Source organism: Sus scrofa, chromosome 17 (assembly GCF_054392235.1).
Source record: "Sus scrofa isolate SSC_HxYL_T2T_F1_AM1 chromosome 17, Sscrofa_HxYL_maternal_Yorkshire_Landrace_v2.0, whole genome shotgun sequence".
Classification (NCBI taxonomy): domain Eukaryota; kingdom Metazoa; phylum Chordata; class Mammalia; order Artiodactyla; family Suidae; genus Sus; species Sus scrofa.
In genome coordinates, this window is record NC_139399.1 from 41,571,015 (window position 1) to 41,636,301 (window position 65,287).

General features: G+C 47.5%; 1 protein-coding gene and 1 long non-coding RNA gene across 2 annotated transcripts; one reads left to right on the forward strand and one right to left on the reverse strand.

Annotated features, from left to right (window-relative positions):
- Positions 1 to 1,284: 1,284 nt before the first annotated feature.
- LOC102164024 (uncharacterized) lies at positions 1,285 to 14,079 on the reverse strand. Its single transcript, XR_014832127.1, has 3 exons — positions 13,802 to 14,079; positions 6,985 to 7,306; positions 1,285 to 2,380 (listed from the first exon to the last, which is right to left on the reverse strand). It is a non-coding gene; the product is annotated as an uncharacterized LOC102164024 (long non-coding RNA).
- A 9-nt stretch (positions 14,080 to 14,088) lies between these two features.
- Positions 14,089 to 39,260, forward strand: FKBP1A (FKBP prolyl isomerase 1A). Its single transcript, NM_001038000.2, is given in 5 exon segments — positions 14,089 to 14,278; positions 14,362 to 14,409; positions 32,565 to 32,677; positions 36,849 to 37,013; positions 38,174 to 39,260. Coding segments are annotated over 4 exon segments (327 nt in total). The 5' UTR covers positions 14,089 to 14,241; the 3' UTR covers positions 36,978 to 37,013; positions 38,174 to 39,260.
- The last annotated feature ends 26,027 nt before the right edge of the window (positions 39,261 to 65,287 follow it).

A 65,287-nucleotide genomic window follows, 5' to 3' on the forward strand; every position in this document is an offset into this window, starting at 1 on the left:
ATGAGGCATGCACCCATGAATGAATGAACAGTTTTGAATCAGTCTTTGTAACGTAAGATTCTAAATGAATTTAACCAGATGGTGAAGTAAATCATGGCATGTTCACGCAGTGAATACAATGCAGCCATTTATAACAAATTAGTGCTTATGCATGAAAATGGATGTTCTCCGAGATACTGATAAAGTCATTTCCAAGAATAGGGCTTACCATGTGCCAGGCACTCTTCTAAGCACTTCACAAGTTTTAACCCATGATCCTCATACCAACCCCATTAGGGAGAGAAGAGAAACATAGAGTGTAGGTTACTTTCCAAGATCACGTAGCCAGTAGGTGGAGGAGGCAAGATTTGAATGTGAGGACCTGGTCTGAGAATCTGTGCTGGACCATTTTCTCCTCCTTCCCTGGAAACATTTAGTTTGCTTCTATAGAAAAAGCACAACTTTACCTCTACCCATCTTAGGTTTTCAACTGGGACTCTAGCAAAAATATAGATTAACAAGAGAAAAACAGTTTATCAATGTGTCCAATGCATATCACACAGGAGAAACTGAACAAAAAGTAGTTCGAAACAGCAGCTTAACATTTCAGCTTATGTAGATAGAACCTTCCCCAAATATCAATAAATTTGCAGAGAAATGACAGTACAGAGGAAAGCAGTTTTCACCTTCCAAAGATGGCAGATTGTGGGAAGGTAAGTATATGAGAGGGAACAAGTGGAATAAGGTTTGTTTGCAGATTCCTCTGTTGTTATCTCTAGGCTGAAAAGTCCATCTCCAGTAAAAGGAGAATTTGTATCTGCAAAAATTTTCTGGGTTTGCTGCTTCTTAATCATCCTCGGTTTTAAATAATTTTTATGTCAAAGAGGCATAATTTTAGGATGACATATTCTGGTTTCCTTCGCATCCATACATATTAAAATCAATATATGTGTTTGCTTGTATCTATATAGACCCCACACACACTCTGGACAGACAAACCAAATGATAATTGTGGCTTTGGCAAGAGGAGGCAACTGGGTGACTGAGGAACAGAGTGAGAGGACTTATGCTACATTTTTTTTTTAACTTTAGAATTTTGAACTATACACTTTTAATGCCTATTAAAGATCATGCTGGCTGGGGGAAGGAAATAGATTGGTAACATATACACTGTGGGTGGGAGTGTAAATTGTTAGAATCACCTTGGGAAAAAATTCTCCTGGGTGTAAGAGAAGTGAGCACCTATACCTACAAAAAGCATTTCAACAGCTCCAAAATGGAAATGATGACAAATAGAAAGCCAGATTCTTCTCCAGCAAAGAAAGGTTTATTCAGGATCAGCAGAGAATTGCAATTCAGGGTCTGTAACCATGGTGAGCCATGTACAAGTCCACCTACAGGAAGGAAATAAGAATGCTTTTATAGAGGAGAAAAGGAAGTGAGGAGGGCTATAGTAAACAAAGGATCCGTGGTTTTCATTGGCTGAGTCCTTGCCGGGAGAGAAGAGATGTCTCTCTTCCTGTTGTGCTCTATCATCACTGGTGTGAGAGCTCCCCCTACTGGTACCCATCTCTATTTAATTGAGGTTTCTGTACATTATTTTTTTTTTACAGAAAGAGACTAAGCTCCCATTAGTAAATAAATGTGGTATGTTTGCACAGTGGAATACTCTGAGCATTGTAAATAAACCAGTGACCACTACACACAAACATACTGCTGAATTTCACAAACATAAAGTTAACAAAATAATCCAGACACAAAAGAGCAAATACCACGTTTCCATTTATATAAAATTAATTGGTTGTGTCGGAAATCGGCACAGAGAGTACCCTTGGGAAAAAGAAAAGGAGCCACTGGAGGGGCCCAAGAGAACTTCTTAGGGGCCAATCATATGCTCTTTCTTGACTGGGTGATGATTTCTCAAGTGTGTTTGTAAAAATTCATCAAGATGCACACTTTGATTTTGCCATTATCTACATATACGTTATACATGAATAAGAGGCTTAAGAATGAAAGAGAAGCCTGGAGGCATTTGCAGTTGTCAGGGTAGAAGATGACAGAGCGATGCCTGGGATGCTGGTGGTGGGGTGGAAATGGGTGATTTGGGGGGTGAGGAGGAGGGGCAGGATTTTCTCGATTGGTGAGGCAGGGGCATGAGAAGCCAGAAGGGTGCCCAGCTTCTGTCCTGCCACATGCGGTGGTGCCATCCAGAGAGATGCAGAGGAAGGTGGGAGACACAGGCCTGTGGGAGTAGGAGGGGCTCAGCTTTCGCTGTGCCTGTGGGACTTGCAGGAGGACACCATTCAGAGAAGTGGTGGCTTCAGAGGAAAGACCAGGGATCTTTCATTTCTCAAAGTCCAGTCTGGTGCTCCATCCAGGAGGAATCCTACTCCCTGGGAACCTGTGAAGTCAAGAAAAACACAGCCTTGTCCCTCTGAGCACTGTCCTGGAGCCCTGATGGCTTTATGGAACCTGGCTGGTCTAGCCGGTTGGGGGTAGAATGGGGGAGAGCCTGCCTTTCTCAGTGGTCCTAGAGCTGGGCGCCCGGAAGAACAATGAATGAGAGAAGGGGGAGTAGATGTCAGGGCCAGAGCCCTTGACTTGAGGAGAAGTTAGGTCAAGGGCTGAGTTATAGTAACCCAGCTGGCCAATGCCAGGTGGGCAGTGTGGGCCACTGGGACCCATTGGTATCACTGTCAAAGGGGTGGACACAGGAAACTGATGTTTCACAAAGAAGCTCAATATAGTCTCACTACAGAAATTCAAATGTGCCCCCTCCCTAAAGAAGTCAGAGGATCCCACCACGACCTATCTATTTCCCCATGGTCACAAAATGAAAGGCTCTGAACCACATGCACAGGTGCCTGCACTGCGTCCTCCTCTGGCAGCCCACGTCCACCATCGCCTTTACCGCCATGCCCACGATTACCTGTGCCTCTCCCTCTTCCACCTCCACCACCTCCACCATCATCTTTAACTGTCACCGCCCCCACCATCATCCCTCCACCATCACCAGCACCGGCTCCAGCCCCACGGCCTCCTCCCCTCCGCCTCCTCCCCTCCTTCCTCCACCTCCCCCTCCTCCCCCTCCAACTCCACGACCGTCACCTCTATTTCGTCCAAACTCAAGATAGTTGATAATGCCCACAGTTCACAGGGATTTCTTTTTTTTTTTTTACAGCCACACCTGCAACATATGGAAGTTCCCAGGCCAGGGGTAAAATCAGAGATGCAGCTGCCAGCCTACACCACAGCCACAGCCACAGCCACAGCAACACCAGATCTGAGACGTGTCTGCCACCTACACCACAGCTCACAGCAACACTGGATCCTTAACCCAAGGAGCGAGGCCAGGGATTGAACCTGCGTCCTCACAGAGACCACGTCTGATCCTTTGCCCACTGAGCCACAGCAGGAACTTGCACAAGGAAATTTTTTAAAGGAAATGCATTAATAGCTATTTTTCTTATTACACCTAATCATTTGAAACATAAAACAACACAAATTTACTGTCCTCCATAACCCACCATCACCAGATAATTCATCGTTTAAGGTAGATCCTCCCTGACTTTTTTCTATGATGTTAGCTAGTATTCCCTGAGGGCTTGCTTCCTGCCAAAAGCTCTTCTGCGTGCTGAAGTGGAAATTATAAGTTTAATTTTCACGACACCCTTATGAAGGACATGCCATTGTTTCCTGTTTTACACGTGAAAAAATTGGGGCATGAGGTGTGGACTGAGTGTCGTGCCCCCCGCCCCAGCCAGCCGCTCCCCATACTGGGCCTCCCTGCTGTTTCTCAGTGGAACCCAACACGCTTCCCCCCCCCCGCCACTTGTGCCCTTGCACAGGTTTTTCTCTTTGCCTGGAACACAATCCTCCCAGATCTTTACTTGACCTGTTTACACACATGTGCACACACACACAGACATTCTGTATTCGGGTCTCTGACCAAACGCCACCTCCTGGAAGAGGCCTCCTCTGACCCCCACCCCCTTGGACCAGTTTTGTTTTGCTTCATAACAATTCTCCCAGGAGTTCCCTTTGTGACGCGGCGGAAACAAATCCGCCTAGGAACCATGAGGTTTCGGGTTCAATCCCTGGCCTCACTCAGTGGGTTAAGGATCCAGCATTGCTGTGAGCTGTGGTGTACGTCACAGACTGAGGCTCAGATCTAACATTGCTGTGGCTGTGGCGTAGGTGGGCGGCAGCAGCTACAGCTTGGATTCAACCCCTAGCCTGGGAACATCCATATGCAGTAGGTGCAGCCCCAAAAAGCAAAAAAACAAACAAACAAAAAAACAACAAAACAAAAAACCAGTTTTCCCCAGCTGCCATTTTCAATCACCCATTCAGCACAAGTTTACTGAGGCCCTGCTATGTGCCAGGCACTGTTCTGAGCCCTGGGGCTGCAGCAGGGCAGAGACAGACACAGGCTCCTCCCACACAGAGTGCCTGCAGACTTTACATCAGGTGAGTAGTATGCAGAGCACGAAGGAGCCTTGCAGCGCTGCTGTGGGGAAGTGGGGAGAGAGGGGGAGAGCTGCGATTTTAAATGGTGAGTTCAAGGGGAAGCCTCACTGATAAGGTGCCATTTGAGCAAAGGTCTGAAAGAGGCAAGGCAGTGAGTCACAGAGGTACCTGGGGGAAGAATGTTCCAGGTCTGGGGAACAGCAGTGGGAAGGCTGAGGCAGGGACACCTTCTGAGCACTAGGAGAGCAGGGACTCTGCTTTGCTCACCACCAAATCCGCAGCACCCAGCACGGAGCCCAGCACATGGTAGGTGCTCAATAGATGCTTTCTGAATGGCTAAGCACTTTCTACACCCCAGACACGATTCTAAGTGCATCGTACACATTTTTTTCATTGACTCTTAACAGCTGGCCTATTTCTTGGCTCCATGTATGAGCTCTACGGCTTGGGCAGCTGCTTAATTTTTCTGCATCTCAGTCGTCTCATCTGTAAAAGGGGGCTAATCATAGTGCCCACCTTTGAGGGCTGTTACAGGGACGACATGAGTTAATGTAATAGCAACTGTTCAAGAATTATTAGCAAGTATTGGAGTTCCCATTGTGACTCAGCGGGCTGAGAACCTGACATAGTGTCCATGAAGATGTGGGTTTGATCCACAGCGTCACTCAGTGGGTTCAGGATCTGATATCGTCACGAGTTGCCGAGTAGGTCATAGATGCGGCTCTGATTCGACCCCTAGCCCAAGAACTTCCATATACCACAAGCGTGGTCTTAAAAAGGAAAAATAAAATAATTTTTAAAATTGTTATCAAGTATTATTGTAGTTGCTGTTACTGTTATTAGGCTCTGTAGGGAGCCGGAAGCAGTAGTCACTGTTTTCTTCCTCCAGGAGGTGGTAGATGAGTTAGGAAGTCAGGAAGGTGACCCTGTGGCACAGATGTTTCCAGAGCAGACAGAGAGATCAACGGGGCAGAGAAGGCATTAGAAGGAAAGCAGGCCCGGAGCCAGGGCTCAGAGAGACGGTGGGATTTAAAGAGGGGGGAGATGGGGAGAGAAGCCCCTCCGGGCGAGAGTCATGTCCAACAGAGGTGCTGAGGTGGGGCTGAGAACCTGGGCTCAAGCGTGCTTCTGTTCTTGTTGCCCAGAGGAGGGTGTGTGTACGCGATGGCTGGGTGCCCCCAATTCCCTCTCGGCCAGCTGGTGAGTCTGCCCTGGGGACAAGGAGCATGAGGTGACATCCAGACAGAGATGAAGTGTCACCAGAGTATTAAGTGAGGCTTAATCCACCCTTGAACTTGGTTGGGCCCCCAGCAGGGTGGCAGAGCGGAGCCAGCTTGGCTAGAGCCGCTTTGCCCTGGAACAGATGGAGCAGCAGCTCAGGTGTGATAAGAGCTTTCTCCCACCTCTCTGCTCTGGCAAATTCATTGACACCTCGACTGCCAAGTCCAGTGGCTGTCACACTGGGCCTTGCCCTCCCGGGAGCCTCCACATAAGGGCCCACTGGCCCCTTGGGGCTTCACACACCTGCTCTTTCCCAGCCTCCTTTGTTCAGATACTCGGAGGTGGTATCTTTCTAGCACTACAAGATGTTCCGGGCATTTCCTACCCTTGTTTGAGAATCGGTTATTTATCCAAAGAGCCCTGATTTCTTCCATTGGAGAATGGTGTTAGCCACCAAGATCCAGGTACCAGGTGTGCTCTTTGCTCTTTGGGTACTTTTCTTTCAGGCCATCTCAGCTAACAGAGCAAAGAAATACATGCATGCCTACTAACCAGTAATATACATAACACCTATATATATATACTTTTTTTTTTTTTTTAGGGCCGCACCCATGACTTATGGACGTTCCCAGGCTAGGGGTCTGATCAGAACTGTAGCTGCCTGCCTATGCCACAGCCACAGCAACACGGGATCTGAGCTGCTTCTGCGACCTACATCACAGCTCATGGCAACGCCAGATCCTTAACCCACTGAGTGAGGCCAGGGATCAAACCCACAACCTCATGGTTCCTAGTCAGATTCTTTAACCACTGAGTCACGACAGGAACTCCCTGGAGTCAGTTCTTATGTTCAGTTCAGAAACTCTGGGTCCTAGCTAAAGCCTTTATTTTAGCAGGCACTCACCCTCTTTAGGCTTAACAGAGAGGTGCTGGACTACTTTTGTGAGCCGGGGTTCCACTGGCAGTTTCATTTTCAGAGTCTTTGGTGGTATTCTTTTATTCTGCTTGGTTTTTCTGGGGTTCCTGGGTCTCCCACTGGCCTCTGCTCAGGTGGCCAAGAGGGTGCAAGGAGTCTCCCTGGGCCTGGATGCCATGAGTCTCTGGATGGGGAGGGAAGTGTCAGACCTGCTGTGGTTGCGTGTTGTGGCAGGATCCCTCTGGCATATTCCACCTGCTCACCCTGTGTGCCCCTTGTGGGGAAAGAGGGTGCTTCCCCTGTGTGTTTATTGTCAGTGGGGCTCCCCATCAATCCCCCTGGCCAGCGGTGTTGGGCTCACCTGATGTTGGCAGAGGGGCTCCCGTACCCTTGCTTACCTGGGCTGCCTTCTGTTGTCAGGTTGCGGGGCAGGAAACAGTAGGTCCAGGTTGTCTCCTTTGGTTGGGTGGGGGGATCATGAGATGCCTTGCCGCTGGGTTGTTCTCCAGTCTTGGGCTTCCAAACCAGTTGATCTTTGTCTTATCTGTCAGAGCACCCCTTCGGTTGCCCCTTACTTTATAGTCATGCTCTCCAGGGAGAAGCGGGGGGAAGTGGATCTATGTCAACTTGGCTGACCGGAAGTCTGGGAAGCACATTTTTAGGGCTACTGACTTGCATTGTCAAACTGTTTTCTTGCAAGGCTAGCTAGCTGTTGCTTTGCTAGAGGAGAAAAAAAAATTCCGTTATGGGAGAAGGGTGGGGGTCACTAAGAGGAGGAGGCAGGTGGGTAGAAATCTGTGTCCTGGTGTCACCACAAATCTTGAGGAAGGTGGGGTTAGTTAGGATAAAGGGGAAATCAGCAGCACTGGAGAAGAATCACACCAGGAAGTAAAACCCCACAGCTTAAGTGAGGCGTATAGTGTTTCCTGACGTTCCCCACACACCGGTCAGGTTGGAGACCTGCTGCTGTGTAGTAACTGTCTTGTATGTATTTCAGTATTTTAATAATCATCGAGATTTATATAGCAGATTGTACATCCAAAATGGCCATAACGAGATCACCATCCAACATGTTCTTCTTAATGAGGTGACTTTGACACTCCTCCCATTGAGAAGTGGGGTCTGAGTTCCCTTTCCTTTAATCTGGGGAAGGGGGTTAACTCTGGAGTAAGTCAGGGGATGTGACTTCCAAGATTAGGTCATAAAATGTGACAGAGCTTCTACCCAGTTCTCTTGGGACATTCCCTTTAGGAACCCAGCCACCATCCTGTCAGGAAGCCAAGGAGCCATAGAGAAAGTCTACACATAGCTATTCTGGCTGTTATGGATTGAATATTTGTGACCTCATAAGTTGAAGCCCTAACCCCTGAGCTGATGGTATCTGGAGGCGGGGTGTGGGGGTGGGGTGGGGGGGTGGGGGGAGTCCTTGGGGAGGTAATTAGATTTAGATGAAGTCATGAGAGTGGAGTCCCCATGAAAGGATTAATGCCCTGATTAAAAAAGGAAGAGATGCCAGAGCTTCCTCTCTCCACCACATGACAATACAGCGGGAAGGCCGCTGTCTGCAAGTCAGAAAGAGGGCCCTTACCAAGGACAGAATCTGCTGGCACCTTGGTTATAGACTTCCCAGCCTTCAGAACTACAAGAAACAAGTGTCTGCCTCTAAAGCCACCCAGTCTGTGGCATTTTGCTCTTGAAGCTCAAGCTAAGACACTGACCAATAGATCCAGCTGAGATCCCAACCAAGAGTTCACATCGACTACCAGACGTGAGGGAGTGCCCTTCAGATGAGTTCAGCCCCCAGCCTTCAAGCTACCCTGGATGACACAGACTAGCTTTCCCCATCAAGCCCTGCCCAGATTGAAAATTTAAGAGCAAAAGAATCATTGGGGAGTTCCCGTCGTGGCGCAGTGGTTAACGAATCCGACTAGGAACCATGAGGTTGCGGGTTCGGTCCCTGCCCTTGCTCAGTGGGTTAACAATCCGGCATTGCCGTGAGCTGTGGTGTAGGTTGCAGACGTGGCTCGGATCCCGCGTTGCTGTGGCTCTAGCGTAGGCCGGTGGCTACAGCTCCGATTCAACCCCTAGCCTGGGAACCTCCATATGCCGAGGGAGCGGCCCAAGAAATAGCAACAATAATAACAACAACAACAACAAAAAGACAAAAGACAAAAAAAAAAAAATAATAATCATTGGGTTTTTTTTTTTTTTTTAAGGTGCTACATTTGGGGCAATAGACAACCAGAAACATCTTTAGTCAAAGATGCCCAGAGGAATATCACACTGGCCACCTCTTCATGGATCCTACATGTGAACACCCATAGCAGCATCTCCTGCCCTAATTCCAAGGGGATCTTAAGCCTTTATCTTGCCAGTCATCATCTTGGGAAGCTGGATAGGGAGGCAGAAATAAATAGCTTTGAGAAGGTGTCGATAGATAGCTAGATAGATAGATGTAGATATCGATTTATGGCCACACTCACAATATATGGAAGTTCCAAGGCCAGGGACTGAATCCGAGACACAGCTGCAACCTACACCAGAACTGCAGCAATGCTGGATCCTTTAACCCACTGTGCCGGGCCAAGGATCAAACCTGCACCTCCACGGCAACCTGAGCTGCTGCAGCCAGATTCTTAAACCACAGTGCCACAGCAGGAAGTCCTGAGTTGTCTCAATATTTACCCCCACAGAGAAACTGTTTTACATAAAACAGTTTTGTTGCCGTTTTTAATTGTCTTTTTTATGAAGACTTTCCATACCAGCCACATTTGTTCAGAGTTGAACGACTGCTTTGAGAAGAATTTCAAACTTGGTGAAGGCTTCCCCTTTATAGCCCTTGTTCAAATTCCCCAATTGTTAACCCTCTACACTTGCTTTATCATTCCCCCCCTCCGTCTCTGGAAAGAGATCTTTTAAAAATCAAATGGGATTGATTGATCCCATGAAACCTGGCTCAGGTAAGATGGAGTAAACACACGGCACTTTGTTTCTCCCACTGAATGCAACTATAAAACCTAAACAAAACACAGCAAATAGCTATTGAAGAACTGTGAAAAATAAGTAATAGCAGATAGACTGAGAAGCAGGACCAGAATTTGGAGTACTGCCAAGCCAGCCGTGAACAAATTTTTTTTCGTCTTTTTAGGGCTGTACCCATGTATATGGAAGTTCCCAGGCTAGGGGACAAACTGGAGCTGCAGCTGCCTGTCTACACCACAGCCACAGCAACACAGGATCCAAGCCACATCTGTGACCTACACCACAGCTCATGGCAACACTGGATCCTTAATCCACTGAGTGAGGCCAGGGATCAAACCTGCGTCCTCATGGATACTAGTCCAGTTTGTTACTGCTGAGCCACAAGACAGGAACTCTGAAAATCATTTTTTTCCTCCAGTACTTCCCAGCCTGGACTCAGTGCAGCTTAAAGACTGGAAGTATATATCAGGGCAGACAGAGAAAGGTCTAGAAGAAGCCCTCTAGTTCTGTTTGAGGAGCAGGAAAAGGTCTCCTAATGCTCCTAATTAGGGGCAATCTCCCAGCTTTTCCTTTCTTTTTTTCTGTTCATTTGCACCTCCAAGAAATGCTAGGATTTCTTGGTAGCAAAAGCCTGTACCTGCAGGAGCCCCAAACTCTGAAAGATGGGCACCTTCTCCAGTCAGAGGAGCGATGAGGGTAGGGCAAACTCCCATTGCCTTTTCTTTCTCTCTGTTTATTCACTGCTTGGTCCAGAATACAGGTGCTGTCATGGGAAATGATTGCCAGAACAGGGTAAGCAAGGTCCCAGATTTCTGGTTAGAGGACCAAAAAGGGAAGCCCCAGTGAACCAAACATTTATTGAGGCAATTACCGAGAGGGAAGAGCTCAGGAAGCAACCTAATAGAGTTGTTACGAACTTCTGGGCTCCTCCCGCTGGATGCATGAGTGAGTTAAGCACTAAACAGTTCACACAGACTTCGAGAATTTATTACAGGATAGACCACTGCCCAGGTTCCAGACAGACCACTGACTGGTGCACCACCCAGGACAGATCCAAAGGACATGGGAAAGTCTTTGAAAATAGACATAACATTAAAGCCACAGAAGGTTCATTGAAACTCACAGCCTAAGCCCAATCTGGTCAGCTGTCTGCTAAAACAAAAGTGTCAACATTCTTCGTAGGATCTTAAAAAGACTCTTCAGTATTATAACATGGTATTCAAAATGTCCAGGATCTATTCCAAATTACTTGACATATGAAGAAACATGGAATTCTCAGCTCATATGGAAAAAGACAATCAACAGATGCCAATGCTGAGACAACACAGCTGTTGGAATTATCTGACAAATCTTTAAAGCGGCTACTCTAAAAATGCTCCAGCAAGTACAGGCAAACAATCTAGAAACAAGTGGAAAGATAGAAAGTTTAAACAAATAAATAGAACCTACAAAGAACACAGTGGAAATCTTAGAACCGACGAGTAAAAATAACTGAAGATTATTACCATTCAGGGTGGTATGGCCGTAGACAAAATAACCAAAGATTTTAAAACTCCTTGCATGGACACGTAGCAGAATGGAGATGGCAGATAAACAAGTCAGTGATCTTGAAGATAGAAAAATAAAAATTATCCAAGCTGTACATCAGAGAGAAAAAAGACTGGTAACGGGAACAGAGTTTTAGGGCCCTGAGGGGACAAGTCCAAAAGAGCTAATGATTGTGTCATTAGAATCTGAGAGGAAGGAGTTCCTGAAGTGGCGCAATGAGATTCGTGGTGTCTCTGCAGTGCCAAGTCACAGGTTCGATCTCTGGCCCAGCACAGTGAGTTAAAGGATCCAGCGTTGTTCCAGCTGTGGTGTACGTGGCCAGGGATCTGATCCCTGGCTGGGGAACTCCATATGCCATGCGGTGGCCAAAAAAAAGAAAAAAAAAATCTGAGAAGAACAGAAGAAATAGAGTGATACAGAAAAAAATATTTAAAGAAATAAAACACAAACAGGATAAACCCAAAGAAATCTAAGCCCTATTTTTTCAGAGTTTGGAGCTACAAGGAAGGAATCACTTCCCCTGCCATCAGGGATGCTTACACCCTGAGACTCAAATTACTCCCTGTCTCCTTTATAAACTGTAAAAAATAATAAACACACAGAGTAGAAACAAAGTCAATCTGTTCAGAATGATATTAAATGAAAAGCGACATTTGGAGTGGATAAGCAATGAGATGCTGCCATATAGCACAGGGAACTATATCTAGTCACTTGTGATGGAACATGATGGAAGATAATGGGAGAAAAAGAATGCATATGGGTGTGTGTGTGTGTATGACTGGGTCACTTTGCTGTACAGCAGAAATTGACAGAACATTGTAAATCAACTATAATAGAAAAAATAAATCTTTTTAAAAGTCCTGTGAAAATTCATAATGGAAAAAGTATGAAAAAGAATAAATATATATGTATAACTACATCACTTTGCTGTACAGCAGAAATTAACACAACATTGTAAATCAGCTACACTTCAATAAAATAAATTTTTAAAAAAGTGAAATCTCCTGCCCTTTCTCCCAGTCCCACGTCTTAGGATCACTCACTATTTCTCTTTTGAGTTCTTCTGGTTGCTAAAGGGTGATTTTAAAAGATTTGAACACTGAGCATTTTTATTAATTAATAACTAGGCTTAAAAGGAGTTAATTCTCATGAGAAAATAAATCATATTTTGTGGAAAAATTAATAACTATGCTATATATGAACATAGAATCAAAATCAACTTGGAAAGGAACTCTCCCAGCTGTTTAAAAAAATCTTAGAAATGTTTAGAGTTCTCTTGTGGCGCAGTGGGTTAAAAATTTGGCGTTGTTGGAATTCCCGTCCTGGCTCAGTGGTAAAGAACCCAACTAGCATCCATGAAGACTCGGGTTCGATCCTTGGTCTTGCTCAGTGGGTTAAGGATCCGGTGTTGCCGTGAGCTGTGGTGTAGGTCACAGATGTGGCTTGGATCTGGCATTGCTGTGGCTCTGGAGTAGGCCGGCAGCTGTAGCTCCAATTAGACCCCTAGCCTGGGAACCTCCATATGCTGAAGGTCAGCCCTAAAAAAGACAAAAGACAAAAAAAAAAAAAATTCTTCTCTTCTTCTATGGGCACAGAATGCCTGATTTTCAGTTGGGCACATGGCCACCCAGAATTAAGACTGTATTCCCAGCTTGCCATGCAGCTAAATATCGCCATGCAATAGGTTGCAGCCAATGCAGTGTAAGGGGAAGATATACATGCAACTTCTAGGTCATTCATTTAAAGAGAGGGGGATGTGCCTTCACGGTCCACCTTCCTCCCTTTCCCCTGGTTGGAATGCAAATATGTTGGACAACAGTCTTGGACCATGCATAGGAGAGGAGGATCCTAAAGATGGAGCACAAGTAGCAAGAGCTTGGGTCTCTGGACCAGACAGCCTGTGAAACTAAGCTGTCCTACCTGCCTCGAGACTGTTACAAGAGAGAGACACACCAACTTCTGTCTCAATTCAGCCACGGTTAATTTGGTTTCTGTTACAGCCCCTATCCTGAATAACATGAAAAATGCCAAATCAGTCACAAGCTCCCTGAGATTCTAGGGAAAAGGGACTAGATGATGGGCAGAGTGTTGAAGAATGTTGGGGTCATAGCAACACCTCAGGAGCACACGAAAGGAGATCCAGAGGATGAGTCCATATCTGCCTCCCTCAGGTCCTGGACTGTAGCACAATGCTCCCTCTGGCCGAAATGCCTCTGCATGTTCCTTCTGCTTCACCTACCCCAACACACATATAGCTGGCTAAACCTGGCTACTTCAAGGAAGCACGTCACCACAGTCCAGGTTCAGTTCGGCATCTCTATTGTATGCCCCACACAGCATAATGCCACGTACTGCTCTCACAGTACCTACAGCTTTGAAAATTTACATTTATCTGTGTGGCTATGATTGTCTCTCCCTCATAAGAGTGTAAGTTCTGCGAGATCAGGAACAGAGGCTATCTCCTTTACTATGTTTCCCCAGCACCCAACACAACGCACAGCACAGAGTAGGTGCTCAATAAGAATATATGTGTGAAAGCGATGAATGAATGAATGAATGAATCCGGACAAGAGAGAACAGGCTTCCCGAGGGGCAGTATAAATGCTGATGTTTCCTCCAAAGCAGAAAACCCACTGATCTGGACCCCACTGATCGAATGCTAACATGAACGAACATCTCGCTGACCTCTCACAACCATCCTTTTCACAAATGAGTAAGTGTGGACTTAGAAGTGTGAACTTGCGCAGTTCCCGGTCAGTAACTGGAGGATCCTCAATTCTTACTCCCATTTCTCAGATGCGGAAACTGGGTTAGAGACGCCGGCCCAGCTCGGGGCACAGAGAAAGGAAGGGTGGGGAAAGTCGCCGGGCCCCTCCACCCGGCCGCATCCGGAGGCCTCGGGGCTTCCGGGCTTCCGGTCCCCTTGCCCGGCGGCCTGGGCTCCGGGGACGTGCGCGCCGTGTGGGGCGCGCACGCAGGGCGGGGCGTGCGGGGGCGCGCGCGTGCGCAGGCGTCGCGCGGAGGGACTAGGCAGAGCCGCGGAATCGCCGCCAGGTCGGTTTTCTCTCCACGCTGCCCGTCGCGCCGCCAGCCCGCCCGCCGCCGCCGCCGCCGCCGCAGCAGCCATGGGAGTGCAGGTGGAGACCATCTCCCCCGGAGACGGTGAGTAGGCACGCCCAGCGGCCCTGGGGTGCCCTCGCCGCCGCGCGCATCCGCTCACCGCGCCCGTCTGTCTGTCTCCTTAGGGCGCACCTTCCCGAAGCGCGGCCAGACCTGCGTGGTGCACTACACGGGTGAGTCCACGGGCCCGCGGGGCGGGATGGGGGGCGGCCCGTGGGCGGCCGGCGCGGCCTTGGGGCAAAGGCCCGGGGCGTGGCGGCGGCGGGCCCGCGTGGCCAGAGGCTGAGGCCTGGGCGGCGGCATCGCCCCCGAGGGGGCAGCCTTGGGCCTGCGGAACCCTGGACGGTCTCAGCCGGCGCGTGCGAACGCTGACCGCGAGCCGGACGTGATCCTGCCTTTGGAAAGCAGTTCTGTGCCTCAGGTGCTGCGGTTCTGCCCACAGTACAGATGGGGAAATTGAGGTTTGGGGAGTCGAAGTCGCCTGTCCAAGGTCACACGCTTGGGACTGGACAGAGCTCTGGCCAAGGACCATCAGAGAGGATTTATATCATTTCTGTGTCCCAGTTGACACCCTATTCCCGCTTCCGCCCCACCCTTCGCTGGAGATAAGAAGGGCGAGGTAATTCCCGGTCCGTGGGAATTCAGCCTCTTAGCCGGGGAACTCGCGCTGCGCTGCGGGTAGGGAAACGTCCACTTTCTAAGTCTTTGCTCTGGCGCATCCTGGCCTTGGGGTATCTGGATCTGCCCGGTCTTTTTCCTCCTCTTACTTTTGAGTCACTTAACAAATCCAAGCCTCAGTGGCAGTGATGGCCTAGGCTGACAGAACATGTAATTTAGCCCCCGCAGCCCTTCCAAGAGTAGGGGCTTATCCCTACACTAAAGATAAGGCAACCGGGGCCCAGTTAGGGTAACTAACAGTACTGTAAGCCAAAAGAAATATTAGACCCTCAGCCAGAATTCTAACATGATGGTCATATGCCTTGAGACCGTCTTTTACTCCATGCCCTTACAAGGTCCTCCCTGCGTTGTGTTGGTGGGGGGCGGGGGTGGGGGGAGGCTGAGCAGGCGCAGACTTCTCGGCTAAGGGGGGGTGGTGCTGGTGATTGGTGTAGCCATAGTGTTAATATGAACAACTTTCCCTCCCCTTCCTCTCCCTTCCCACCCTTTCCTCTCTTCCTCCTCCTCCTTCCTCCGTTTCTTCTTCTTCCCTCCCTTTTCCTCCTCCTCCTGGGTAGTAGGCAGTTCTGATCCTGCTGCTTAGGGATAAGCTGTGCCCTTCTCTCCCAGATCAGGAGGGGAGCCCCCTGCCGACTTTCTTTTGGAAGGAGAAAAAAAAAAAAAAGGCAGCTAACCTTCCCCCCTCTGATACCCTTTAGTCTCTGGCTTTTTATTCCACTGGCCCTTCTCCCTAGGTAGAAAAAGGGGCAGGGGGTGGAGGGAGTTAGGGACTGGAACTTTTCAAAAGGGTACCAAAGGGGGACGTATTGAAACCTGTCTTTGTAGGGAAGTGTCTCATGCCTGCAAAGGAAACTGGGAAAAGTGGGTTTGATGTTTTAAACAGCTGTCTTTGTAGACCACGGTCAGCACCTGAGCCTAGGAGGGCTCGTGGAGGAAAACTTGTCAGTGTGGTTGTTTTTGATCTGTGAGATGAGAAGAGTAACCATGGCCTTTTACAGTGCTGGGTGAGTGGGCAGTTCTTTCAGCTCCCACGGCCAACTGGGGCAGAGACTGGGACTCGGAGAGGTGGCTTCTGTCCCTTTCTCTCCTCAGTGGGTGAGTCGCCGCATCAGGATAAGTGGCTACACCTGTCCCACTCCCAAGCCCATGCCCCTTGTCCGTGGCTCACTCATCTTTGGTGCTGATGGCAGGACTGGGCACCAGCATGTAGGTAGCACCACATTTCACCGTGCCTCTTGGTGAGATGTCCCCACACAGCATGCCTGGAGCCTTTCCCTAAGAAAACAGATGGTCGTGGGACCCAGAACACCATCAGGGCTCCCAGTGCCTCTGCTCCAAGTCTGTGTTTTCCTCGAGGGTGGCACCCACCCACGCGTTCCCAGAACAGCAGCAGGACCCTGGCATGCATTAGGACAAAAGCGTTCTTTTTTATTTCATTTTCGATAAGCGCTACAAAGAGGCCCTGGTGAGAAGCCAGCTCTGCCTCATGCTCACAGAATAGGCTGTTCTGGGGCAGGCGGCTTTGTTTCTGCGGGTCTTTGCCACCATCCTCCCAGGAAGAACCTGTTTGAGACCTGTGGGGGCGTGAGAAGAATGGGAAGGCGCTTTGAGATTTCATCTGTAGCAGTAAAGGCTTTTAAGGCACTGGGAACAGAATCCATCTCGAGGGAGCATGGTGGGGAGTATCATAAAAATCTAAGGGTCCTCAAAGGTAGGGGACCCCCTGGACCTCGAGAAGGGAGAACAACTTCTCCTGGTGCCCCTAGTTTTCATCTCTGCTTTTCTGTACCTGGCTGCCTCAGTAGTCTCCTGTGACGGCCTTCGTTTTTCTTCTTCTCCCAAGTGGTGGGTGGCGGAAGTCCCTGCATGCCCACCCAGCCTCCTCCCTTGCCCCTGGCCAGTTTCTCTGTCACTTGTGTAGCTCCCTCAGAGTGCCTGGCTGTGTGGCTCCCGTGGTTACAGCTCCTAGGAGGGAGAATCTGATTGACCCAGGTTCGGGTTGGGTGAACAGTCTAGATCCAGTCGGCTCTGGCCAGGTGTCTGCTACTGCTGATTTGGGGCCAGATTGAGAGAAACAGCAGTGGAAGAAAGAAGGTAAAACCCCCTCTCAGCCAGCAGAGTTAGGCATGGCACAGACTCACTCCGACTACATGGATGTTTTAAATGCTGCTGGTGGCTGCCACTTGTAGCCTGGATGCTATTCTCCAGGCTCCTTCTGGTGCCTTCTGTGGCCTCTAGCAGAGCACAGTGTGAACACAGCCTCAAAAAAAGGCCTGTGCCATTGGCACAACATTGGAAGTCAACTATACTTTTAAAAAAGTTTTAAAAAAGAAAAAAAAGTCATGTGCCGCCCGTTTGTAGTGCCAGAAGGGAAAATGGAAACTTTGCTGTCACCAGCCAAGCACCTCCTAGTAGCATGACAGGCAGGCGTTGAGGTAGGAGGCGGAGGTGGAAAGGTAACCTGCCAAATCCGTGCCTTGAGGATCAGGTGGCTTCTCATGGCTCCCCCTGCCTCCAGGAGCTTCGTCATCTTTGCGGTTGAGCTTGTCTTGATACACAGCTAGGCTTACGTCCCTTTTACTCACATCAGCAGGCCACGTGCCTGCTATTGTCAAAGCAACCTCAAGTGGATTGAGGAATTCTTTTTTTATAGTTGACATCCTGTCCTTGGGACTGGGTTTAAGTTGTCTGCAGCCTGGCTTCTGACTGAGGAAGAAACTGAGGATCCCTCGGTGTATCTCCTCAGGAGGTCCACTTGGAGGGACACTGCAGCTCCCAGGGCGGGAGTGGTCACTTTTCTGCAGTTGTGGTGGTCCGTCTCATCCACCCCCCGCCCCACACACGCATGCCCTGCACACACACGCACACACACACACACAGCTTTCCTTTAGCTTCTGTCATCCCTCTCCTCTCTGCTTTATTCCACCCACTCCCTGCTGGCTGTTTCTTGGCTGATGATCTGGTGTCTGGAGGCTCACCCCCAGCAGAGACTGCTCAGATGGCTTCCCCCGATGTGCGCTGTCTTCAGGCAGACAGGCTGTGACTGTTTGGGCAGGGCCCTGCCAGGACCCTTGTCCCTCTTATAGCAGGTACTTATTGAGCAACAGCAACCAGCAGGCACTAGGGACGTGGCCCATGAATGAAACAAAGACCTGATCTAGTGGGGACAAGACTAACAGCTGCTCAGGTGGTGAGCAGCTCTGTGGAGAGAGATTAAAGCAGAGTGAGGTCCTGGGAAGGGGGCTTGATGTTTTTAGTGAGGGTGGTTGGAAAAGACCTTTGACAAAATGACGTTTTATTTGCCCAAAGGAAGATGGGGAGTGAACGGCGTGGCTGCCTAGGGGAAGGGTACTCCAGGCAGAGGGAGGAGCTGGCTCAGGGACCCTGAGCCTAGAGCCCGCTTGGTGTGTTAGAGGGACAGTGAGGAGACCAGAAGGCTGAAGAGGATTGCGTGAGGGAGAGGTTGGGAAGAGATGAGGTGATGGTGTGGCCTTTTAGGTTATGAAAACATCGGCTTTGTCTCTGAGTGAGATGGGAGCCCTTAGAGGGTCATGAGCCAACTTGGATGTTAACAGGACCCCTCCCTTCTGGCTCCTGTGAGGACATTGGACCGTTGGTGGCAAGTGCAGAAGCAGGGCCCTGCTTGTATCCCAGGCGTAGAGTATGCCAAGGGTAGGTAGGCGGAGGTGGTACCTGGTGGACAGTGATCCCCAAAGAGTATGTAGATCCTTTGCTGGGTTCAGATAATAGTCTGGGCAGACTGATCCACTTTTCTCAGCTTCCAGGTGCCATCTGTAAATGGGGGTGATAATGCCTGCTGTGAGGAGTTGCTGGCCATGAGCACCTTCTGGCGGGGGGTGGGGGGGGGCAGCAGCAACGGAGATTGCGCATACTGTCATTAAAGGTCCCTGCGTCCTAGGCACTGCGAGATGTATTGTCCTTGGCCCAAACCTATAAGCACTGCCTACAGAATATATTGGCTAAGGAAGCTGCAGCTGTTCTTTTTCATTAGTGTTTGCCATTGTTTCTTGGTGGGTATGAGAGGAGCAGGGTTGGTTGGGCTCCACCGGCTCAGCTATGAGAGCAAGTTAAGGTGTCAGTCCTTTTTCCCCTCAAGTTTCCTTAACATAATTGGATTTTAACATTTTGAAAATAGACCTTGCCATGCAAACATTATTTTCTTTCCTCTGGGATTGTGATTACCAAAATACAGAATCACACGGATGCCACCATGAGAGCAGAAGAAGGCTCGTTTGTCTAAAATGAACCAAAGACCTCATAGCATTCTTGCGTCTATGTGCAACTCTTGTTCGTGAAGGTATCAGACATAGAGAAAAACAAAGTAGAATAATACATACCCATGCGTCCACTACCTAGATTCCGCAGTGGCTGATGTTTTGTCATATTTGCCATTCCTTTCTCCTTAAAGTTGTAAGTGTAGATGGGTGTCATCTATGTGGGGTCTTTTGCTGAGCCTCGTACATTGCAGACATGATGAAATTTCACCTCTGAGTACTCGCACAGATGCTGTAAGAGTGAGAATATTCTCCCTATCCTACTGCTGGTCACATCCGAGGACTTTTTTTTTTTTTTGGTCTTTTTGCCATTTTTTGGGCCGCTCTCGCGGCACATGGAGTTTCCCAGGCTAGGGGTCGAATCAGAGCTATAGCCACCGGACTACGCCAGAGCCACAGCAACGGGGGATCTGAGCCGTGTCTGCAACCTACACCACAGCTCACGGCAACACCGTATCCTTAACCCACTGAGCAAGGGCAGGGATCGAAGCCGTGACTTCATGGTTCCTAGTCGGATTTGTTAACCACTGCACCATGACAGGAACTCCACGAGGACATTTTACATGATTCAGTAGTATCTAAAGCCAGATTCATACTGAAACTACCCCAGTTGTCTTCAAAGTGTTTTTTTAAATAGCTTTAAAACAAAAAACCCAGAATTCAGTTGAGGTTTAGTGGGATATTACGTCTTCAGTATCGATGTAGAGGAATCTTCACAGCTCACTGCCTTCCTGGAGAGTAGCTCATTATCACACAGTACACCCCGCATCTGTCTCATTGTTTTCTTCTTCTGTTGTTGTCTGACCCCTTCCACCACCTTGATTTCCTGTAAAGCAGATGTTGAAATGTCTAAGTAGCTTGCGGTTAAAACATCTTAGTGTGACGATTTCTTCAGTGACGCCCAGTACTTCACATTGGGCGTGCCTTGGGGAACATCAGCATGGGTCCTGCTAAATTTGATCTTTTTGTAAAGGCGCATTTTACCCTTGGCAGTTAGTGGGCGATCTGTGAGGCGCTTGGACATCCTGCACGCCCTGCTCCTTGTCAGCCTTTCACCTCCTGGTTCTTACCCCAAGTGATGGTTCTTACCTGAAGAAACTATTTCATTGGCATTTACAAAGGGATCATTTAAACATTTTTTTCATATTTCTACAGTTACTAACCACTGTTCTATAGTTACCCAGGGTAAAGCTTAATTCTTTCGTTTTAATTACCAATTCTGCTTTTCTTTTAGAGCTGTACCCGAAGCATACGGAGATTCCCAGGCTAGGGGTCGAATCGGAGCTACAGCTACCAGCCTACACCACAGCCACAGCAATGCCAGATCCAAACCACGTCTGCGACCTACACTGCAGCGCACAGCAACGCCGCATCCTTAACCCACTAAGCAAGGCCAGGGATCAAACCCGCAACCTCATGGTTCCTAGTCGGATCGGTTGCTGCTGCACCATGAAGGGAACTCCTTAATTACCAATTTTTTTAAATCAGTAATTGGTTCTGTTGTCAGCCCCAGTGGTGACAAGTGACTTTTTCCTCCTCTATTAATTTGGTTTTTTTTGTGTACTAGGAACTAATACATCTTACTTGGAGCCTTAAGATATTGATATTCATTATTCCTTTTGATACTCATTTTGTCCCAAATTTGGGCAGTAGGAGCCCCTTCAGGCTGGCTCAGTACCTTTTTGACATGCTCCCACTATGTTTAATCATTTCCTTGGTTTCACTGCTCTGATTCTGGCATCAGTCATCTCTCCAAAGAGTTCTGGTTCCTTACAGTGGGGTCTCATAGACTTTTTTCCATTAACAGCTTTGTTGGATGTAGTTTATACCATAAAAGTTTTAACTTGAACATTTTTGGTGGTTAAAAACCAATTTTTGTGAAGGAAGTACTGATTGAGTTCATTGTATACGTAAACTGAAGGTCATTTGTCTGCCTTGGAATCTCCTCTGAAAATAGTGTTGTCACCTGCTATCTCCATGGAAAAGGCCAGGGGCGTCTTGGGTAACTTAGGCATGCATCGTCCAGTTCTCTCTGTGGTGCTTATGGCAGGATTGTGTTTATTCTTTTCTTTTTCTTTTTTTTTTTTTTTTTTTTTTTTTTTTTTGTCTTTTTGCCATTTCTTGGGCCGCTCCTGTGGCATATGGAGGTTCCCAGGCTAGGCGTCGAATCGGAGCTGTAGCCACCAGCCTACGCCAGAGCCACAGCAATGCAGGATCCGAGCTGTGTCTGCAACCTACACCACAGCTCACAGCAACGCTGGATCCTTAACCCACTGAGCAAGGCCAGGGATCGAACCTCATGGTTCGTAGTCGGATTAGTTAACCACTGAGCCATGACGGGAACTCCCTGTGTTTATTCTTATATCTGTTTTTCCTCTCCTGTTTTTTTTTTTTTTAACCTAATGAGGAACTCAATTTAGTCCTTAACATTTGTTCCCTCAGACCCCTTTAACTTTGGCCAGATAAATTGTAGCCACACAAAAAGGAGGAGGAAGGGGAGCGAAAAGGGGAAATAATCAGCTTCTGGACGCTGCTGTCTCTGCTCTCGTTGCCTTTACTTTTCCCCTCCCAGGAGCTCAAGCCACCCTGGGCTGTATTCAGTTCCTCAGACACACCAGGCTTCCCCCCAGGAAGGTCTCTGCCCCAGTGCTCAGCTGCCCGCTCCCCACCACACGGCAGGCACCCCGTCAGTGGGTCTCCCCTGACCCTTGGCTAACATGCTGTGTCACACACGCACACCTCTGTCTCCAGCAAGGTGCCTGTCCTCTTCCTTCGTCACCTTCCTCGCCGTCAGGCTGTGCGCACTTACATCTGCTCTTTCCCCAGGAGACTGCAGGCGGCCAGGCCATGCAGGCGGTCTTCCCCTGGGTCTCCACGTCAGTGCCTGGCTTCAAGTAGGTACTCATTGACTCTTTCACATCATCAGTTAGGACGTGGCATTAGCCTCTGGCTGGAGTGTGGAAAGCCCACACTCCTATTTGCATTGGTGGTATACTTCCATTGCCCTTAGGGTAGAATGAGAAAGAGAACCCTTGCAGTGTTTTGGACTCAGCCCAATCCCTGTGGATTAATAAAACTGTGGGGAGTTCCCGTCGGGGCGCAGTGGTTAACGAATCCGACTAGGAACCATGAGGTTGTGGGTTTGGTCCGGGCCCTTGCTTAGTGGGTTAACGATCCGGCGTTGCCGTGAGCTGTGGTGTAGGTTGCAGACGCGGCTCGGATCCCGCGTTGCTGTGGCTCTGGCGTAGTCTGGTGGCTACAGCTCCGATTCAACCCCTAGCCTGGGAACCTCCATATGCCGCGGGAGCGGCCCAAGAAATAGCAACAACAACAACAACAACAAAAGACAAAAAAAAAAAAAAACTGTGACCACTCCTTCCTCTCTCACCTACACACACAGGTCAGCGCCCCACAGCTTTCCCTGTCATTCAACAAGTGTGTTGGGAGCCAGGGCGGGGGAGCCTGGCCTTGCCCTGGCGTTGCCTACCTTGTGGGGAGCGCCTTCCATTACCAGGGAAGTGCCTTGAGCAGCCCACACCTGGGACCAGGCATGCCACACAGTCTTGGACGTGTATGGCTCAGTCAAGGACTTGCCAGTGTGTGCAGTGGCCTGGAGCGTGGGAATGGTGCCTTTGATTTTTCTACAAGTACTTTATTTTCTGCAAGTACCATTTATTACGTGCAAGGCATTGTCCTGGGTACCGAGAATATAGGAGCAAAGAGTCCCTGCCCTTGTAGGTCTTGTAGCGGGAATGACAGATGACAAGTAGGATTAATAAGCAAACGCATTAGATACTAGCCAGTAAGTGCTAAGGAGGGAACAGGAGAAGGTTGAAATTTTCGATGGAACCGTGAAGGCCTCAAGTGAAAGAGAGCTGAAAGGGGTGAGGGAATAATCTGAGGGAACAATCCATGTGACTGGGTGAGAGCATTTTAGGCAGGGAACAGCAAGGACAAAGACCCTGGGGCTGGAGTATCCTGAGTGTGTGTGTACAGAACATAAAACTGTGTTCTCTGCGTGGAAACATTTGAGAGGAGGCAGAGATAAGCCAGGTGGTGCAGTGCGGTGGCGGCTCTGACAGCCTTGTAGGCCATTTTAAGGACCTCGGCTTCTACTCTGAAATGAGGAACTATGGGAGAGTTTTGAACAGAAGAGTAATTTTACAAGAAGATCCCTCTGGGTGCCATGTCAAGTTTAACTGTAGCAGGGCAGAAACAGGGAGACGAGGAGGGGTTCCTATCATAAGCTGGAGCCAACCTCCAGAATTCACGCCTTTAACCATTCTCCCCTGCAGCTTTCTGCTTCTGTGTTTTCTGGAAAACAGAAAAAAGAAAAGAAAGCTAAAGATCATGCATGTTTCTATCATTTCCAGGTCGCCTCTGTTGAGTAGTGTGTTTCCTTCCGTGCGTCTCCTCCCCAGCCCCACGAGACGTAGCGTGGCAGTCCTCTTATACTGCAGTGAAGTAGGGAGTGGCAGGCCGTGTGTTCTGGTTTGCATCCTGCAAGCCTGCTTGTTCTTCCCATCGTGGTGAGCCTGCCTGAAAATAGACTTTTGATCATAGAATCTAAAGGAATTTAACCAAAGGTCAGAAGCGTTTTCAGGTAACAGACGGAAAATATTCCTGCACTTTGTGTGTTGGGGAGGCAGAAGCTGGTTCTCTCTTTGGGTCAGCACTTGACTCTTATCATAGCATGTGCACGGGACTCTCAGAACTGCAGTTCAGGAAGGTTGTCCTGAGTTCAACCACAGAGCCCGAGAAATGGAACAAAGACATAAGCTTTGAATTAATGCCTCAGTATGTAGAATTTCTTTCACCCATCGTGATTGGGACAAGTAGATAGTTGATATGTTAATCATACAAGTGGCATGGTTTCTCTAAACACTTTGTTTAAATCCAAACAAATCATTTAGTAAAGGTCTTTCTTTTAGGATGGTTCTTCTAGCGGAGTTTTGCAAGGTTCTTGCAAAAACTAAAGTTGGCTTCTTTTATTTATTTTTTGGTTTTTTTAAGGCCGCACCCACGGCATATGGAGGTTCCCAGGCTAGGGTCTAATCAGAGCTATGGCTGCTGATCTCCACCACAGCCACAGGAACGTGGGATCCAAGCCATGTCTGCAACCTTCACCACAGCTCACAGCGATGCCGGATCCTTAGTCCACTGATCGAGGCCAGGGATTGAACCCGCATCCTCATGGATACTAGTCGGGTTTGTTAACCGCTGGGCAACAACGGGAACTCCCAAAGTTGGCTTCTTTTAAAGTAGAGCAGAGACTGTTGTGAGGTCACCTAAGTGCCACACCTTTCTACGTTTTTAAGGCTGCTTTTTCCAAACAAACCTTAGTCTCATCCCCACACAGTTATTCACTAGCAATATTTTTTAGTGAGTCAAAAAGTCAGCTAGGACCACTCTTTTTCTATTCATTTATTTACATTACCATTTCATTGTATTTTCTATATTCAGTAAATATAATTCACAGAAAAGGATTTGGGAATAAACATAGCTCACTGACCCCTAGAAAGCATAAAACTCACATGGGCAAGGAGGAGTGAGGATGAGCTAGAGACAGGACATGAAGGCGCTTCCACAGCCTGGGGCTGTGCAGGCTGTGGTTTCAGTGAGTTTCTGGCATGGCAGTGAGGCATTAAGTAAAAGCTAGTTGACAGAGCTTCTGTATATAGTAAGGAGGCAGGACAGCTTAGCCTAGGTCAGTATGCCCATTTGTACCCAGGTCAGTACAAGATTCATCGGCTACTGAAAACCACATTGTGAGCCATGAGGCTTAACCACAAGTGGTGAAGCTCTAGCCCTCCAGGTGCTTTCTTGAGTCATCATCCCTTACCTAGTTGATGGTATTTGGGGCAAGGGGCTCCATGTCTGTTGGATTATAAGTGAACTAGTAACCCAGGGGTGCTCCTGAATCTCCACATGCTGGCCCTGGGTCTTAACCACTGCTTCTGTGACAGGGACGCAGTCCAAGGGTCCTTTGCACAGCAGCTGCTGGCCAAGTCTGCCTCTGCCGGTTCCTTTGGAGTGGGAGAGCCTTCCGTAAAGGCAGCAACAGCTTTCTGAGCAGGAGAGAGAGGCCGTCGGGGAGATGAGATGGAGACTTTTCTCCATGCTCGTGCTCTCTCTTTAAGCCCTTCTGCTCCCTCTCCAGGGATTTGAGTCCGGTTCTTCCCAGCAGTTGCTCCCATTTTAACTCTGTGAACAGCTCTGTGCCAAGTTTGGGAGGAGACCCAGGCAAAGGTAACACCGATGGCATTGGAACCTGAGGCTGCTTTAACAGTCCCTCAGGCTGCCATAGCTTTCACTCCTTTTGTGGTTTGTGCTTTTCACTGGGGTCCCCCACATTTTCACATGTTCCCACTGATTAGTAATTTAAAAGTGCCAAAGTGAAAACTGCCATTCTGGGATTACCCCTCAGGTCCTTCCATATAGGGGAGGGGTCCAGATACGGAAGCCTGGAGTTTGTCCTACTAGTCTTCAAACGTCGTGCAAGTGGAGGAAATCCAGAAGTGCTCGTGAGGCCCCTGTTGAGAGGGCCCAGGGTTTGAGCTGAGTGCCACAGGGACATAATCTGAGTCCGGTCTGTGACCTCAAGCTGTCTAGTTCAGAGACAAGAACTAATTCTTGAAATCAAAAAATACATAGCTATCCTAGGCAATTTCTGGGTCATGAGGTATAGTTTTGTGTGTAATCAGAAATGAAATCGGTTAGATCTGCAAATAGAAGGTCATGCTGGTGATCCAGGTTTTTGCTAAGAGTGGCCTTTGGAGCTCAGAGAATGCCAGCTGTTCTGTCTGAACTGTAACCTCAGTTGCCTTCTCTCGGCAGAGTGTACTTTCTCTAGGAAATTACGCTGCTAACTTGGCAGGTAGTTTCACTGTTCAAGGGCTCCAGGTCTTGGCACAGAGCTGTTCACAGAGTTAAAATGGGAGCAACTGCTGAGACTTGACTTGCTGCCTGCTTTACCTGCTCCTTCGCAGAGGAAGCACCTGCCACATGCTGCCAGGTTGGGTGTAGGAGGTGGACATACGTAGGATTTTAGTAAATCTCACTATTCCCCTTCTCCCCATTTTTTTTTTTTAAATAACAGTTTTATAAAGGCATAATTGACATCCAGTAAACTGCTTTTTTGGTGCGGGGGAGCTGCAACCACAGCATGTAGAGATTCCTGGGCCAGGGATTGAACCCGAGCCACAGCACTGACAACGCCAAATTCCTAACTGCTAGGCTGCCAGGGAACTCCCATATACTGTTCATATTTAATGTGTACAATCTCATAAGTTTTAAAATGTTTCTTTGTTATTCTTTGAAACCTCCCCCTTCCCATCCCAAACAACTACTGATATGCTTTTTCTGTCTGCATAGGTTAGTTTGTATTTTCTAAGGTTTTATATAAATGGAATCATATAGCATGTACTGTTTTGTCTGGTTTCTTTGACTCAGTATAATTATTTTGAGATTATGTTGTTCCTTATATCAGTGGTTGATACTTTTGTGTGTGTGTGTGTGTGTGTGTGTCTTTTTTTTTTGTAGGGCCGCACCCGTGGCATATGAAGGTTCCCAGCCTAGGGGTGGAATTGGAGCTGTAGCTGCCCATCTGCGCCACAGCCACAACCACAGCAACACGGGATCCAAGCCACATCTGCAACCTACACCACAGCTCACTGCAACCCACTGAGCTAGACCAGGGATCGAACCTGCGTCCTCATGGATGCTAGTCAGATTCATTTCCGCTGAGCCACAGCAGGAACTCCAGTACGTTTTTCTTGCTGAATAATTGTATGGATATATTCGTTTTTCACCAATTGGCAGATGTTTGAGTTGTTCCAGTTATTGGCTATTACAAGTCTGCTCCGAACATTTGTGTGTGTAAGTTTTTTGGTATAGCCATAAGCTTCATTTCTCTTGGATAAATATCCAGGAGTAGAGTGGCTGGGTCAAATGGGAGGTGTATGCTTAACTTAAACTGCCAAGCTATTTTCCAGTGTGGTTTTTCTGTTATATATTCCTACCAGCAATATGTGCAAATTCCAGTTCCTCCACATCCTCGCCAGAATGTGATATGAGCAATCTTCTCATTTGTACTTATTCTGATCAGTGATAATAATCCTGGTGGTTTTAATGTGCACTTTTGTACTGATGATAATATTGAACATCTTTTCATGTGCTCACTTGCCATCTTTTATCTTTTTCAATGGAGTATCTGTTCACATCTCCTGCCTCCCCCCCCCCCCCGCCCCCGCACCTTTTTTCATGGCCACACCTACAGCATGTGGAAGTTCCCAGGCCAGGGATTGATCCCAAGCCACAGCAGCAACCTGGGCAATGACAACAGTGGATCCTTAGCCCACTCTTCCAAGAGGGAACTCCTCTTCTGCTCTTTTTTAATTGAGTTGTTTGTTTTCTTTTTGAGTTTTGAGAGCTCTTTATATATTCTGGACCTAAGTCCTTTATGAGATGCATGCTTTATAGAGATTTTCTTCCAGTCTGTGGCTTGACTTTTCATTCTCTTAAAAGTATCTTCTAGGAAGTTCCCATCATGGCTCAGCTGTTAACGAATCCGACTAGGAACCATGAGGTTGCAGGTTCGATCCCTGGCCTCACGCAGTAGGTCAAGGATATGGCGTTGCCATGAGCTGTGGTGTAGGTCGCAGATGTGGTTCAGATCCTGCGTTGCTGTGGCTGTGGTGTAGGCTGGCAGCTATAGGTCCATTAGACCCCTAGCCTGGGAACCTCCATATGCTGCAGGAGCGGCCCAAGAAATGGCAAAAAGACAAAAAATAAATAAATAAATAAATAAATCTTTGCCTAACCCACAGTCACAAAGATTATTTCCTTATATTTTCATCCAGAAGTTTTATAGGTTTAGTGCTCATTTAGAGTTGATTTTTTAGTTGATTTTGATTGTGGTATGGAGTATAGATCCAAGTTTTTACTTTTTTGCCTGTGGATATACAGTTATTCCAGCCCAGTGTATGTTTTATCTCAGGCATCGGAGTTTTGGTCTCTGACAGTTTGGCATGAATCTTACTGTCCTCTGCTAATTCTGACATCGCTGATAGGTCTGGGTTGGTTTCAGTTAACTGACTGGTCACATTGTGGGTTACTTGGAAACAGTTTGATCCTTTTGGGTCTTTTATGATTTGTTACCTGGCTTTGGGGCTAATTATTCCTCACTGCTGAGGTGAGGTCTTCCTGGGTGTCCTACCCACTACCTCACGAACCGTGACTTTCTCCAGTCTGGCTGGTGGGGGACAGACACTGATCCTAGCCCTGGGTAAGCTGTGAGCACTGCTGGGTCTAAACCTTTTGGATGATTCTTTTCCGGGCGGTGAGTGGTTTTCTCAGAGACATGCATTGACTGGTACTGTGCTGAATACTCAAGGGGAACCCTCTGTAAATCTCTAGGGATCTCCCTCTAGAGCTCTCTCCTCCCTGGTACATGTCCTGTGGATTTGGGCTCCATCCCACTTTCCTTTTCCTGTGAGCTCTTAAGGGTGTAAGCCGGGGCTGTCATAGAGCTTGCCTTGTTTAGGTTCCCATCTTTCAGGGATCACTGTTGTGCATTGTAAGGTCCAGAGTCCTAATTGTTTTAACTCTTGTCTGGGTATTTCCTTCCCTTCCCCTTCCCTTTCCTTCCCTCTTCTCTCTCTTTCTCTTTTGGGTTGTTTGGGGTCTTTTTGTTTTTATTTTTGGTTGTTTCGATAGACGAGTAAACCTGATCCCTTTTCTTCCCGCTTGGCCAAAACTACATGTGTTGCTGTCACAGCTTCTCTTGTATTCTACATTCAACACTGACAGTCCTAATTCCCTCTCCAGAAAACATCGTATGCACATCCATTCCTGCTTCTTAACGGACATGGCTTCCTCTCTTGCATCACTGCAAATTATAGCCAGATATATAGTGGCCTCTTGGGGAAGCCCTTTTTCTAGCACCTCCTAGCTTCTTTAGCCTGTGCCAGTTGGGTGACATCCTGCTCCGATCTTAGGATATCATTTACCCTTTGGACTCAGATTATGGGACATCCCCTCCTCACATGTAAGGAAGCCGACCGTTACCAGCACCAGCGCCTCATCCCTCCCTGGGAAGATTTCTCCTCCAAGGAAGTAGGTGAGATTGGCAGATGGCGACTGGGCTCTGAAGTTCTGGAGTGAGGCTCGTGTCCTCTTCCCAGGGACAGGGGCTCATCTGAAATAGGGTAGGAGAATAAAGATCCTTGGCCGAGCTCCTGCTTAAAGCCCTTTTACTTAGCCCTTCTTTTTTTCAGCTTTTACGGTTTCTTTTTGCTCCTCGGTGACCCAGAAAAGCTTAAAGGGGACATCCTCCCAGACCCACAGTTTCTGTGCTTAAGAGCGTCCACTTCTCCTGACTGGCTTGCAGCAGGGAGAGGCTGAGTCTCAGCTTGTGCTCCCAGCCCAGTGCCAGTCAGACAGTCGAAACATCTCCCCTTCAGGCAAAGCAGGATGGATGCACGTAACATCTAGAAGTTGCTTGGCAGTGATTTGATCAGGAATAAAAGGAAAGTGTAGGGAGTCTGTCTCTGTACTCAGTGATTTTTACTGCAGTCCAAATACCATTTTGCTCTGGTTGGGAGCATGTTCAAATTTGGTAGGAAATAGTGTAATTCCTTTGGAGGTATACTGTGTTTTTTAAACCGAGTTGCAGCTCATTAGTGTGTCATAAAATAAATCTAGGGGATCACAATCAACAATCTTTTAAGAAATGGGAAGTGCATCCCACATATTAACTGTTATATGTAAATTTTGTTTGATTTATAGACATTTATGTGGGTACTGGGTCCTGACACTGGTCTGTCATCATAGTCAGTGATAGCTCTTACTGATGTGAGTTGTTGAGTTCCATTTCTTTGTTACTTCTCTCTTGGCAGCACTACAGTGTTTTACTAAGTGAATGTCAAGAGATTTACCTCATTCCAGTTAGATTACTTTCAGCTGCAGGTAACCAAAAACATGACTTAAGGCAAAGCAGACTTTTAATCACCTCAGAATGCAAGTCTTAAAGGAGGTGGTTTGGAACTGGTTCAGAGCAATGGGGTTCTTGGCTGACATCATGGTTACAAGATGGCTGCCATGGCTCCAGACATCACATCCCCACATGACAGCATTCAACAGGAAGGGAGGGCAGAAGCTTTTTCTGGGCGTGCTTCTTTTTTACCAGTGAGGCAGGTCTTTTCTGCAAGTCTCAAGTAGACTTCATGGTTGATCCAGGTGCGTAGACGAGCCTGTCCGTCTACCCCCCACCATCTCCGGCATAGGAGAAGGTCTTGGATGGATGCCACGTCATCGTCTGGGCTAGGCTGTTCCTGCTCCCGGAAAGTCGATGTTCAGTTAGAGCGGAGGATAGGGGTGCTGGGTCTGAACTTTCCAAGGGTCTGGAATGTGCCATAGCCGGGGTTTCAGGTGCTCCCCTGGGCATGTTTTCTCTGTGGGTTTTGTCCAGCAGCCTTTGCAGAGAGGACTCAGAGGACAGGGACCACCCTTCCATCCTTGGCTCTTTCCCATGGGCCTTCCTCACCTAGTAACTTGTCCATTGTGGCTTCTCAGGATGCCCCGAGGTTCTATCGGGGTCTCCTCTAAAGAGCGCAGACCAGGAAGAGGCCACTTCTGGTCTTTAGTCTCTATTTTAGCTCGTGGTCCCCAATGCGCTAAATCAAGCCTTTTGCTAGAGCCAGACCCCACTACCCACTGGCTCTGAGCCTTAGCGTCGATTTCCTTATTTCTATGACAGGCACTCTGGTGGATGGATGGAAAGGCTCCTGCCCAACCAGGGAAAGGATTCTGAGATTCCTGGCTGTTCAGTGCCTGCGCTCACCCTTAGTGCCGAGTTCACCTGGGGTGGGGTCAGTGTATGGCTTAAAGGAACGTCTATGGGGAGTATTGTGGAAAATGGAGACTTTGTCTTCACCCAGTTTCTCATTTACAGGAAACTGTACAAGTCCTGCCATTTGTCATTTCTTTGATCAGATAATGATTGTGTTCTGGTAAAGAAAGGAGCTACATGTACAGCCCAGCGTGTTAGTACTGGGGCGCTAGTTCCTGACACTCCGTCCTGTCTCCCTCTCAGTCCTCAGCTCCAGGCTTCAGGCAGTGTCAGCGCCCACTCTGTCCCAGGATCCCAGGACATCTGTCTCCCCTCCCACTCTGTTGGGACAACAGTTCCTGTCCCCCTCCCTGCTCCCTGTTTCCTATTTTGTTTAAATAAAGTCTGGTGGCTGTGGTACAGCTCTCAGTTGATCTCTGCTTCCCCATCCCATCTCCCAGTGTCAACCATTGTTTTTAGGTTGGGATTTCCCTCCACCTCTAGAAACATACAAACACAAGATAATTCCGTGTTTTGCTGAGTCTTATGAGTGATACTTAGAACCATGGTGTGGGCCTACCCTCACCTCCAGTGGAATCAGCTTTGTGTTCGTTATTTGTTGACTACCAGCTGGCCCCTTCCAGTCCGGGGTCCCAGTATGAGAGTTTTCAGGACCTTGGTGACAGCTGTCACAATTGGCTGGCGGTGGCTTCCAGAGAAACAACGTGCTGCTCTTTTTTGAGCAAGGAGTTGCAGTGTCTGTCTTTTATCATGACACTCACCCTCTGGCAGCTCCGTCTCTAGAATTCCCCCTCTTGGTGGCAGGCGCCGTTTGGGGTTATCTGGCTTCTGGGAACCACATAGAATGAACATGGTTTTTGGATTTATAGCCTAGCTTTACTGCTTCAGCAAGTTACTTCACTTCTCTCTGCCTCAGTTACTCCTGTGGGACGGAGGCAGTGCTGTGGGGAGGATTGAAGATGGCTGTGTGGGAAGTGCGCACAGTTCTGCCAAAGTGGTTAGCAGTTCACTGGTGCGAGGTTTTCAGTGTCTTGTCCAGTGCTGCTTCTCCAGTTTGCCAACACCAGTTAAGTTCTGACACTGCCCCCTTTTCTGTACATGATGACGGGTGAATTGAGAGAGGCGTGTGGCTTCTTGGACATGCAGTGGCTTTGAGCTGCTGTGTGTGCCCGAAGGGCCACGGTTACTCTGAGTCTGGGAGGAAAGCCCCAGGGAGCCGGAGGTCATGCCGGGAGCGCGCGCCCTCGCACCCTCTCCACACCAGGGTGGCTCTCCTGCCTCTGCTGTCAGCCGACTGCGTGGAGTCGGAGCAGAGCGTTCACAGGCCTGGCATAGAGGGGCTGTCCCAGCTCCTCTGAGGCCTGCCGAGGACACGGGAAGTCTCCTAGGACACCCTGCCAGGCCCTCCGGTGCTTGCCTCTGGGATGGGCACTCTGCTGCTGGCTCGGACTGGCCTCGTGTCATTCCTCCTCATTGCTCATGTTACACCTGCCCTTTTCCGCAGGGATGCTTGAAGATGGAAAGAAATTCGACTCCTCCCGGGACAGAAACAAGCCCTTTAAGTTTGTGCTAGGCAAGCAGGAGGTGATCCGAGGCTGGGAAGAAGGGGTCGCCCAGGTATGCTCTCCTCGCCTTTGTTTTGTTTCCTAGTGTCTACTTGAAATTTTTAAAAATTATGGTTCTGGGTAGAACATTCATAGGGTACAAAAGATGGACAAGTAAAAATTTCACTCCCAGCCCCCTCACCCAAATAACTCCTTTTATTCATGTTTCTTGTAGAACTTCTTTCTCCTTTTTTTCTCCTAGACAGACAGAACACACACATTGTTCTGTCCTTGGCTCTTTCACTTGATCCATCTCTAATACTTTATATATCAGGACATGAAGGAGGCGGAATCTGTCCTCCTCATAGTGCTTCATAGTGTAGGTGGATCTCACAGTATTGCAGGTTCAGTTCCAGACCATCATAATAAAGTGAATCTTGTGGCGAAACAAGTCACAAGAATTTCTTGGTTTGCCAGTATATATCAAAGTTATGTTTACACTGTACTGTAGTCTAAGTGCATAATAGCACTGCGTCTAAAAAAACAGGGCCAGTTTATTCTTGAATAATAAGGGGGTAGAGGCACCATCCTCTCCCCATCTCACCCCCACACCCCCAAACAGTTGGAAATCCATGAATAACTTTATAGTTGGCCCTCATCCAAGGATTCTCCTGGAACCGCTGATCAGGTAGCACTTTAGTACTGAAAAAAATTCGTAAGTGTACCCATGCAGTTGAAACCCATATTGTTCAAGGGCCAACTATACATACCTTAATTAAAAAATACTTTATTAGGAGTTCCCATTGTGGCCCAGTGGGTTAAGAACCTGACTAGTATCCATGAGAATGCAGGTTCTATCCCTGGCCTTGCTTAGTGGGTTAAGGATCCTTCCTACGTTGCCACAGGCTGCAGCGTATGTTGCAGGTGCAGCTCGGATCTGGCATGGCTGTGGTGTAGGCCGGCAGCTGCAGCTTCAGTTTGACTCCTAGCCTGGGAACTTCCATATGCTGCAGGTACAGCCCTCAAAAGGAAGAAAAAAAAAAAGAAACTTAATGACAAAAAATTCTAGCCATCATCTGAGCCTTCAAGGGGTTGTAATCTTTTTGTAGTAGTAAAATCTATGATCACATATCACTATTCAAATGTAGTAATGAAAAGTTTGAAATATTGCAATAATTAACCAAAATATGACACAGAGACATGAAATGAGCAAATGCTTTGGAAAAATGGAACCAGTAGACTTGACTTGACACAAAGTTACTTTGTTTGAAAAAAAAAAAAAATGTCTGTGAGGCACAGTAAAATGAGGTATGCCCGTATTTCCTTAGGTGGGTGTACTGTGATTTTTTTGACCAGTACTCTGTGGATGGCCATTTGGGTCATTTCCAGTACTTCAGTATTGTAAACAGTGCTGCAGTGAGGGCTCTTGAATGGACTTTATTTTATTTTTACATTGTTGCAAGTGTTCCAACTGTTGCCATAGGCAAATCCTCAGAGATGGAGTGGGTGGTTTTCATTGGCTGTGTCCACTGAATTTGGACAGGTGGTCAGGTTGCCATCCATAGGGGTTACACACTGTGACTTGCCACCAGAGGGCTGTTCCTCACAGCTCTTCCAGCAGGGTATGTTAGTAAACTTTTGGCTTCGGGACAGTCATAGTGAGTCAAAATGTCATCTCGGTGTGGTTTTGTTTATTCATTCTTTTTCAGTGCCCTCGCAGCATATGGAAGTTCCCAAGTTCCCAGGCCAGGGAGTACATCTGAGCTGGAGCTGCGACCTCTGCCGCAGCCGCACTGGGTCAGGGCTGGGGATTGAAATGGTGCCTCACAGAGACGAGCTGGATCGTCTCCACAGAGACTGCGCCACAGCGGGAACTCCCTTGGTGTGGTTTTAATTGGCGTTTGTCTTATTATTGACTGTAATGATAAGTCAGACCACTTCTGAGAGGTCATGCTCACGGAGAAAGTCATTTTGTTTGCTTTGAGTCTTTCTTCACCTCTCCCCTCCCCGTTTGTGTAAACAGCTTTTGTTCTGCCAACTCTGCAGATTCCCAGTAGACAGTAGGGGACCCGGGGTTGCCAAATTTCAGTTGGATTTTATCCTTCCACCAAGCCCAGGAATTTTTTTCTTGGCACTCACCAGGTAGAGGGGTGTTTATGGCGGCCTGAGCCCCCGGGGGCCTTCATAATTGAGTGCTGCTGCCATGATGGGTAATTAGTCTGTTTCCTCTCACCAGAGAGAATTGGAGACTTAACCAATGTGGAGAGAAAGATTTCTGTCTTCCTTTCTCTTTTCCAGAGTACACGTTGCTTTACTTCCTCTATAAAAGAGCAGTGATTTATCTCCACATAAACTGCTTGCAGAAACTAAGCCATCCCACCCCTGAGTGTCTAGGTGTCTGTTCCTACACAGCTGAGGATTGGCTGTACAAAAAGGAGAGGCTCTCTGGGGCTTACTCCCTTTGGAAACCCCTCCACCTCTACCTTTCTGTCCCATCCTGTCCCCCCCACCCCACGTCTGGCAGGCTCTTGGGTCTGTAGCCCATCCCCCATATCCCCTGCCAGCCATTGTCCACGCCACAACTCATCTTCCGTGGCTCTTCCAGCAGTGGAACAGTAATTATGTTATGTGTCCAAGAACCAGAGCTGCCACCGAGATAGTGTTAGCCTGTTTCACACCCAGGCTTGGTGACGCATGATGGGTGTTGGGGAGATGCCCAGTCACCCCTACGCCCAGTGTCCTTTGGGTCCGTCAGAGCACTGTCACTTGTGAGAAGTCTGGGTGGTCTGAGAGCTACAGGGAGCATCTTTTAAATCCTTCACAGAGGAGTTCCCATTGTGGCTTATTGGTAACGAACCCGACCAGTGTCCATGAGGGTGGCGGTTCTATCCCTGGCCTCACTCAGTGGGTTAAGGATCCAGCATTGCCGTGAGCTGTGATGTAGGAACAGACACGGCTCAGATCTGGTGTGGCTGTGGTGTAGGCCAGCAGCTGCAGCCACGGCTGTAGCCCTAAAAGACATCTTTTAAAAATCTTTCATAGACTATTTCTGTAACAAATGAGTTGATGGCGGGGTGGGGAGAAGGGTTGTCTTGTATCCCATTTCCCGTTATTGTTGTTCTGGTTTTCTGTCTTTACAAGTCTGCGGTCCTGCCGCATGCACTCTTTCGGCAGCTAGTTTTTTTCATCTAACGATGTATCTTGGACATCTTTCTGTGTTGGTATAGTTAAGACCACTCTGTTCTTTCCGAATATTCCCTGCATTCTCTCTGGTGGCTTAACCCATGGGGCCTATGTACCTATGAAACCACACCCCTTGCAGTGAGCATTTGGGTTGCTAGGAGATTCTGGAAGTGGAATTGCTGGGTAAAAGTATATGATTATTTTGAAGTATATTAAGCCAGTATCCTTATAACTGTCCTTACTAGCTTGGTCCAGTGTGTCCCAGTTTCTGCAGGGAGCTGTAGGAGGTAAGCCAGCAGCTTTCTCTTCAGTCACCATCTCTTGGGCTGGGTCAGAGCCAGGAAGGCAACATGGAGACTTAAAAGCCATAGGTAGAGGGTGGACATAGAGCAGAGAACCTGCTCACTGTTCTGTTCTCCCCATAGAAAAATACTTGTGTTACTTGTGTCCTTCCAAAGGTGTTTTCTGTTTAGGCAGGTAGGTACAAATATATAAATACGTCCCTCTTGTTCACACAAATGGTAGCATACTGTACATGCTACTTTGTACACCAGAAAATAATACTTCTCTTTTAGTTTTTCTGTATTTCTGAGTATGAGTATAAATATAGAAAGAACAGAAAAGTAGACTAGACTTCCCCCAAATATTACTTTCTTTGGTGTTTTCTTTTAAAGCAAAGTTTTGATCAAAATACTCCTTTTTCAAGAGTGTGCATGCCTCAAGTGACAGGCCACTGAAGGACTAGGTGGTGACACTTGTAGAGTGTTGGCTGCTCAGTCAGGTCAGGGAGACCTGGGCAGAGAAATTGAGGGCCTGACCGTTCTGTTCTGGGAGTTGAGAGGGATTTTATTTTAATCTGCTGTTGGGCCTTTGGAGCAGATGCAGGGCTCGTCCAGGCTGACTGCCTGCTTCCACGTCCTGCACTGTGGGTGCTCGGTGCCCAGGCAGCCACGCAATCACTGGAATGTCCCAGTCACACCAGCCTAGGCAGGGGACACCTTCTGAAGGAGACAGTTGAGGAGTGCCTCCAGCTCATTCATCCTTCCTTGCTCTTTTCACAGATGAGTGTGGGTCAGAGAGCCAAGCTGACTATCTCCCCAGACTATGCCTACGGTGCCACTGGGCACCCAGGCATCATCCCACCGAATGCCACTCTCGTCTTTGACGTGGAGCTTCTAAAACTGGAATGACAGGAATGGCCTCCTCCCTGCGCTCCCCATTCTTGGGTAAGGAACTTAATGCCAAGGGACCTTCCTTTACCTGTCTTTGCTCCTGCTCAGTCAGGCCCAGCATGTGATGGGCGTCAGAGAGAACCGAGAATGCCCTGTCATTCCACCTCCGCCAGCTGGCCTCAGAGTTTTGTTTTCAGTGTATACCTTGGAAAGGGATGGCCTGTGCTCTCGAAAGAGTATGTGTACCGGAGGGAGCTGGCTTTCTGGAAATATGGAAGGACAGGGGGAAGAGGGCTGAAGGGCTGTGAGTCACCCTGGCCTAGGCCTCCCCCACATGCTGCCAGAGAACTGCTGAGAGCTGCTTGCAGGGATCTTAAAGGAAAGCCCAGGGACGGAGCCAGCAAGTTACAGGTTCAGTGAGTGACCGGAGACTGCAGCCTCAGTCTGCTGGACGTGGGGGAACCAGCTGAGGGCTGTGCACGTTGGAGTCCCTGGGGAGCGTTTAAGGTTCTCTTCCTGCCCAGACCAGTTAACAGGAATCACTGGGAGTGAGGTCCAAGCCTTCAGATTCTTTAAAGCCCCCCAGTGATTTCTGTATGCAGCCGGCTTGGAGCCCCATTGATAACAGGACACTGTACTGTTAGCTGCCCTGGTGGGCTGTGCCCATCCCGCTGTCCTCAGCAACAGAAATGTAACCTTAGGTTTCAAAAAACACAATGGGAGTTCCCGTTGTGGCTCAGTGGGTTAAGAGTCTGACTAGTATCCATGAGGTGTCAGGTTCGATCCCTGGCCTTGCTCAGTGAATTAAGGATCCAGTGTTGCCGGGAGCTGTGGTGTAGGTCGCAGATATGGCTCAGATCCAGCGTTGCTGTGGCTGTGCCTATGATGTAGGCTGGCAGCTGCAGTTCTGATTGAATCTCTAGCCTGGAAACTTCCATATGGCACAGGTGCGGCCATAAAAAAGCAAAAAAGTAAATAAATAAATGAAAATTTAAAAAAAGCAACGAAGGTAAGCGGGAAAGAGGTTGCTCACCTGGGGATCCAGCCTGAGTCCAGCTGGCCCTCCTCAGCTGGAGCAGAGGGGGCGACGTCCAAGGTGAACCTTCACGGCTATTGGGGAAGGGACTTGGTGTGGCAGCAGCCTTGTGGCTGTCCCCACTGCACACAAAAAGCCCTGAGTTGCTGGAACTCACCCATTTTTTTTCCCCCAACAGATGTGCCATGGAGGGATCTGGTGCCTCCAGACGCGCACGAGTGCGCACCGGGCTTTTGCTGGCGTCGTACTCGGCTCTGTGTAAACATCTTCCCTGACCGAGTGTGTTCTGTCACTGGCTTTGCTCTTCCCCTTTCTCCTCGTATGTGTGTCGACCTGAACTATATGCCGTAAACCTCAAGTTACTCATTTTAGTTTGTTTTGTTTTGGGGTGAAGATTGAGTTTCCGTCTTTTGAATCTAGAGTTCCAGTTAAGTATTAGTCAAGTATTAACAGCACAAGCAATGGGTTAACTTTAGACTAGGAATTGGGGGTGGGGGGGCAAGAAGTTTTATTTTATTTTATTTTTTTTGGATGAAATTTTTATCTATTATATATTAAACATTCTTGCTGCTGCGCTGCAAAGCCATAGCAGATTTGAGGCGCTTTCGAGGGCCGAATTATTCTCCAAGTTGAGAGATGTCCTCGGGTTGAATTAAAAGCCCTCCCCAAAACGAAAGTGGGAAGAGGGAGAGCCTTTGCCTCCACTGCCCCACCCCCACCCTCCCCGCACACCCGCTGCCTTTTGAAAGCAGATCGTTTTCACTGAGCTGTTGGACACTACAGGTGTCTGTCCTGGGGCCAGCAGGGACCTCTGAAGCCTTCCTCGCGGCCTGGCCTTTTTTTCTTTTTCCTTTTTTTTTTTAATCCTGTGGTTTTTCTAATGGATATTCAGGACTTTTATAATCTCATAGCTATCCAAGCTCCACTTCCTAAATTTTAAGAACTTTAATCGAACGTTTAAATTGAAGGTGCTGTTTGTAGACACTTAACACCCATGAAAGCCCAGCCATCATGACAAATCCTTGAGTGTTGTCTTAAGAAAATGATGCTGGTCATCACAGCTTCAGCATCTCCTGTTTTTTGATGCTCAGCTCCCCCTGCTGACCTCAGAGTTTTCCTGGCTTCTCCTTCCCCCTCTCACCCCTTTGCTGTCCCGTGTAGTGACTTGGTGAGAGAAATTGCTGCCTACTCCCCCACCCCCTGCACTACATATGAGTTTCAAGTTTTATTATTGCAATAAAAGTGCTTTATGCTGGCTTTTCTCAGCTCATTGTGATGGTGGTTACTTTCAGGTGCCTCACCTTGACCTTTGGTGCAAGGGGGTGGGGTTGGGGTGTGATCATGGGGGTGTCATTTTGGAGGTTGTGTCTTGGCAAAAGAACTTGGAGTTCCCGTCGTGGCGCAGTGGTTAATGAATCTGACTAAGAACCATGAGGTTGCGGGTTTGATCCCTGGCCTTGCTCAGTGGGTTAACGATCCAGCGTGGCCACGTGGCCGTGAGCTGTGGTGTAGGTTGCAGACGCGGCTCGGATCCCGCGTTGCTGTGGCTCTGGTGTAGGCCGGTGGCTACAGCTCTGATTCGACCCCTAGCCTGGGAACCTCCATATGCTGCGGGAGCGGCCCAAGAAATGGCAAAAAGATGAAAAAAAAAAAAGAACTGCAGCAGGAACCTCCTTCCCCCACTGGCCTCTTGGGAGATGGAGTTGCGGGGCAGTAGATTTGCATCTTGGCCATGGAGGGAACCAGTGGGAGGTCGGGCTGGGGTCATCAGGAGCCACCCTTTGCCTGTATCAGATGTGTGTTAAATGTGTGTTCTGGGTAGAGCTCTATGCTGGGTTCTCTGCGCTTGCCAAGAAGTGAGATGCGAACAACCCAAGAAAGGAGCCACAATCCAGTTAGAGATGTGCTAACTGATCAAATGTTACAAAGGGAAGATTTGGTTTTTTGTTTTGTTTTGTTTTTTGCTTTTTAGGGCTGCACCTGTGGCATATGGAGGTTCCCAGGCTAGGGGTCGAATTGGAACCGCAGCTGCTGGCCTGCTCCACAGCCACAGCAACACCAGATCTGAGCCACGTTCTGCAACCTACACCACAGCTCATGGCAACGGCAGATCTTTAACCCACTGAGTGAGGCCAGTGGGTTAAAACCTGCTTCTTCGTGGATACTAGTTGAGTTCATTGCCGCTGAGCCATGACGGGAATTTCAAAGATATGGGTTTTAAACTGGTGTTCCTTGGTGACACTTGGTGTGGAGGTTTTTAGCTGTGTGGACGGTCTGGATGGTTGCAGCAGCTTCCCTGGCCCTACCTTGTATGTGCTAGTAATATTCACCCTTCAAAAAGAGTGGTGTCCCACAACCTTCTAGATGGCCTCTGAAATTTCCCTGGTGCAGAGACTTTGACTTTTTTTGGCCACGCCTGCAGCATTTGGAAGTTCCTGGGCCAGGAATCAAACCTTCGCCACAGCTATAACCAGAGCCACAGTGGTGACAATGCCAGATCCTCAGCCTCCTGAGCCACCAGGGAACTCCAAGAACCTTTTAAACAGAGAAGTGGTTCAAGAAGTTGCTTAATGATTTTCTTAATCTGTCCCTTTATTAATTTAAGTCACCAGAGTATTTTTTCAGGGTTATGTCTTATTTTTCCCAAAATGATTTTACAAAAATTGCCAAACAACAAAAAATTTTTCCAGTGAACACCCATATACACTCCACCTAGATTCTGTAAGCATGTCGCCACACACCTATTTATCACATATTTATTCGTCCCTCTATCAGTCTGTCCCCTTATATCACATTTCAGAATAAATGGCAGGCATCACTGCACCTTCCCCTGAATAGATATCATTAGAATTTAGTGTGTGTTTATGCTTTTGTGTCCTGAAACCCTGTCAAAACACAGAACGTCACTATCATCTCAGGGAGTTTCCTTACGCCCTTTCTCAGTCCGTCCCCACCACCCCCCCAGAGCTAACAGTTGTTTTAATTTTTTCTACCACCATGTTGCCTGGTAGAGAACTTAATTTCAGCATCAACTCATGTTGTGTCTTCTCACAATCAGACACATAGGGAAGCTGTTCGTTCTCATGGAACTTAAAGTTCAAAGAAATCTGGATCAGGGTCAGGCCTGCACCCAGCGATGCCCACATCCTGATTCCCAGAGGCTGTGAGTGCTTTTCATGGCAAAAGGAATTTTGTAGATGGGATGACGTTAAGGGCCTTGATATGGGGAGATTGTCACGGATTACGCAGGTGGGTCCAGTGTAATCACAAGGATCCTTAAATGAGTCAGACATGTGAGAATGGAAAGACATCTGAAGATGCCATGCTGCAGGCTTCAAAGGTGGCAGAAGGGACCACAAGCAAGGAATGCCCGCAGTCTCTAGGAACTGGAAAAGGAGAGGAAAGGAATCCCCCCCGCCCGGGGCCAGAAGGGGTCAGCCCTGCGAACACTTTGGTTTTATCCCGTGAGACCCATTTTGGACTTCCGTTATCGCAAGCCACCAAGTTTGTGGCAGTTTGTTTTACAGTGGCAATTTGAGCACGAGGAAACCCATTCAGGTCTTTGTTTCTTTTAGTTTTAATATATAACAGAAAACAGAATAATAGTAAATAGGGGTTGTTGGGTTTTTTTAAACCTCCAGGATTCTACCGCTGTAACAAATCAGGCTTCAGTTTTCTCCCCTTCCCCTCCAGTTCTTGCCCTAGGCATTTCTAGTTGTAATCACAGCCTCGTACAGATACTGCATTCTATTTTTTTCCCCACTGAATGTTTTTGATCCAGAATATTTGTCTATATTGCTATATGGTCTTTATAACTGTTTTAATAGGGCTATAAATAAAATCAAATGAACAGTCTAAATTTATTCAACCACCTTGTAAAGGATAAATTTTTTAAGAAAGTAAAATCGCATGTGGAAACACAGAAGACCCCAAATAGCCAAAGCAATCCTGAGAAAGAAAAATGGAGCTGGAGGAATCAGCTTTCCTGACTTTACAAAGCTCGAGTAATAGAAACATTATGGGACTTCCTGTTGGGACTCAGTGGGCTGAACCCGACTAGTATCCATGAGGATGCAGATTCTATCCCTGCCCTCACTCAGTGAGTTAAGAATCCGGTGTTGCAACAAGCTGCAATATAGGTTGCAGATGCGGCTTGGATCTGGAGTTGCTGTGGCTGTGCTGGCAGCTGCAGCTCTGAGCTTGGGACCTTCCATATACCACAGGTGTGGCCCTAAAAAAGAAAAGGGAAAAAAAATTGTGGTACTGGCATTAAAACAGATATATAGATCAACTGAATAGGATAGAAAGCCCAGAAGTAAACTCATGCTCTTATGGTCATTTAATCTCCAACAAAAGAGACAAGAATATACAACGGAGAAAAGACAGTCTCTTCAATAAGTGGTGCTGGAAAAGCAGTACAGCTACATGTAAAAGAAGGAAATCAGAACATTCTCTAACCCCATATACAAAATAAATTCAAAATGAATTAAAGACCTAAATAAAAGACCAGATAATAAAACTTTTAGGGAACACTCTTTGACATAAATCACAGCAATATCTTTTTGGATCTGTCTCCTAGAGTAATGGAAATAAAAATAAACAAACGAGTTCTCTTGTGGCACAGTGCGTTGAGGATCTGGTGTTGTCACTGCAACAGCTTGGGTCACTGCTGTGGTATGGGTTCAAACCCTGTCCTGGGAATTTCCACATGCTGAGGGTATGGCCAAAATAAATAATAAATAAACAGATGGGACCCAATTAAACTTAAAAGCCTGCACTGCAAAAGAAACTAAATAAAACGAAAAGACAACTGTTGAATGGAAGAAAATATCTGCAAACTATATGACCAACAAAGAATTTCCAAAATATATATACAGCTCAATTTAAAAAAACCAATAAAAAAATGGGCAGAAGATCTAAATAGATCTTTCTCCAAAGAAGACATACAGACATACAGATGACCAGCAGGCATATGAAAATATGCTCAGCATCAGTAATTATTAGAGAAATGCAAATCAAAACTACAATGAGGTTTCACTTCACAGCGGTTAGAATGACCATCATCAAAAGGTCTACAAATGATAAATACTGGAGAAGGTGTGGAGAAAAAGGATCCTTCCTACACTGTTGGTGGAAATGCAAATTGGTGCAGCCACTGTGGAAAACAGTATGAAGTTTTCTTTAAAAATTAAAAGTATAACTTCATATAATCCTACAATCCTACTCCTGGCCTTATATCCAGAGAAAGCTGCAACTCGGAAATATACACGTACCCCTGTTCATTGCTGCACTGTTTACAACAGCCAAGACATGGAAGTAACCTAAATATCCACTTAAGAGATGAATGAATAAAGATGTCTTTGTGTACAATGGAATGTTACTCAGCCATGAAAAAGAATGAATGCCATTTGCAGCAACATAGATGGACCTAGAGGTTATCATACTAAGTGAAGGAAGTTGGAAAGATCATATTATATTGCTTATATGTGAAATCTAAAAAGTATGATACACAGTTGACAACACTATAAACCAGCTGTAATGAAAAGATAAATTTTAAAAATACATGATGCAAATGAACTTACTTTCAAAATAGAAATAGGCGCACATAGAAAGCAAACATGGTTACCAAAGGGGGGGGATAAATTAGGAGTTTGGAATTAACATTTATACACTACTAAATATAAAATAGATAACCACCAAGAACTCACTATAGCACAAGGACCTATACTCAGTATCTTGTGATAACCTTATAAGGGAAAAGAATCTGAAGATATATAGATATATGCATGTATGAAGAAGTTATATGTATGTATCTGTATACGTGATATGTGTATGTTTGTTGTATATGTGAAACTAATACAACACTGTAAACTAACTATATTTCAATTAAAAAAAAGTAAAATGACTCAAATACAGAATGAACGTGTTAAAGATTTTACTTGTTAATTAATGAGAAAACCAGTAAGATGTTTTAATAATAAGCCCAGTAAGAATGCTGAAGTGAAGTTGCTTAATAGATAAAAAACTGGCCAGTATCCACAGAGCAACCTTCAGTTAATCCTGCTGAATGAAATTTGCATTTCTCTGCTTAAGAATCATCTGCATTATCAGGAGTTCCCGTCGAGGCTCAGTGGCAATGAATCCAACTAGGAACCATGAGGTTGCAGGTTCGATCCCTGGCCTTGCTCAGTGGGTTAAGGAACCGGCGTTGCCGTGAGCTGTGGCGTGGGTCACAGATGCGGCTCAGATCTGATGTTGCTGTGGCTCTGGCATAGGCTGGTGGCTACTGCTCCAGTTAGACCCCTAGCCTGGGAACCTCCATATGATACGGGTGCGGCCCTAAAAAAAAAAAAAAAAAATCATCTACATGATCAGTTCCCCTCCATGTTCGTCATTGTAAAGCTTAGAGTCAGGTGGAGACAACCCAGAAGGGCGGGTGGGGTGGTAAATGGAACCAGCCGGGAACTGGAGGGGGAGGTAAGCTGTTTCCAAGCCTTTCACAGGTTTCCTGGCACCTTATTGGTGGGTATTTGGGTTATTTCCATTTTTTTTGCTTTTATTAAAACAAGAAGTACAGCTTTAAACATGTTATGATTTTCTTTCCTAAGAAATACCTTGATTCTATAGGATAAAATACCAGAAGGCAGACTCTATGGTCAAAAGAGATTTTTATGACTTGCAGTTGTCCAACTGTATAAGCCTTTTCCCACACTCCTAAACTCCACCCATGCCCATGGCAGAACAGACCTTGGGCTGTCACTTCCAGAGATCTCCTTAAAAAACATGAGCACTTCCTGGGAGTTCCCACTGTGGCTCAGTGGAAACAAACCCGACTCGTATGCATGAGGATGTAGGCTTGATCCCTGGCCTTGCTCAGTGGGTTAAGGATCTGGCGTTGCCGTGAGCTGTGGTGTAGGCCATCAGCTACAGCTCTGATTCGACCCCTAGCCTGGGAACCCCCATGTGACTCAGGTGCAGCCCTAAAAAGAAAAAAAAAAAAAAGCGAGCACTTCCTTTTTCCAGACACCCTCCCACCCATCCACTGTTCCTTCATGTTCATTGGACCAGTTGAAATACATCACCCCTCCCTCAGTGCTGGCTTCCCTGAAGCCCAGAGCCCCTGAACCCAAGAACAGTATCCAGGAAAAGAAAGAAAAAAAGAAGCAGTGGCACCACGCGAGTGGGCCCAGCTGGAACTGATTCATGTTGCTACTGACTTTATTTTCCTTTTTATATTTGAAAAGCATGATGGTTACAGTCAGAGCCCTAAGATTCAGGAGAGCTAATTCTGCTTCTGACCTTTGCTGTGGTTTAGACACTGAATCCCCCTGTTTCTGAGTTTTTTCATTTGCTCAGTGGGTTGGGATGGGAGACTGGGACGCGCATGGCAGGTCAAAGTGACCAGGTGAACTTTAAAATAATCTCCAACTCTCAAACTGTAGTTATTCTAAGTTCGATGATCATGTGAGAATTTTCAGTTTGTGTGGCCGTGGCAGCTGCACACTCCCCTGCCTGGCAGTAACCAGGAGGACTCACCCCATGACTCCAAAAAAGGCATTCCTTTGGAGTTCCCGTTGTGGCTCAGCATAAACGACTCTGACCAGCATCCTTGAGGATGTGGGTTCAATCCCTGGACTCACTCAGTGGGTTAAAGATCCGGCCTTGTTGTGAGCTGTGGTGTAGGTCCCAGACGGGGCTCAGATCTGGCATGGCTGTGGCTATGGTGTAGGCCGGCAGCTGTAGCTCCGATTCAACCCTGAACCTGGGAACCTTCATATGCCATGAGTGTGGCCCTAAAAAGAAAAAAAAAAAAAAGGCATTCCATTGACCCCCGCTCGTTCTAGAAAGTAACTTGGGCCACAGACACTCCCCCTCTTCCTCTTTTAAATGTCCCCAAATTGCCTGGCCCCTTTCAGCTAACTGAGGATGGCCAGATGTACTTGAAGACCAGTTAGTGCCTCCCTCACTCCACAAATCCTGCCCCTCTGGGATGTTTTCCACTGAGACACTGTGTCAGTATTTCCTTCTTCCTCAATAAAACATTCTTCCTGACACGTTTGAACCCCTGCTGAAGCAAAGATGGCCCCAGAAGGGTTCCTTTGCGGCAAGTTTCAGAATAAACAGGCTTTAATAAATTTTGCCTTGGACTTAGATTTATCTTTGGCACACGTGGGATGCACGTCTGTAAGAATTCTGCCCTCAGCATGCACCTGCTTCCTGGATAAAAGTCAGTTCACTTTGGTTGACAGCCTTGGACTGAACTGCATTCTTAGGAACCACCAAGAAGCCAGAATTTAGAGATTCTGGAGTTTCCATCATTGTTCAGTGGAAACAAACCTGACTAGTATCCACGAGGACACAGGTTCAATCCCTGGCCTTGCTCAGTGGGTTAAGGGTCCAGTGTTGCCATGGGCTGTAGTGTAGTTCAAAGATGCGGCTCGGATCCAGGGTTGCTATGAGCTATGGTGTAGGCTGGCAGCTGTAGCTGATTTGACCCCCTAGCCTGGGAAGCTCCATGTGCCACAGGTACAACCCTAAAAAGACAAAGAAAAAAAATTTAGGGATTCTTGTTCAGCCCCCTAATTGAATTAATGAGGGACAACTGACACCAAAAATGAATTAAAATTAAAGTGCCAAAGGCATGGGGGTTCCCGTTGTGGCACAGCAGAAACGAATCTGACCAGTATCCATGAGGATGTGGGTTCTAACCCTGGCCTTGCTCAGTGGGTCAGGGATCTGGTGTGGCCATGAGCTGTGGTGTGGGTCACAGATATGGCTTGGATCTCACATTGCTGTGGCTGTGGTGTATGTAGGCCAGCAGCTATAGTTCCAATTTGACCCCTAGCCTGGGAACTTCTATGTGGCATGGGTGTGGCCTTAAAAAAAAAAAAAAAAGGCAAAATAAAATGCCAAGGGCAGCGCTCCCCTGGCTTCTGCCCAGAGTGGTGGGTCTTAGGAGTTCCCTGGGTTCCCTGCATGCATCAGGCAGATTGATTACAGACCATTAGAAGCTAGGCTTTGCAGCAGCTGCCCTGTAGGATACACAGGAAAACAGCTGTCATCTTTTATTAGGAAGGTGGAAATATTTGCCAGTGGGTATGCAGGACTGATATATTATTGAATCTGAAACTGACAGCACTAACGGCCGGAACCCAGGCAGAACACAGATTGGGATTTGAACCCACATGCTGGGACTTGAACCCAGCCCAGACCCAAATTGGGACTTAAACCACGGTTTTAAATTCGAGTTACTCACCCTGTGTCTGGACTCACCAAGGCTCAGTCTCTTTATGCCTCCGTGCGGAAGGAATTCAGCGAGAGACAACGTGATAGGCAAGAAACAGATTTCTTAGGACGCTTATAAGAGGTACACGCGGAGAAGCAGGGAAGCTCTGCCCGAGGATTCGGTGGGCCACAGTTTTATCAGGGGAGCGGGGGTTGGAAAGGCCGCCCCCTCATTTCCGGGAGGAGGAGGAGTTCCTCCTTAGTATCCCATAAGGTGTGTATTCCTATCAGCTGAAAGGTGGTCTTCAAATGTCTGCCCCTGGTCCGAATCTGAATGCAGGTCTCATCCCACCCGCCACCCAATCACCTGAGGCAATTCTGCCTGCACCAGTCAAGCAAGCCTGCTTTGTTCCGACGGTTTTCCTAAACTTGCAGTGGTCCCCCAGCACCTCCCAGGTTTCCTTCTTTATCTCTGATCCCCTGTTGGGACTTTCACAACCACCTGTGCCTACTCTATCCCTATCAGACCTGTCCGCCAAACATCACTGTAGTTTTTCCTAGTTTAGAATTAATTCATATATTCCTCAAAGCAGTAGATACCCAAGATTAAGGTGGGGGGGAATCAGTTAACCACAGGGTATGTTTATGGTAGGCCATCCCTGTGACCAGTGCTGTTCCAGGTGTTAGGGATAAATTCAGAGTAGGAGAGAGAAAGGTGCCACCAGCAAGGACCTTATATTCTGGTGGAGACCCAAAACCTGAACAAATCATGTCAAGTACACAGTATTGAGGAGAGTGGGGAAGTAGCCACCTGAAGGCTTGGAGGAAATCCGTCATAGGATGAAGGGAAGAGCAAATACAAAGGCTCTGGAGGGGGTGAATTAGGGGTGCTGGGAGAACAGTAAGACCACGTGGGAAAGCAGAGGTGTGAGGGGCGGGATTGGGCAAGGGCCAGGTAAGGAGGGGTGTGACGTCACAAGTTTCCATGGGGAGCATGCAGATGCCATTGGTGGGTTTCTGCGGGGGCGTCAAGTCTCTTTGTTTTTAAAAGATGTCTCTGGAAACTGGAAAATTAAAGGAAATATGGTCTCTACAGATGCCCCTAGTGCTTCCTCTACTCCTCTTGAGTCTGGGCTGGTCTTGTGACTGCTCTCACCATTAGAAGGCAGTGGGACGGGTGCTCTGGGAGTTTCCAACCCCAGACTTTAAGAAGCCTTCCAGGAGTTCCCATCATGGCTCAGTGGTTAATGAATCCAACTAGGAACTATGAGGTTGTGGTTCAATCTCTAGGTGGGATCAGTGGGTCAAGGATCCAGCATTGCCGTGAGCTGTGGTGTAGGTCACAGACGTGGCTCGGATCCCACCTTGCTGTGGCTGTGGTGTATGCAGGCGGCTACAGGTCCGATTAGACCCCTAGCCTGGAAACCTCCATATGCCCCAGATGCGGCCGTAGAAAAGGCAAAAAGACAAAAAAAAAAAAAAAAAGACCACTAGCTTCCACTTCCTTCATCTTGGAAGCTACATGGAGGCCAAATTTGGGGCAGAATTGAGGCCCGCAGCCCACAGTCCCAGCTGGGGACCCAACCAGCTGCCAGCAACAACTGCCTGGCCCGTTGAGTGAACCACCTGGACGTTCCACCCAGTCGAGCCCACAGCCTCAGCAACATCTCATGAACAAAGGAACCACTTCACTCAGCTGAGGAAAACCACAGAATTGTAAGATTTAATACATTGGTTTTAAAGTGGTTTATTTCACAGCAATGGATAATTGAAATGGTGGTAAGGAGGAAAGCACATACCAAGGAGGCATCTATTGGGGTTGTTTAGCACTTTTCTTTTTTTCTTTCTTTTTTTTTTTTTTGTCTTTTTGCCTTTTCTAGAGCCACTCCCGTGCAGCACATGGAGGTTCCCAGGCAAGGGGTCGGATCGGAGCCGTAGCTGCCGGTCTATGCCGGAGCCACAGCAACGTGGGATCAGAGCCGCGTCTGCAACCTACCCCACAGCTCACGGCAATGCTGGATCCTTGACCCACTGAGCAAGGCCAGGGATCGAACCCGAAACCTCATGGTTCCTAGTCGGATTCATTAACCACTGCGCCACAACGGGAATTCCTACTGGGGTTGTTTAGGCCAGAGATAAGAGAGGCCTTGACCAGGGGTACCCGTTGTGACGCAGTGGAGAAGATTCATGAGAATCGTGGAGTAACCATGAGATTTCCGGTTCGATCCCTGGCCTCGCTCAGCGAGCTAAGGATCTGGCATTGCCACGAGCTGTGATGTAGGTTGCAGATGTGTCTCGGATGTGGCATTGTTGTGGCTATGGCGTAGGCTGCAGCTCCGATTTGACCCCTAGCCTGGGAACCTCCATATGCCTTGAGGGCAGCCCTAAGAAGACAAAAAAAAAAAAAGAAGGGAGGCCTTGACCAGACTGGTAGAAGCAAGGGTAGTAAGTGGTCATGTTCAGGATACACTCAGTGTAGGTCTCAGGCTGGACTGTGAGGGAAAGAGTCGCAGTAGAAAAGCAGCACTTTCCCGCCTGGCCCTGCTCACTCCACCCACTCCATAGAGACAACGAGTTTAAACTCTTACTCTCTTCTACAGTTACCACTATGTTACCGCAACTACTTATACTAGTGGGTTTTTTTGTTTTGTTTTGCTTTTAAGAAAATAAGATTAGGAGTTCCCATTGCAGCACAGTAGTAACTAACCTGACTAGTATCCATGAGGACATGGGTCTGATCCCTGGCCTCACTCAGGGGGTTAAGGATCTGGCATTGCCATGCACTATGGTGTAGGGCATTGCCCTGAGCTGCAGTGTAGGTCACAAACGCACTCAGATCTGGCATTGCTGTGGCTATGGTGGAGGCCAGCAGCTGTAGTTCCGATTTGACACAGCAACATAATGTAAAATTCTTTGAGTACCTTAGTATTTTTTTTTTTTTTGTCTTTTTAGGGCCACACCCACGGCATATGGAGGTTCCCAGGCCACCAGTCAAATCAGAGCTACAGCTGCCGGCCTACACCACACATCACAGCAATACCAGATCCTTAACCACCTGAGCAAGGCCAGGGATTGAACCTGTGTCCTCAATGATGCTAGTCAGATTTGCTTCCGTTGAGCCATGATAGGAACTCCTACCTTACCATTTTTAAGTGGACCCATCTATTAATAATTTGAGATTTTATTTTTTAAGTAGGCTTTTCCACTCAGATTAAACTTTTCTTTCTTTTTTCTTTTTTTCTTTTTTTTAAAGGGCCGCAACTGTAGCATATGGAAGTTTCTGGGCTAGGAGTTGAATTAGAGCTGCAGCTGCCAGGCTATGCCACAGCCATAGCAACACCAGATCCAAGCTGCCTCTCCACCGACCCTGTAGCTTGTGGCAATGCTGGATCCTTAACCCACTGATCGAGGCCAGGGATCAAACCTGTGTCTTCATGGATATTAGTTGGGCTCTTAACCTGCCAAGCTACAATGGGAAGTCCAACAGAGCAAAATCTTTGAGAACTGAACTATGATGTGGAAAACTGCATGGTTTCACATTGGCCTCTGGGTAACAAAAAAGCAGGGCAGAACAACATTGTGCTGTGTTTGAACTTAAACAGGTTGAATGCACCCTAAAATAGAAGGTTTTAAAAGGAAACAGAGTTGTGTAGCATAATACCCAAAAAGTCCAGGGTAAAATAAAATATCACCAGTCTGAACTGGAGTGAGAAAGGGCAATCAACAGATGTCAACATTAGGGTGACAGATGTTGGGATTATCTGACAAAGATTTTAAAGCAGCCATCATTTAAAAAAAAAAAAAAAGGCAGGGAGGAAGAAAAAGGATCAACAAGCAACTATGAAACTATGATCACTCTTGAAACAGAGAAACAGAAGTTTCAGCAAAGAAATAGGAGATATAAAGAAAAGCCAAATAGAAATTCTAGAACTAAAAATACAGAAATAAACTCACTGGATGGACACAGTGGCAAAATGGAGATGACAGAGAAAAGAGGCGGTAAACTTTAAAACTGGCCAATACAAAACTCCACACCCTGAACAAAGAAACAATAGGTGAGAAAAACAAACAGAACTTCTGGAGCCTATGGAACAATACCAAATACATTTATGTCACTGAAGCTTCAGAAAAAGGAGAGTGCAGTGCAGAAAATATACAAAGAAATAACAACAGAAAAATCCCCCAATTTGGCAAAAGAACATGTATCTACAGACTTAGGAAGCTGAGTGAACTCCCAACTGAGAAGTCATAATGGTGTTAAAATAGTATGCACTAAAAGCCAAATTCAGAGAGACAGATGGTGGATTCCAGGAGTTGGGGATGGAGAAAATTGGGAGGTATTAGTCAAGGGTGCAAACTTCCAGTTACTAGATGGAAAAGTTTGGGGATCTAAAGTACCACATGGTAACTATAGTTAACAATCCTGTATTATGTACGTGGAAGTTACTAAGAGAGTAGGTCTCAATTTTTTTTTTTTTTTTTTTTGCCATTTCTTGGGCCGCTCCCGCAGCATATGGAGGTTCCCAGGCTAGGGGTCTAATCGGAGCTGTAGCCCCCGGCCTACGCCAGTGCCACAGCAACGCGGGATCTGAGCTGTGTCTGCAACCTACACCACAGCTCACGGCAACGCCAGATCCTTAACCCACTAAGTAAGGCCAGGGACCGAACCCACAACCTCATGGTTCCTAGTCGGATTCATTAACCACCACACCACGACGGGAACTCCTCAAATGTTTTCACTACAAAAAAGAGATGATAGTTATGTGAAGTGATGGGATATTAACTAACACTACTGTGGTCATCATTTTTCATTACATATGTTATAAAACATATAGTTTATATATATATGACACAACACATGTTTCAATTCATTACATCATATTCTGCAAACTTATACAATGTTATATGTCAACTGTATCTCAAAGCTGGGGAAAAATGCAAAATGTATTAAAAAAAACCCAACTAGAACAGAATTTCTACAAATTGTGAGATGCTTACAAGAGGTATAATATACACATAATGAGAAAAATGAAAAGGAGAAGAAGAAAAAAAGCAGAAAACATATTTGAAGTAGTATTGACTTATAATTTTCCAAAATTAATGCGAGGCACCAGACTACAAATCCCGGAAGCTCAAAAAATACCAAGCAGGATAAATACCAAAAAAATCTACACCTGAGCATATGGTATTCGAACTGCAAGAAACCAAAGACAGAGCAAATCTTGAAAAAAACAAACATTGAGGGCAGGAGGGCACATCTTACTGGTAGAGGAACTTTGGATTTTCTCATCAGAAACTATACAAGCAAGAAGGGAGTGGAGGGAAATATCCAAGTATTGAAAGAAAATAAGCGCCAGCCTAGAATGTTGTATCTAGCAAAATTATCATTCAAAAGTGAAGAAATAAAGTCTTTTCTCAAACAAACAAAAAACTGAAGGAAGGTGTGGTCAGTAGACCTGGCCTTGCAAGAAATGTTGAAAGAAGTTCTTCAGAGAGAAGGGAAATAATATAAGTTGGAAACTCAGATCTTCCTAAAGAAGGAAGAGTATCAGGGAAGGAAGAAGTGAAGATAAAGTCTTTGTTGCTTGACTACCTCCTTCATCAGAGAGACAACAGCGACAATGAACTGGGTGAGGCTAGCAGATGGACAGTGAAATAAATGGCAGCAACGTCATAAGGGATGGGAGGAAGGAATTGGCACTACTCTGTCATAAAGCACCTGTGCTACCCAGGAGATGCTAGAGTGTTATTTGAAAAGGGACTTATAAATAAACATCACACCATTATGTTGTATACCTTTCAGGTAATACAATGTTTCATGTCAGTTACACCTCAATAGATCATTTTTTTTTTTGAAAAGTGGACTTAGAGGGAGTTCCCAACATGGCTCAGCAGAAACGAATCTGACTAGCATCCATGAGGATGCTGGTTCGATGCCTGGCCTCGCTCAGTGGGTTAAGGATCTGGCATTGCTGTGGCTGTGGTGTGGGGCGGCGGCTATAGCTCCAATTCCACCCCTAGCCTGGGAACCTCCATATTGCATGGGTGTGGCCCTAAAAAAAAAAAGTGGACTTAGATTAGTTGCAAACATACATTGCACACTCTAGGGAAACCATTAACAACTTTTTTAAAAGAAGTAATTGATGGAGTTCCCATCGTGGCTTAGCGGAAACAAATCTGACTAGCATCCAGGAGGACGAAGGTTCGATCCCTGGCCTCGATCAGTGGGTTAAGGATCCAGCATTGCTGTGAGCTCTGATGTAGGTCACAGACACAGCTTGGATCCAGCGTTGCTGTGGCTGTGGCATAGCCCGGCGGCCACAATTAACCCCTAGCCTGGGAACCTCCATATGTCTCGGCTGTGGCCCTAAAAAGACCAAAAAAAAAAAAATTGGTAAGATACTCAAAGAATTTTACATTATGTTGCTGTGTCAAATCAGAGCTACAACTGCTGGCCTCTGCCACAGCCACAGCAATGCCAGATCTGAGCTGTATCTGTGACCTGCACTGCAGCTCATGGCAATGTCCTACACTGAAGCTCATGGCAACACCAGATCCTTAACCCCCTGAGTGAGGCCAGGAATCAAACCCATGTCCTCATGGATACTAGTCAGGTTAGTTACTAATGAGCCACAATGGGAACTCCCAATCTTTTTTTTTTTCTTTTCTTTTTTTTAATTATTTTAATTTTTTTCCATTATAGCTGGTTTACAGTGTCCTGTCACTTTTCTACTGTACAGCAAAGTGACCCAGTCACACATGCATGTATACATCCTTTTTTCTCACATTATCATGCTCACTATATCATAAGTGACTATAGATATAGTTCCCAGGGCTATACATCAGGATCTCATTGCTTATCCATTCCCAAGGCAATAGTTTGCATCTTTTAACCCCAAATTCCTAGTCCATCCCACTAGAGCTCATCAATGAATTTGGTAATGTTGCAGGATACAAAATTAATACACAGAAATCAACTGCCTTTCTGTATACTAACAATGAAAGACCAGAAAGAGAATCTAGGAGAACAATCCCATTTACCATTGCATCAAAAAGAATAAAATACTTAGGAATAAACCTACCTAAAGAGACAAAAGAGCTGTGCTCTGAAAACTATAAGACACTGATGAAAGAAATCAAATCTTATATTCTTAAAAAAAAAACACTATAAGTAGTTGGTGCAATATAGTGATGACTGTATTGTAGCCCTAAAAAGACAAAAAAAAAAAAAAAAAAAGCTGAAATGCTGAGAAGAGAGAAAATGGAATCATATGAAATTAAAACCAGAGAAGTCAGGAAAAAAGGACATTTTTAAAAATAAAAAGTAGAATGAGGGAGTTCCCATCGTGACTCAGCAATAACAAACCCGACTAGTATGCATGAGAATTCTGGTTCAATCCCTGGCCCTGCTCAGTGGATTAAGTATTTGGCGTTGCCATGGGCTGTGGTGTAGATCACAGACATGACTCGGATCCCGCGTTGCTGTGACTGTGGTGTAGGCTGGCAGCTGTAGCTCCGATTCAACCCCTAGCCTGGGAACCTCCATATGCCATGGATGTGGCCCTAAAAAGACCAAAAAAAAAAAGCATAATGAATACACAATGGTTACAAATACAGTAGATATTAATCCAACTATAGTAGTAATTACTTTAAAGGCTCAATAAAGTGAAGAACAATAGGGAGAAAAAAAAGACTTAATGGCATAGCAAGAACTCAGCCTTTTTCTCTGGAAGCGTCCTACCAACCCAGGGAAAGTAGCAACCACTGTGAGGTCCTGCAGGGAAAGGGAGGCGCCCGGCCACCACTGCTCCTCTGCCCTTGCCCTACAGTCACCTCACGTCCATGAGATCTGCACCCTTGACGAAATCCTTGTGAAGTAAGGGTTCATTTGAGCAGGTGGATTCTTTTCCGGGCAGCCGGATGTCCCCGCAGCCCTGCAGTGGGTCTGACGGCCATCAGCTTAAACGAGGGAAGGGAGCGGAGCGTCCAGGCAGGGAATGAGGCTGCCTTTTAACCAACTTCAGCTGCAGCACAGCGTGCAAGAAAGGCGATGGCTGACTGACAGGATTGAAAGAGGTTGTTTGGGGCCCAGTCCAGGGCTGTGGATTCCTCTGCCACAGCTGGACACTGGGAGGGCATTTCTGCACAGGCTGGGTGGGAAAGAGGTGGCCACAGGGGCAAGCACAAGGGCCTCCAGTGGCAGGTGTCCTTGGCAGGTGGAGGCAGCCAGAGGATGGGCCCTTCCCGTGAGGGGGCGTTACTGCACTAAAGGCCCAAGAAGAGCTAGGCAGCTGGAACAGGGGGGTAGCAGTGGGTGAGGCTGCCCCGGCCTGGACTCGATGCCTAGAGAGGTGCCCAGGACTGGAACAGGTGTGCTTTTGTCAATTGCTTTTTACCCCGAGGCCTGATCTCTCCATCCCCAGACTAAGTAAAGCCTGTGAGAGATAACCCATCCCATCCAAAGCACAGAGAGGGTGTGAATTCCTTTTTTTATTTTTTTTTTGGTCTTTTTTTTTTTGTCTTTTTGGTGCTGCACCCATGGCACATGGAGCCTCCCAGGTTAGGGGTTGAATCGGAGCTGTAGCTGCCAGCCTACACCACAGCCACAGCAACGCGGGATCTGAGCCACATCTGCAGTCTACACCACAGATCGCAACAACACCAGATCCTTAACCCACTGAGCAAGGTCGGGGATTGAACCTGAGTCCTCATGGATACTAGTCTGATTCATTAACCACTGAGCCACAAGGACAGGAACTCCAGGGGTGTGAATTCTTCAAGGACACAGCTTGTTATAACGAGTTAGGCCTAGAACTCGGGGGCAATGGCTCCCTGTTCTGGGCTCCCTCCCTCCTTCCCTTATTCACCCCTCTCTGGGGATGCGCAATGGTTAAATCTTGTTCTGAACATCAAAAGGACCCTTGTCGTGAAATGAACACCACAGAGCACCGAGGGTGGACAGAGGGAGGCCGACCAGTGTGGGCAGTGAGGGAGGTGAGGTTTTCAGAAAGTTTAGAAGCAATAAGGAAACCACTGAAAAATCCCCTGCTTTTTTTTTTTTTTTTTTCTTTTTAGGGCCAGACATAGCATATGAAAATTCCAGGGCTAGGAGTCACATTGGAGCTGCAGGTGTGGTCTACACCACAGCCACAGCAACACTGGATCCGAACAGCATCTGTGACCTATGCCACAGCTTGCAATGCTGGATCCTTAACCCACTAAGGGAGGCCAGGGTTCAAACTCACATCCTCACGGACATCATATCAGGTTCTTAACCTGCTAAGCCACAATGGGAACTCCATCGCCTGCTTTTTATTATCACTCTGCACTGGCAATTCTAACCAAAGTCAGTGATTCAAATTCTCCTCCTAGTAAAAATCTTTTGTTCGTCCAGGCTCTAAACTGTCACTGTGGTGACTGTTAAGTTTTAATAACATGATATTAGCACATTTTAAAACTACTTTCCCTGTAATAAACACTGTGTTCTACATGGAAGTTAATCCAGAGAACTTCATTACACACTTGGCTCCCAACATACCCAGACTCAACTGCCGGCCTTTGTCGTGAGTTTGGTAACAATTTGTAATGACTAAACTCAACTTCAGACACAACTGGGGCACCAGACAGTGTTCCACCCGCCCCTGCCCTTAAACAGCAAGTGTGAAGGGAGCAGTGACAGGGCTGTGATTATGAGAAGCCCATGTGACTTCACGCCATCACTCCGTAGGCAAATCGCATTCTGAAGTTCTTGGATTCACTCCCTTTTCTTTTCTTTTTTTTTTTCTTTTTTTTTTTTTTTTGGCTGCCCTGCATCATATGGAGTTCCCCGGGCCAGGGATCAGATCCAAGCCACAGTTGTGACCCAAGCTGTAGCTGTAGCAATGCCAGATCCTTAACCCCACTGTACAGGACCGGGGGTTGAACTTGCACCCCAACATTCCCAAAATGCCACCAATCCCGTTGCGCCACATTGGGAACTCCTTGGAGTCACTCTTTGGAGGCATTTCTTTCCTTACTTTTTTCTTTTTTTTTGGCTTTTTTTAAGGGCCGCACCTGTGGCATGTGGACATTCCTAGGCTAGGAGTCGAATAGCTATAGCTGCCAGCCTACACCACAGCCTCAGCAAAGCGGGATCCAAGCCATGTCTGCACCCTACACCGAAGCTCAGGACAACACTGGATCCCTGACTCACTAAGCCAGTCCAGGGATCGAACCCTCATCCTCATGAGTACTAGTCAGATCCATTTCTGACGCACCACAATGGGAACTCCCTGGAAGCGTTTCTTAGTGTATTGTTTTTCCTTTTTTTTTTTTTTTTTTTTTCTTTTTTGTCTTTTTAGGGCAGCACCCAAGGCATATGGAAATTCCCAGGCTAGGGATCCAATCGGAGCTGTAGCTGCCAGCCTACACCATAGTCACAGCAACACGGGATCCGAGCCATGTCTGCAACCTACACCACAGCTCACGGCAACACTGGATCCTTAACCCGCTGATCGAGGCCAGGGATTGAACCCGCAACCTCATGGTTCTTAGTCGTATTCGTTTCTACTGCGCCATGACAGGAACTCCTGTTTTTCCTTTTTGGAAAAAAAGAAGAAAAAAAAGATGTTAATGTGACTTAAAAGAATTAATTCATTACTGTTTTCCTTGTTTTGTACTATAATACTGTATTTGTTGAGTTAGTTCATTATTTTTCATCGCCAAGATTTTATACAGATATATATAAAGTCCAATAAAAGAAAATTTTATCCTCTGAATTTCTTTTCTGGTCATTGTTTATTTTATTTCATGATCATTCACGACAATACGTATGTTGCATAGCAGAGGGGATCGTGAGAAAACAGCTGCTAAGTGAAGGCTAATTCCATGTCTGGCTGTGCTCAGCCCTGACCTCGCCCGCAACTTCACATCGATCCCGTGAGAAGGGCTTTTGCAGCCCCTTTTACAGGTGAGCAAACCAAGGCTCAGAGGGGGGGAAAAAAGAACCCAGGATGACGCAGTTAATATGGGGCAGGAAGAGGATTCAAATCCAGGGTTGGCCGGACTCCAAAATCCATATCTGAAATGCCAGCAAGTGCTGAGACCCTATCAGAGCAAGACATAGGGATGAGGACAGGGTGGTCAGGGAGGGCTTCCCGGAGGATGTGGTGCTGGGACGTTTAGGGGGAGCAACGAAGCATGAGGACCATGTGAGGCATCAGAGAACAGGGGTTCAGCCTGAGCCCTGGTCACCCCCTGGCTATATGGTCTTGGACAATCCCTGGGCCTTGGTGTTCCCTCTCTGGAATTTTCAAAGGCCCAGGACTCCACAAATAAGGCTAAGACAGTGGTCTGGGCAGTGAGCTTGGCTCAGGAGAGAGTATGATCGTTCCCTCCCAAGCTGACCCCCCAGGGACTGGGTCCCCAAGTCCCTCCTTCCGCTTTACCCCCACTTCTGGGGTCAGAAGCCCAGCCCCTGGCTGGAAGTCCAGATGATATCAGTTCAAAACATAAGTCTGCACTTGGAGGGGATAAGCAATGAGATCCCACTGTCCCTGCTGTAGAGCTCAGGGAACTACATCTAGTCACTGGTGATGGAACATGATGGAGGATGACGTGCGAAGCTGCGGGCGAGGTCAGGGCTGAGCACAGCCGGGCATGGAATTAGCTTTCACTTAGCAGCTGTTTTCTCACGATCCCCTCTGCTATGCAACATACGTATGGTCATGAATGATCATGAAATAAACAATGGCCAGAAAAGAAATTCAGAGGATAAAAATTTTTCATTGGACTTTATATATCTATCTGGGTCACTTTGCTGTACAGCAGAAATTGACAGACCATCGTCAATCAACTATAATAGAAAAAATAAAAAAATCTTACAACCTACATCAACAACAAAGCATAGGTCTTGGTACCGGACAGGCCTGGGTTTGTGTCCCAGATTCGCCACCTCCTTCTCAGATGAGCGACTTGGACGTGCCACTCTGGGCCGTGTTCTCAGTGTAAAGTAGGATCATCCTATTGACTTTAAAGAACAGTTGTGAGAATTAAACAAAATAATCAGCAGTTCCTGTTGTGGCTCAGTGGTTAATGAATCCGACTAGGAACCATGAGTTTGTTCCCTGGCCTTGCTCAGTGGGTTAAGGACCCGGTGTTGTCGTGAGCTGTGGTGTAGGTCGAAGACGCGGCTTGGATCCCGAGTGGCTGTGGCTGTGGTGTAGGCCGGTGGCTACAGCTCCGATTAGACCCCTAGCCTGGGAACCTCCATATGTGGCGGGAGCGGCACCGGAAAAGGCAAAAAAAGACCATAAATAAATAAACAAAATAATCATACTGGGCACTTCTGAGACACCAAAACTGTTCTAAGAATCTTATATTGATTTTTCTCATTAAATCGTCCCGGCAACCCTGCGAAGCTCTTACTCTCATGTATAGCTGTGGCAATGGAGGGACAGACAGCACGATGACGTTAGTTGCCCAAGGTCACATCTCTGTTCTTTCCCAGGGGAAATGGCTCACAGTTTCAGTCATAACCAGTTCTGACACATGGGGCCCACACGCATCTCACCATTTCTGGAATGAGGATGTGTCACACAATTGACGTCCAAGGAACGTGCCAGCCAGCAGGCAGAGGGGGTGTTAGGTGTCCTCACTGTCTGCTGTCCAGTTGCTCCCACGGCTGAGATCAAGCCTGATGGAATTTTACCAGCTTGGATCCCTAATTATCACTCGAAATGAATTATAAAATTACGCCACATGGAAATAGAAGGTTATTACGTGTTCAGAAGGCCATCACCAGCCAGGCAAAACACAAATTGCTGAATTCATCCAAAGAATATGAACAGGGAGTTTCCGTGTGGCTCAGTGGGTTAAGGATCTGGCATTGTCACTGCAGTGGTTCAGAATGCTGCTGTGGCTCAGGTGTGATTCCTGGTCTAGGAACTTCCGTAGGTGTGGCCAAAAAAAAAAAAAAAAAACAATCAAAGAATGTGAAGAACTTTGATCAAACTACCAAAGGGACCATGGTGAGCAATTTTAGAAATAGCACACACTATTGTCAGTTCTTTTAAAGGGCACACCTGATAGGTCGCTTTTTTCTTTTTTTTAACCAAAAAGTTATTAAACAGATATATTTTAGAGTTCCTGTTGTAGCTCAGCGGGTTAAGATCTCGACTAGTATTCATGAGGATGAGGGTTAAAAGATCCCTGGCCTCATTAAGTGGGTTAAAGATCCTGAGTTGCTGTAGCTGTGGTGTAGACCAGTAGCTGCAGCTCCTATTTGACCCCTAGCCTGGGAACTTCCATATGCCATGGGTATGGCCCTAGAAAAGACAAATAAAACAAAACAAAACAAACCAACAAAAAACCTCTTCGACTTGATGTCATAGAATCAAGTAAATCCAAAAAACATCGTGATTCTTCTGGATGTGAGCAACAAAAAACCCCCCGCTTCAAACTGGCTTAAGTGAAGAAGGCATTTTATTGGCTCTTGGACTTCGAAAGCCTAAGGGTAGGGAGTTGGCTTCAGGCACAGCTGGACTGGAGGGATCAGGCTACGGAACCAAGCCCTTGACCTCCCGGTCCCCAGCTCTGCCTTCTCTGCAAAGGCTCCCCTCCCAGCGGGGGCAGGATGGCTGCCAGCAACCCCAGCTTCCAACCCTCCCAGGTTCGATGCTTCCAGACTAACATTTGGGACAAGTCCTAAGCCTGACTGCTGGTGACTGGAACGGCCACATGACTATCCCCTGGACAGCTCCCCCGCAGGGTCCGGGAAAGGAATGCAGGTGTTAACCTGGCCTGGCCACGCTCCTCCCCTTGTCATCAGCGGTAGAGTCAACGCCACCCACTGCAGCAGGCTGAGGTGGAGAAGGCTTCCCCTGAGAAAAATCGGAGGCCGATACCATAAGAGTGAGGAAGTGGATGCTCTGTGACCTCCACATAATAGCCATTTTTGGAAGATAGGAATTGATGATGAAAGAAAGATTCAGAGAGGTGACTTGTTACCAGATCGTCCACTTGGCAGCTCAGGGGGCCCCAGAAGGGGAAAACCTCATTGTCAGACCACCGTCAGAGTGGGAAGAGTCCTCGGAGGTCCCTGGTGTGGTAGGGACAGGAAGCCAGAGGCCCAGAGAAGGAGAGTGACTGGTCCAAGGCCATATAGTGGCCTCCAGGTGGAGATAAAACCTGAACACAGACGGTAAGTATCTTGGTCCTGGTCCAGTGCTCCCAGCTGGCCTTGTGAGGGCCCAAGGGGGCTTTGGGAGGGGACCTCCAGCTGGCTCATCATTCTTGGAGGAGAAGCCTGTCATCCTCTTTGGGGAGAGAGCTTTCTCCCAGCAGACAGAGGAGAGCATCTTTGACAACCACGCCCACATCCCCACTGCACTGGGGTCTCCAGGTCTGTCTCAGTTGGAAGGGCGTTGGATGAGAGGCGCCGGAGATTCCCACAAGCCTTCCCAGTCATTGCTGGCACCATCTGAGGCCTTAATCTTGTATAAAATGCAGAAAGTTTCGCCCCAGGCCAGCGCCTCTACCTGCTCCAGTTGCCTATGGCTTCTGGAGCCGCCATTGTTGGCCAGGCAGGGTTGGTCTTGTCTTCCTCGGCCCTGAGAAGGGCCAGATCTTTACCCAACTGGATCCTGAGAAACCTGCAGGGTTTCCTCATCTTGTGCTCAAAGCTGGAAACCACACAAGCAGGAACCCACCAGCACCCCTGTCTCAGGGAACTCTCTAGGGGAGGGGTTTGGGTGCAGCAGTCTGATCGGCAGTGGGAAGGAGATCTGTCTTAGACCTTTGAATGAGCACATCCTTTTTTCTAGGTGGTGCGTGCTCCGGGTGGTGGTGGAGGGGCTTCTAAGGGAGATTAGTGATCAGCCCATCCTTTGATGCCACCATTGTTATTGTTATCACCTATTTATTTACTTAGCTTTTTCTGTCTTTTTTTTTTTTTTTTTTTTTTTTTTTTTTTTTTTTAAGGGCCGCACCTGCAGTATATGGAAGTTTCCAGGCTAGGGGTCCAATCGGAGCTGCAGCTGCCAGCCTACACCACAGCAACGCAGGAGCTGAGCAGTATTTGTGACCTACACCACAGCTCACACCAGATCCTCAACGCAATGAGCAAGGCCAGGGAGCGAACCCAAATTCTCATGGATACTAGTTGGGTTCATGACTGCTGAGCCACAACAGAACTGTTATCATCAGTTTAAATTAGAGGTCTGAAGTTAACTCATCGGTAGGGCATCGGTGGTAGAAATCTAGTCTCCACAAATGATGAGAAAGATGTATGGGTTGGGGGCTAGCGGCATGGACAACTTCTTCCCAGCGTGTTAGGACTCTAAACAAGGATAACCGAGGACAAAATATACGGCATAGAAAGTTGTCAATGCTTCAAGTGAAAACAAAATTTATGAGAAAGAAAGTGTGTGTGTGTTCCCCTTGTGGCTCAGCAGTTAGTGAACCCGACTAGTATCCATGAGGACACGGGTTTGATCCCTGGCTTTGCTCAATGGGTTAAGGATCCGTTGTTGCCGTGAGCTGTGGTGTAGGTCGCAGATGCAGCTTTGATCCTGCCTTGATCCAGCTACAGCTCTGATTGGACCCCTAGCCTAGGAACCTCCATATGCCACCGGAAAAAGAAAAAAAAAAAAAAAGGAAAAAGAAAGTGTGTGTGTGTGTGTAAAGTTGGTGGTTAAGAGCATAGCATTTGGAGCCGTTGCCTAAGTTCAATCTTATTTCACCTCTTACTCACCTTGAACATTTTATTTAAACTCACTGTGCCTCAACTTTTTCATCTGTAAGATGGGGCTAACACGAGGGGTGAGGGGAGGAGTCCATGAGCTACTCCATGCATCCCAAGTGTTTGATGGAAGGTTCTGGCATACAGTGAGTGCTCAAACGATGTTAGTCGATAATCGTGTTAGTCTCCTGCGCAGGGACTTCATCGTTGCAGTCGGTGGCCTCCAGGCCCGACCCACCCCCACCCGGCTCCGGAACCCTGTAGCCCTGTAGCGGCCGCCGCCCATTGTTCCCACCTTCCTGCTCAGCCCGGCTCCGGAACCCGTGGGAGCAGCTCCGGCCCCGCTGGGGGCGCCCGCACCCCCTCCCCCTCGCGCCACCGCCACCCACGTGTCGCGATCGGCCAGGCCCCTCCCGCCGCAAGCACTGGTCAGAGGTTTCTTGTCCTGCTCGCCCCAGTCCCCTCTCTGGGAAATAGAAACCAGTGGAGGCATCCACCTCCCCCGTGGCCTGAGGGCTAGAGTGCAGGAGCCAGAGCCCCAGGGCTGGCTTCCTACCCAGAGTGCCGCTGTCCTGGGAGGTCCTGTGCCTCTGGGGTCGGCTTTCAGAGGGTCTGCTCCCTGCCAGGATGCAAGGGGCACCGTTCAACCCTGGCGTCCGGGCCTGAGTGGATTTCTTGGATCAGCCCTCCCCCTCAGTCTCTCCCCCAAACCAACGCAAAAAGTGGATGAAAGGGCTGGGCAGCTTTCCCAGACTGGCAGCCGGAAGAGATAGGATCTGGAGTCCTTGCATCCTGGCTCCGCTGCTGAATTGCTGTGTGACCTTGGGCAGGGCCTTCCCCTCTCTGTGTCCCCAGCTTCCCTCTTCGGATGGCTGGAGGACCCTGGCTGTACTGCTGGCTGGCTGGGTTACTGTGGGAAAGTTGAGCCCTCCAGGGCTCAGTTTGTCCCATGTGCCAAACAGCCTGCCGGTCTGGATTGATGAGATAACTCCTGATCTCAGGAAGTTTCTTTTTTGCCTTTCCATTGCCCTCTCCCCCGTTTCTCTGCTCAGACCAGGAGCCAGGTCACACGCTGGGGCTGGCTATGACAGGCTTCTGGAGGAGCACGTTCAAGCCTTACGGGCTGTCTCTCTGTGTTGGACAGGAACAGGATCCGTTTTGGGTTTTTTTTTGTTTTTGTTTTCCCTTTTTCTTAGGGTGGCACCTGCGGCACACATAAGTCCCCAGACTAGGGGTCCAACCTGAGCTGCAGCTGCTGGTCTGAGCCACAGACACAACTCGGGATCCAAGCCACCTCTGGGATTCACACTACAGCTCATGGCTACACTGGATCCTTAACCCCTTGAGCGAGGCCAGGGATCAAACTCTTGTCCTCATGGATACCACTTGGGTTCATTAACGCTGAGCCACAGTGGGAACTCCAGGATCCGGTTTTTGATGTGCTTTCTCTCAACCTTCACCCCAGGGAAGCAGGGTCTGAGAACACAGGTTGGCTTTGACACAGCATGGACAACACATGGTTGGTTGAGTGACTATTGTGCAGGAAGGGGAGTCATCAGAGGGCGTTGACTCCCAGGTTTGAGGAGTGGGAAGGAATTGATCCTTACATCACATCACAGCTTCAAGGCCTCGCCCTATTCGCAGAGTACCTCCCCGCGGGCTGCACGCTCCCAGGGGACTTTCCTGGCAGTTACGTACCTGCCAGCCTCTGTCCATCACGCTGCCCTCCCTCTCCTGCTCCCCGCTTTTTGCTCCCCTATCTTGTGGACTGCCACAGGAACCCCCAAATCTTCCTTCCTGTTATACAAAACAATTGTTCTGTTCCCAGTTTTGATGGGGGCAGCTGTGGGGGGAGGGCTTGGATGCCTCTATAAACTCCATCAACTTCCCCCAAACCATCTCAAATAAGGAAGCCACCCCCAAAGAAATCTTAGGAATATTTTGTGCTTTGTAAGCACATAGACTTCTTCTTCTTTTTTTTTTTTTAATGGCTGTTCTCACAGTATATGGAAGTTCCTGGGCCAGAGACTGAATCCAAGCTGCAGTTGTGATCTCAGCTGCTGCAGCAGGATTCTTAACCCACCGTGCTACAGCGGGAACTCCCAGCACACACAGTCTTAAAATAAGCCCCTTCCAACCTGCTCCCCCCCACACGCCCCTTTTTGCCAAGCCCCTGCTCTCAAATTTGCCCATCCAAGTTCATCAAAGGGCTCAGTAGGGTCAAGGGTCTTCCACTGAAAATACCCCCTTCCACAAAAAGCTGCTGAGAGTACAAAGGCACTTTTCCCCATGTTACTCATGTATTTTAAAGCATCTTCACTAAAATCTGCCAGTTAGGAAATACTGCTC